The 72,089-nt window shown below is 33.4% G+C and overlaps 5 protein-coding genes and 1 long non-coding RNA gene across 12 annotated transcripts in view; 3 read left to right on the forward strand and 3 right to left on the reverse strand.

Annotated features, from left to right (window-relative positions):
• Positions 1-7,257: 7,257 nt before the first annotated feature.
• LOC118446442 (uncharacterized) lies at positions 7,258-18,971 on the reverse strand. Its single transcript, XM_035877099.2, has 10 exons — positions 18,686-18,971; positions 18,502-18,589; positions 17,981-18,387; positions 17,713-17,864; positions 17,200-17,627; positions 16,937-17,109; positions 9,453-9,601; positions 9,243-9,294; positions 8,997-9,135; positions 7,258-8,872 (listed from the first exon to the last, which is right to left on the reverse strand). Exons 2-10 carry the CDS (start codon positions 18,566-18,568, stop codon positions 8,118-8,120), a joined length of 2,322 nt encoding a protein of 773 aa, XP_035732992.1. The 5' UTR covers positions 18,569-18,589; positions 18,686-18,971; the 3' UTR covers positions 7,258-8,117.
• LOC118446443 (uncharacterized) lies at positions 9,843-17,171 on the forward strand. Of its 4 annotated transcripts, none has more exons than XM_035877107.2 (5): positions 9,843-10,060; positions 15,150-15,408; positions 15,844-16,071; positions 16,168-16,319; positions 16,407-17,171. In XM_035877107.2, the coding sequence occupies exons 2-5, from the start codon at positions 15,150-15,152 to the stop codon at positions 16,701-16,703; spliced, it is 936 nt and encodes a 311-aa protein (XP_035733000.1). In that variant the 5' UTR covers positions 9,843-10,060; the 3' UTR covers positions 16,704-17,171. The 4 variants fall into 4 exon arrangements, with proteins under 4 accessions (XP_035733000.1, XP_035732994.1, XP_035732999.1 ...); XM_035877101.2 differs by lacking the exon at positions 9,843-10,060 and adding an exon at positions 10,069-10,654; XM_035877106.2 differs by lacking the exon at positions 9,843-10,060 and adding an exon at positions 14,029-14,334.
• A 1,605-nt stretch (positions 18,972-20,576) lies between the features above and the next one.
• On the forward strand, positions 20,577-21,893 carry LOC118446463 (uncharacterized). Its single transcript, XR_004839593.2, has 3 exons — positions 20,577-20,851; positions 20,948-21,043; positions 21,159-21,893. It is a non-coding gene; the product is annotated as an uncharacterized LOC118446463 (long non-coding RNA).
• Positions 21,894-22,014: 121 nt separating this feature from the next.
• Positions 22,015-27,977, reverse strand: Crzr (corazonin receptor). 2 transcript variants are annotated; one of them, XM_035877126.2, is made up of 6 exons: positions 26,492-27,977; positions 26,298-26,413; positions 22,813-22,996; positions 22,518-22,720; positions 22,322-22,443; positions 22,016-22,217 (listed from the first exon to the last, which is right to left on the reverse strand). In XM_035877126.2, exons 1-6 carry the CDS (start codon positions 26,898-26,900, stop codon positions 22,064-22,066), a joined length of 1,188 nt encoding a protein of 395 aa, XP_035733019.2. In that variant the 5' UTR covers positions 26,901-27,977; the 3' UTR covers positions 22,016-22,063. The 2 variants fall into 2 exon arrangements, with proteins under 2 accessions (XP_035733018.2, XP_035733019.2); XM_035877125.2 differs by having other exon boundaries at positions 22,015-22,217; positions 26,298-27,977.
• LOC118446462 (uncharacterized) lies at positions 23,306-24,672 on the forward strand. The gene is made up of 3 exons (XM_035877127.2): positions 23,306-23,388; positions 23,804-23,998; positions 24,169-24,672. The coding sequence occupies exons 2-3, from the start codon at positions 23,855-23,857 to the stop codon at positions 24,625-24,627; spliced, it is 603 nt and encodes a 200-aa protein (XP_035733020.1). The 5' UTR covers positions 23,306-23,388; positions 23,804-23,854; the 3' UTR covers positions 24,628-24,672.
• Positions 27,978-43,702: 15,725 nt separating the features above from the next.
• LOC118446477 (zwei Ig domain protein zig-8) overlaps positions 43,703-72,089 on the reverse strand; it is a 169,066-nt gene continuing 140,679 nt past the window's right edge. For 2 of the 3 annotated variants that reach the window (XM_035877151.2, XM_035877150.2), the window contains 5 exons: positions 64,481-64,728; positions 59,701-59,920; positions 54,704-54,887; positions 47,443-47,585; positions 43,703-45,084 (listed from right to left, as the gene is read on the reverse strand). In XM_035877151.2, the coding sequence (XP_035733044.1) occupies positions 44,969-45,084; positions 47,443-47,585; positions 54,704-54,887; positions 59,701-59,920; positions 64,481-64,728 (911 nt within the window). In that variant the 3' untranslated portion in view covers positions 43,703-44,968. The remainder of the gene's footprint in view (positions 45,085-47,442; positions 47,586-54,703; positions 54,888-59,700; positions 59,921-64,480; positions 64,729-72,089) is intronic. The other variant, XM_035877153.2, reaches the window with a different exon arrangement.

Below are 72,089 nucleotides of genomic sequence, written 5' to 3' on the forward strand. Positions count from 1 at the left end.
GAACGACGACACTCCGACTCGACGAGGACGCGGGACGAGTGGCATGGCGCGCTGAGAGAATATACATACCTACGAAAACCACTGTCCCTGCCCCTTAACTTTCTAGAAAATGGTAGATATCTTTTACCACCTACAAACTGTCTCCAGATTTTCTTATAAAAATAGTCTAAATTTGGATCTGTTCAAAATTAGAGATATTAGGAATATGTCTATAATAACTTTGATTTTATAACAATTTGCTTTGATCGAAAATAATTTCTTAATTAGAAACTATAGTACTCCTATGCCGATTATTTATTTCGTCTTGAAAGAATCTTGAAATCATTATACCAGAAAATTCTTTAAAATCTCCTATTTCGTCAGAAATAGCTTAAGCCATTCAATTCCAATCGATTTCTCGTCAACTAAATACCAATAATATCAGTAACTTTTCCCTATAAAATTTGAAAAGAATATTTTTCCTTCCTGTTACCTCTAACCCTAACAGAGAGATCAATAAAAATCTTTTTGTAAGAGCAAACTTAATTCAAAGATAAATCAACATAAATTAAAAAAAAAAATTTTGATTTATAGAAACATTTTCATAGGAGAACTCATAGGAGCCCCACCTACGAAGGGCAACAACCGATTATGAAATCTGTCGCAAAGATCTTCGTCCTCGATTGACAGAGAGGAAAAGTAAGAAAAACCAGGAGGAACAGGGAAATGGATAGGTAGATGAAGAAAAAGAGAGAAAGAGAAAGAGAGAGAGAGAGTGGGATAAAAATAGGTGATGTGGGAGCCAGGAAGGGAGCGAGAAGGAGTAGTCGAGAACGAGGGAGGGTCGTAGAGTGACAAACTCGAGAAGACTGTCACCGTGCTCCGCGAATCACAAACGAATCGGAGGGAGGCTGTTGTCGTTGGTGGAGGACAGCTCAGTAAAGGACGATGTCAGAGCGCAAGCGCCTACGACTACTGGACACGCGGCGACACATCGATCCACGCTTCTACAACCTCTCCTCCACCTACCTTTCCTCTTCCTCATTCTCTTCATCCTCTTCTTCCTCCTCCTTCAGTGCTTCCACCCGTCCTCTTCAGCTTCAGCTTCTCCCACCGCTTCGTACACCCTCACCCTCTCGGTCTATCTCTGTCTCTATCTATCTGTCTGTCTGTCTCTCTCTCTCTCTCTTTTCCCTTTTCTCTCTTATGCGAGTACTCGGTCTCTCTTCTCCATCTCCTTCGCCTCCTTTCCTTGATTAAACCGCGTTTGCCATGGCGTTGTTGCTTACGAAAGTATCCGCCGCGCCGTCGGTACTCTCTCTCTTTCTCTTTCTCTCTCTCTCTCTCTCTCTCTCTCTCTTTCTCTCTCCATCTATCTATCTATCTATCTATCTTTCTATCTCTCCCTCTTTCGTTTTCTCTTTCTCTGACGAGGATCGCTGCCCCTGTTAGATGAGGGTGGAACTCGAGGGACGAGAAAGAGGTGCCACGGCGCATCCAACTGCTGGTGCTGCTAGTGCTGCTGCTGCTGCTGCTGCCGCTGCTGCTGCTGCTGCTGCTGCTGCTGCTGTTGCTGCTGTTGCTGCTCCTGCTCTTGCTGCTCCTGCACTTTCGAGCGGGAGATTAATATCCTCTTTTTGCCTTCTTCTATGCATCCTACTACATAGTATAGATATAACATTTTCTGCAATCCTCTGTCGACGTTGAACGAGAATAGAGTACCCACTCCTAATTCTCTAAAAATCATCTTCGTTTATACCATATTCTACGTTTTCGAAGGAATCGAATAATCATATTTTTTGTTTTACAATAAATTCAAAGAAGAATGAAACTTATTTAGGTATGATCCATCGTTGGAGATGATATTCCGTCGATGTACCAGGATTATCGATTCTTTCTTGCACCTCAAACGAAAAAGGCGAAGTAGCAACATCTATAGTGGAAGAGAAAGAGAAGGAGGAGGAAGAGGAGGTACTAGCCGACAGGCTTACTCGCGTCTCACAAACGACAAGAGGGTGATATATTACCAGGAACTACCCAGCGGGACCGACACTACCACCTACGCTACCATCGCTTCTATCTTTCTTCTTTCCTTCTACGTGTGTACACTCATACTCCCTGAAGCCAGTGCTTCAAACTACCCCTATCCACGCAGAAAGAAAGAAAGAGAGAGAGAGAGAGAGAGTCTTATTCGAAGGAAGATCCATCTCCATAATGGCTCCCACGCCCCCGTTCTCTTCTAGCACGTTCTCTCCTCTCTCATATTGTACGAACCATCTTGAGACACGCAGACACTCGCAACCACCCACACCCGAGTCCAAGTTGCCACCCCACCGCGAGTTCGTCTCTCGAAGGGTCGAAATTGCCAGAACGGTAGAGATTTTTTGGCACAAGCTGTGGTTCCTTGCGATCGAGACGACGAAATTGTTAAAGGTCTCAAATGTTTCTTTAAAAATAAATTCTTTTAATAAATAAAAATATCGTTGTATTTCTTACTTAATTTAATCAATTCGTAAATATAAATATAATATTGTAGTTGACGAGACTTGGAGATTAATTCGATTATTTAATAATGAATGTAATTATCCAAATCCTCAACTTAATTTATCGTATCATATTTAATTTGTACTTCTTTGTTGTCTTTTTGTTTTCTTTAATTTCCTCTTTGTACTCTTAATAACAAATTTTCATAACCACAACCCTCGGATTCCTTCCAATAGGGACGAGAATAATCGTCCTTTGCTTCGGAGAGGATCATTGCAGCAAATATCTACATTTGGGATTTCACGCGAACGTCCTCCCGACTCTGAGCAAAAGTTCTCACGCTACAACGGGTCCAGCTCTGCTCCTTTTTTTCCCTCCTACTCTTGTATCGGCTCTCGGACCGCACGAACCTTCGAGGGCGAAGCTCTCATTATGCATATCCGATCCGGCGCTCAAGAAGAAGCGCACGAAACTTTCGTCCAAGTCCGCCGCCGCCATCACTATTGGAACTTCTCCTTTTTTAGAATGTACGTATATATATATATGTATACATACATATGTATGTATGTACATTCGCGAACAAACGGTAATCGCGAATTGTGACTGGCATGAACGAGAGGATCCGACGAGTTCTGCTCGGTTCGATCAGTTTTGAAAATATATTGAACGTTTAAGTAATATTTACTTTAAACGAAATTTTTTCATTTTCTTTTTCTTTTTTAGAAATCATTTATATAAATTTATAAAAAATTGTCTAATGAATTTGACATATTTTAGAAAATTTCTTAGTAAAAAATAATTCTTTCAGAAATATCTGACAATTTACTTAAGACAATTGCCAAAAATATTGAGGGAAAATTATAAAATTATAAAAGAAAAATTGGTTGATATAAGTAATAAAAAAATAGTGATCGAATTACGATGCTATTACCTACGTATTTTCGTGACCGAGGATGATGCTGAAGAAGCCGTTTAGACGTTACGTCAAAGAAGTAGGGAGGATTTAAATTTTGCCAAAGGATAAAAAATTATAAAAATCCGTGGGACGAGAGAAGAGAGGGAGTGAGAGAAAGAGAGAGAGAGAGAGAGAGAGAGAGAGAGAGAGAGAGAGAGAGAGCACACCTGCCGCCCCTTCTAGAGTTTTCCGCGGTGAGAACAGAAGCGCGCCAGCGAACAGATTAAGCTTAGGAAAGAGATTTATGAGCGAGCGTGTAACGAGCAACTTTTTCATGCGATGTGCTTGCCGGGGGTAGCCTGCGGGGGTGGGATTAGCATAAGATCCAGCAGCTGCAGACCGCGCGGAGACTTCACGGACCTCTCTCTCCTTTTCCATTTTATTTCAAAGAAAAAATCGCTTTTTTCCCTCACGACCTAAAGAGAGGGAGAAGAAAACGAGGTATCCTTCCGAAGAGTCCTATCATCTAATATCTCGAAATCATTCTAACTATAATAATATTTCTCGATAAGACAGATCGTCACCAATGAAAAAGATTTATCAACGCTTCGTAACACGTATTGTCTGATCTAAAAATTAAATGTTCGATAAGATATTGGTATATAAATTAACAGGTGAATTTAATGAATATTTTATTACTCACGGAATGAATAACTTTATTAAGACGTTGCATAAGTTTTTATCATATCTATCTAAATATATAAGCGCGTTATACTGGTCTGATATTATGAGGATAGATTATTTTAAAATTATTACTTTCTACTTATGAAACGTCCAATTATTTTTAGATCGATCAGCCGTTGCGATAAAGATCATTAAAGCGACAGCAACGATATTGATCTCCATTTTCTTCGATGAGAAACGGCCGAGCACAAAGTTCGTGTCCACCTTTCGTGCGCTTTTGTACGAGATAGGGAGAAAACATAGGTATATATTTATCGAAAGCAAAAGGGTGGAAGAGAGAGACGAAGAGCGAAGAAGGGACAGGCAGTGTGGATTTCGAACTCACAGCGTAATAATCGACGGTAAAAGCTTCGTAATGCGGCGATCGGCAGCGGAACGATCGTACTGTGCCATTGCCTTCTGACATCGTGCATCGATCGTGGCTCGAGTATTCAATTAAGTATCTTCCTTCGTGGCCCTCTCGATCTTTCGATCCTCCACCATTTTTCAGCCCTCCCTGAATGTACGACGTACGACCTTCCAAAGGCGGTTGTTTCGTTTCTACCACGAAATTAAGCACGAATCGAGTAGGAAAAGACACGAAAGTATTGGTGATCTTTCTTTTTAATAAATATACGATCTTACTGTTTGTATCCGTACATTTATTACAAGTGCTATAATAGGTCATGATAAGAAACGATTAATTCGTACTTGTTTTTTTTTTTCTTTCTTTTTTTTTTTAATGAGATTAGATGTTTAATATTAATTATGTCCATATCTGATATTATTAGTCTGAACGTAATTAACTGATGTATCGTTATACTATTAATTTATTATATTTATCCTATTTAATATTAATTACATATATCATTATTGATGTTATTCAATTTAGTCAGTACTGTCGACAATAAATAGTACAACTATTGTTCATTATTATCTAACATTATTCATATTGATAATAATTCATCATTCGACACGGAGATCGATTCGATCGGTCATAATTTTCTACGATCGGCGTCGTTGAATCTTCGGCTACCGTATCGCATAAGTCGAAGTTTCCGTCGATCAGAACGGCGAACGTGCAACCTATAGAGCGCGAAGCGAGTTGTACGGAGCGACTGCACGGACCTCCTAAGGTCGTGTCTCTGGATATTAATGAGAGGATAGAGGCGGCCACCTCACACCACTCTGGATCTCGGCAGCAAACTCACGGATCGTCTCTGATGGAGAGAGGTTACCGACGGCCTGCCTCCCACCTCCACCCTATAAGCTCATGAGAGAGGAGGAAGAGAGAGCTGAAGGAGCAGTACCGGCAGGAGGAAGAGGAGGAGGTGGAGGTGGTGGAAAAGGAGGTGAAGAGGGCGGGTGGACCAGGGAGGGTCTCCACCCTACGACGATGGTGGAGGGAGGACATCGTCGGGTCACGAGAGGTAGGGAAAGAGGAGAAGCTCGAGGAGAGGACCAGAGAAAGAGAAAGAGAGAGAGAGAGAGAGAGAGAGAGTGAGAGTGAGAGAGAAAGATATTGAGAGAGGGAAAGAGGTGGAGGACGAGGACGACCAGGAGGAAAGGACGGTTCTCTCGAGAGGGCGAGAGAGGGGTGAAAAAGGAGAGCTAGCGAGTGAGAAAGAGAAAGAGAAAGAGAAGGAGAAAGAGAAAGAGAGAGAAAGAGAGAGAGATATCTGGACCCCACGTAGGAGACGTTCAATACTGTAGCAACAACGCAGAGCCAACGCCATTGGCTACCATTTTCTCTCTATACCTTCTAGGCATACACCTTATACTCTACTCCACTTCTCTTTCTCTTTCGCTCTTTCCTTTTGCTTGTTCTCTTTTCTCTTTCCCTTTCCTCGTCTTGCCACGCGTTCTCTTGGTCCACCCCCTTTCTCTCTCTCTTTTTCTCTCACGATCGCGATCGCATACCGAAATGAGTGGAGAAGAAGAGGTAGAGAAATGAAGAGAGAGAGAGAGAGAGAGAGAGAGAGAGGAAAAAAGAATAAAAAACGCGATCACCGCCTTTCTTCCGAATCCGCGATGCGTATTCTCGAGAGAGGCTTCGATAACTTACGGCCATAGAAAATTGGATACGCGAACGAAACCGCGAGACTTCGTTGAAATCCGAATGAATCGATAGATCGCGAAGAAGACACTGTCGTTGATTTTTCCTGATTGATGTTTTGGCTCCGACGTCGATATAACACTTTTAAAAAATTTTTATTCAATTATTCATAAATTTGTTTGGTAGATAATTAAAGTAACGTTAATGTAGCATATATATATATATTATATATATATATATATATATATATATATATATATATAAAATATATATATATATATTTTACATATAATATTTAATGAAGAGCTCTACGAAAAGTGTATAATTAAATTAAAATACACGTGAGTATCTACGTAAAGCTGATTTAATTTGATCGAAAATTTTCGGGAATAAAAACTTTTCAACTCACACGAAGTATGTTTAACAGCGAGAAAGAGGAATAGAGGAAAGGAAGAAAAAAAAATCGAGTGGCTCTCTTGTCGTAGTACTTGAAAAAAGAAAAAGAATTAAAAAGAAATAAAAAAGAGGAGAGTTATCATGGTTCTCTACACATTTCGTCGGATCTCAAGCGTGATTCAATAATTACCACGATCTCGAGGGTCGCCCTTTCGTTCATTCCTACCATATGCTACGGATCGGTAAACCCTACAACCACAAATCCAAACTGCCGAATGTAAAACTTACCTTTGGATCATTCTTCACTTTTCTCTTTCTCCCTCTCTCTCTTTTTCTCCCACAAAATTTTCGATATCACAGAATTGCGAGTTACTCTTCAAATTGCTCGCGCGTGTTTGATATTTTTTTATGAGTTTTGCTACAGCACATTCGATGGTATTTAAACGTTCGTGAAACGAGATACCTATACTGGTACCATGCCGAGAGAGATATACAATTTTATCATTTTATTACTAGAAAATTCGATATCGCGCGCGTGAAAGTATCTTTTTCCACGTGTAAGTATTTCATATGTATTTATAACCGCAACAATTGCAACTATCCAATGCAAATTAATAATCGTAACGCACTCTCATCCAGAAGAGAAACGGAGAAAAGTTTGGAAGTAAAATCGACATCGTTAATACAAAATTAAAATAAACTTTATTAAGTTTACAATGTCCTTATTAAAATACGGCTCATATGAATTTTCCAGTATCGGTTGATCACTTTTTAAACGACGTTTCGATATTAATGATCGAACATATTAATTGAAATTAACGAGGAAACAAATATGTATATGCATAGAAACTAAAGGAATGTACGACTACCAAATATGGTAAGTATTCCGCATGTGATCGGATTATAAAAATTTAATAAACCGTAACTATTATTATTATATTATTATTATTATTATTATTATTATTATTTTTAAGTTAATAATGTACTTAAGATATATGAGAGTAAAATATCATTATTGGAACATGTACTAACATGACAAAATAGTAATCTTTCTTTAATGTTTCTTTCTTTATTGACATCATAATTATTTTCAAGTCGATAATAAGATATCACAAAATTTTTACCGTTTTACACAATAAAATTTTTACCGTTTGAAAAAGATTTCTATCGAATAAATATATTTGTATCGAAAAATATAATCTCTTATATATCAATGATAGTCTCTCATAGATAGAAACACCAATCTAAATACGAATTTAGTTTTTGCAAACGCGATCATAGACATTTATTAAAAAAGTAGATATTATATGTTAACGATAGATAAAATCGTGATATTAATAGATAATTCGTATATATATATATATAATGGATAACGCAAATGTCTCTATGAAATATGAACTTTTGAACGGTATCACTATGAATTAGTAAAAAAAAAAATTGCATCTTCAGTCTACTATATTACATGACGATCTTCTCTCTTTTTTTTTTTTTTACAATGTATATATACTTGACCTAATACATTTTTGTGCACATGTATGCATATACGTAGCAATAGCTCACCCGGTGGTTTATATACATATTTTATCATTTCTTTTTACTATCATCCGATTTCTTACTTTCAGATTCTTTAATATTTACCAGGGATATCTCCTTTTTTTCATTCTTAGGGATAGAAATTAAAACCGCTCGTTTCGGTGGTCTTTGCAATATTGGTGTAGGTTTTATAATTTGTTTTGGTTCGGCTGAAAGTTGACGTTTCATTTCCTCCTGAGTAATTTTCTTTGTAAATTGAGTTATAAGCGGTACCTTTTTCTTATTTTTCTCATTATCTTTTTCCTGTTTCTCTAGCTTATCATTGCTATCCGAAATCTCACTTCTACGTTTAGGTGTTAAATTATATGTCCAACGATTCGGTAGGGTTAATTTTTCATCAACATCCAAATATTTCTTTCTAATATCCTCAGAAACGTACCAACATGCCTTCAAATGCATCTGCCCTTCTTCAGGACAGGACATCCACCTTCCTATTTCGCCGATTTTTTTCCCTAAGCTAGCTTTCGAGATCTGATTGTCTTTACTTACATTTTTCTTGTTCCAAAAAGTGAGGAACTCTTTTACTAGGAACTTTTTCCCATGGATATTTCCATGAATTAAACGAATCAAGTCGGCCAACGCTTCTGCCGGTACTTTCGTTTTCCTTGTATTTCCTGTGGTTTGGATTTTCAATGGTGTACCGCTATTGGTGTCTGTATTCTCTCTCATAGTGGACGGAAGTACGACAGGTATTTGCGATACCCAAGCTTGTCGTGCTGTCAAAAACTCTACGATTCTCTTAGGAGCTAATAAAATAAAAAAATAAAAAAGAAATAAAAAAAAATTTTTTTTAAATAAAAAAATAAAAAAACAAATTTTCATAATTCCTATGTAAATATTTCACGCAATAAAAGATCAATTTCTACTCACTATTTTCAGGATAAATATTATCTGGACCAAGCCAAACGCAACCAATTATTTTCGGTTTCAATTTGGACATTTTCGCGCTTCTTTCGGCCTCGAATTGTTCACCCAACAATTTCAACTTGAACTTCTGAGTTTCCGGTGTCTGAAAGATATATTTTATGAGTACAGGAGATATTCGTTCAGAATAGATAAATAATCATTCTGAAAATAGATAGGTAATCATGTTAAGTAAAATGTTTAAAAACTTACCATACTTTCGTCTTCCTCCTCATCAGGTCGGGCTTCCTCGTCGGACAAATATCTGAAAGAGACACACGTAATTATGAAAGAATATGATACCGTATCGTGAATGGCAGGGATGCATAGAAGAGAATAATTTACGAGCTCGTTCATTGTCACTTGCTCCTAATAAGATCGACGAATTTTTTTTTTCTTTTTTTTCTTTTTCAAATGACTTACCCGTGTGGTACCATGAACTCATTGTCAACATCATACTCATTGTCATCCGGATTTTCCTCATCTTTCTCATCTTCCGAACCATGTAGAGATTCTCCAGGCTCTTCTTCCTCCCATTCCTCATCGGAATCGACCTCGTAATCGAACCATTTCTACAAATAGTCGATATCGAAATCACTTGATTAGATATACATTTAAAAGTCAACTCTAATGACATTTTTTTTCGTGTATATATATGTATATATATATAATATGTATATAATATATATATATATATATCATATATATATAAAGTGTATTCCCATATTTAGCTAACTTATTTTCATACATGATTGAGGAATCCCACCATTATTATAGTCTATATACAATGAATAAGCAGGACGTTCGTATCAAAAGCGACTTCCTTGACGACCGATATCAAGTCTTCAAGCGACCAATTACAGTTGGCACGTGTTGTTCACTACGCTTTCGTTTTCTCTTCTTTACAGACAACAGAAGAGCACGCCGCGAACAATCAAGTCTGTCAAAATGTAAAGACGTTGTGAATATTTTCGGTTTAATATCTCTCGGATGATCGAACTTGAAATCTTCGCGATTGGTGAAAACGAAAAGTGATTTGAACAATCTTCTTTATTATTATTACTATTATCAACATCAACATCAACATCAACATCAACATCATCATCATTATCATTGCAATTCTCTTATTCTTAAAGTAACTTGGTAGCTTAGAACGTAGCTATTTTGAACTTGTTCTACACGAGAATAGAAAACGTCGAACGGAGGAATCGATTCGATTAATAAGAAACAATAAGAGTCGAATATATCGAGATCGTTGGCGAGAAACGTTCCTTCGCCTAAAAGTCAATAAATTCTCGGCTCTCTCTCTCTCTTTCTCTCTCTCTCTCTCTCTCTCTCTTTACAACCGCGGCAAGGGAACCTTTGTCCGATAAATCAACGTCGATTTCATCCCTACGCGAGCATCAATTACAAGACCTTCTCGAGACATTAATTTATTGTTGGAGAGGAACGTAATCTACCGGCTCGTTGATATTATTCGTCGCCGGTTAGGAAGAAAGAAAAGAAGCGGGCATTTCGAAAAGTGTACTTTCGACAGGAAGACGGCAGAAAAACGAAGACGGAAACGAAGAAATTATAAGTGAAAGAAAAAGAGGCACTGTAGCAGCTTTCGGCAGCGATACGAGGTAACCGGTCCATCATATACATAAAAGAGTATTTATTATCACGTAGACAGGAATAGTCGCGCGCCATCACGTCGCTGATGCTCGACGTGTGGGCAAATATCGTAGATCGCTCATGTTCGTTAGTTCCGGATACGATAACTATTCATACGCAATGCGATAATACAACGGCGCATCTTTCTCAACTCAAATGGACTTTTTCGTAAAATTGAAGAAAAAAAGAAAAAAAAAAAAGAAAGAAAATTATAAAAGTAAACAGAAAAATTCGATTTCACGATGAAAATCAATAGATCTTTAAAATTTTATTTACTACTTACTACGTACGTCCGATTACAGATACCTTACAAATACACATATAACGATACGAAAAATTGCAAAAAGAAATCATGTATTTCATGTTATTTGTATCGTTATCTATGCGTATTTCGATTACTAAACATGAATTAATTCGTCCATGAAGATACGTACGAATTGACACCAAGAATTGATTGAAATTAATTATAAGGACTCCGAATTTTTTCTTATTTATCTTGACTTATATATTTTTCTTATTATATTTTTCTTGACTTATATATTTTTCAATATATTCTTTCATTAATATAGTACGAATAAATGACAAAAAATTATTTTTTTTCTCTCCTCTCTTTCTACACTCTTTACAAGATATCTTGTTATTTAATATATTTACCGTGATCTACTATGGTGCAATTTTTAAAACGTCGAACAAAACTTGTAACTATGATTAATTATCTTGAAAAAAGAAAAAACAAATAAAAAAAATAGGAAAAAGTGTAAAAAGAAAGAAGAGATCTTCGTGCCTTTTTCGTGAACTTGACGCCTCTGGCCAGATCGGCAGAACATGCCGTGAAAAATCCAAAACAGACGCTAACGCACGCACATATATACATATATATAGATACGTAATATCGAATACGGGGGCCCAGTCTTTCGGAGTGGGACTAATCGTAAAAGGAAAAAAAAAAGAGAGAGAGAGAGAAAGAGAGAAGAAAATGCACTTATCGAAGTAACGCGTAAACGTTTCGACTGTGCCTGCCGGAGGAGCGAGCCTCGTTATTTACAGCGTGTTGTCACCCAGCGGGCCATCTGTAATGGCTGTTATATGCCCCATTAAGATTATGGTCGTTGCTTCTCTTCGCGCGCACACACCGGCGATTAACTCTCTCTTCCTCTCTTTCTGTTTCTTTCTCTCTTTCTCTCTCTCCCTCTCCCTCTCTCTCTTTCTACAATCGTAACTGATTTATTTCCAAATATACCCAAGTCCTTCCTGAACTTTATTACGTGTTACGAAGCTAATAAAGTTCATGCTGACTTGCATTCGATCCGTCATCGTGGCGGGTCTCTTTTGAAAATTTTCCGATTTTTCTAATCATGGAGTTTTGACAAAAAAAAAAAAAAAAAAAAAAAAAAAAAAAAGAACCATAAAGAAAAAACTATTACGTATTATTATGCAAGATCATATAAAGCGATATTAGAAAATTTCTTTCAATAGAAACGATAAGAATAAATTACTTATTTGGGTTTATTTTTAGATATCGTTAATAAATCGCGTCTAACAATTGAACATTTACAACAAATGAAAAAATAATAAAAAAGAAAAAGAAAAAAAAAAAAAAAAGAAAAAAAAAGAAAAAAAGCGGTCGATTGTAAATCAATCCTTCGATATCTTCGTTCTCTGTTTCCTTCTCTATCATTCTCGATATATTATATTCTTTCAACGTGATCCTCTGTAATGCGCGATGAGGACGCGTTCTTTCTCTCTATAAAATGCGTCATTAGATAAATTAATATTATCTATACGAGCATAAATTTCGCAGAATGTCTGCTTATCAAAAAGTTGCGACGGTTGTCTATAAGGTTCCGGCGAATTCGATTAAATCAGATATTTCAGATATTATGTATAGGAAATAAAAAGGAAAAGAAGAGAGAGAGGGAGGGAGGGAGGGAGGGAGAAAAGAAAATCGAAAACGAACATTATAATCGTATCTGGTCAATAGAAATTCACGAAGCAAGGGCGGTCCATAGGGGGATGGAAAAATTTTGAGAGCGAAAATTATCTCGAGAGTTTCTACGAATAACTTCTAGAATTTCCAGTCGCACCGCGAAATAGGGAATAATTAATAATGCTCGCTTAAAAAAAAAAAAAAAAAAAAAAAAAAAATTAATCCATCCAAACGAACGAAACAGAAAAATGAAATGAACAAGTCATTCAATCAAATTGAAAAAAAATATTTATAACCAATATCGCAATCAACGATGACGAAACGATCCACGTAAATAATCATTTTCAAACGATTTCGGTGTTCTCTGATCCATGAGTGTATTTTCTGACGACAATGTTAACGCGTGCCAATGAATTGCTTGACGTTATTAGTTCCCCCCCTCTCTCCCACCTCCCTTTCTCTCTTCGTATCGTTGCTTGGTATCGTTCGATAGAGAATCGAAAAGGCGCCTAAATGCAATAGATCAGAGCAATCCAGTAAAGACATACCGCGGACGCGGTCAATCTCGCAGATAAACGACGGTGATAGACCGCCGTGCTGTGGTCTGTTTTTCATAACGTGGTAAGAGACCGCGATAACTATCGAGCAATGCACGCGTATAAATCATAAAATGATGAATAAGAAAGAAATGGAAAACAAAAAAAGGAAAAAGAAAGAAATAAGGAAAAAAACCATAGGAGAAGTTTATTTTATCCTAGCAGAGAATCGAGTATCCTCTCGAAAATAACGAAAACTGATTCTTTTCTGTCTTCCTATAAAACGAGAAGAAAAAAAAAAATCAATCGATCCTCTACTACTCTCATTCTTTTTCTTCTTCTTTATACGAAAGTGCGAGCAAATAATATAAATATATACGTTATATCTAAGGTCAGCCTTCTTCAAACCGATAAACATATATAGTACATGGAAGCAAATTCCTGGTGGCCACTGACTTCGCTGACACTTTATCATGACTCAAGCCCCTCGAAGTCGCTCTAGGTCAAAGCCATTGCCATTTCGAGACGAACAATCGTCGATGAAGATACAATATATAGAGAGTGTGAGCTCCTTGGAAAATCTTAGTAAAACTCGTGACAGTATCCTTGACAATGAAAGTTGTTATGCGATCAAGAAAGCTAATGATTACTGTATCTTCGTTTATACTAGTATGTTAAATTTGACGATAAAATCGAATTATTTAGTTTGTGTACGATCAGGTATGGCAAGGAATAAAAACAAACAAGTGAAACTATTTATAAAAGATACGACGAGATGAGTTGCCACATATGTAAGTTGTTTTTCTAACAAAAAAAAAAAAAAAAAAAAAAAAAAAAAAAAGAAAGAAAAAAGAAAAGAAAAAAAAAGGAAATATTATGACTTTTGCGTGTCGCAAAAGTTGATGGTCGCGAGAGGACGATTAGCAAGCAAGGGAAGGATAAATGATACTCGTAAATAAACGAACGATGACGGAATAAAATAGCGAGGAACGAGAGCTGTATCTGGACCGGTACGGTTCTGGAGATCGGTGTGCTTTCTCGATCCCTTGGGAAGAAACGACAGTGACACGGCACCGGCTGGCACAGCGGCGATTATCTCTCGAGTCGTGTGCGATGACAACGCAAGCACTACACGTCGTCTTCGATCTGCCGATCGACAGTCTGAAAACGATCCTCGACGACGAAGGTACACGTGCGAGCTCCAACAAGATCGATCATTTGTCTATCCTCGATTAGTATATGTGTGTATAAACATTCACATATGTGTGAGACCGAGGATCGGATACCAAAGATACCGGTTTTTCTATTTTGCACACAACTTAATCAAGAAAATCGTAGTCAATGCGAATCACGAAGTAATAACTTCGTCGTAATAATAACCAGTCGATACTACTCACGTTACGTTATTAAATTTTTTATCTTTCATACTTTCTCGATTGTGTTAATATTTTCTTGCTTTGTCTTTCAAGAATTTCAACTATTATCACGAAATGTACGATCACCACTGGCTATTATTGTTTAGTTGGTCTTGGTCGTTGACAAAAAAGATTGTATAGCTTGATACTAAATAATAAATTATTTTCGATCGAGGATAGAATTTACGATCTCCTCCTTCTTCTCTTCTCTTTTTTTTTCTTCTTCTGAAAGTTTGTGGAGGATCGATCTATCGTTATGATCGAGGAAACTTTGATGTTCGACGTAAGTATCGAAACGAGATTTTGGAAACATTTTAACGCGTGTATCTTAATGAGGCGTCGTATATTAACTTTCTTGCTTTCTATTATCTTATGATAATTCGCGATAAAATTCAATTTTAATTCGATACGTAAGGTTCATTGAATAAATTAATGTTTTTATCGTAATGCGTGTAATACAGTACGCGATTGTCAGTGCTTATTTTGCTGATTCATACATTTTCACGTTCATGTATCTAAACTTTGTTCTTTGACTCGTCGATCTATTATTATTCGATCTAATTAATGTTTTTTTTTAATCATTTAGATGGCAGATGAGCTATTATTTTCTGCTTTGGGATTAACAACGGATATAAACTTCGATAGACCGCTATCGTCACCCTCTGTATCGAATCTACCCTCCGAATATGAATCCTCTTGCAGGACTCCTTTGAGCGATGATTCAGAAAATATAGACAATCATGCAATATCTTTGACGACACCCGTTGAATGTTATACAGAATTAACGTGTTCTCCGAAGGATTCCTGGAACGATTGGATGACAAACACATCTACATCTTCCTCGGGTAAAATTATTGTTAATTAATTATTTTTATTCATCGATACGTTTTTCTAATTATTCATGTATATGAATATAGCCCCTAGAAGAAAGGCAACACTCAATACTTCGTGAATAATTGTATTGGAAAGTGTACATCATCGGTGACTTAATGCTAAAAACTTGAACTAGTTTTTTATTATTAGATGCCGTTCGCCATTATTATCATCAACGAATTATAAAGTGATCGTCTTCAGGCGCGATATTTAAAAAATTAAATAAATAATTGTATATCAGTATAAATAATTTTTTTAACATTTCAATTATCTTTGAATCATATCAATTTATCTAGAAATGAGAGATTATACATTTCCTGTGAAACCATAAATAAATGCAATTTTTTTTTCGTCTGTAATTAAAAAAGACAAATCTACCAAAAATCTTATGAATTACATTCGTACAGGTTGTTTGAGCGAATTGAGCGAATTAGATTCTGAATTGGAATGGTGCTTGGACAGAACTTGGAACTCTGGTCTTCCTGAAAGAACACCACTTTGTACGGCAGGATGCGAAGGATTTTTACATTTACCTTTACCAAATCCACAACAAATATTCAATAATGATGAACCATTGCTTGTACTTGGTATCGATTTAAGGACATTAGAAAATACATTAGGACCGGAGGAAATAGGTAACGAAATATTATAATTTGAAAGAATCTCTTAAATTTGAAATCTTTAAGAATATGTATATACATATATATATATATAAAATTATTGGATTTTAGTTACAGATTATAATAATAATCAGTTAGAAGAGAGTCTACTTATTTCATCAGCAGCTACAGCCGCATTGGCCACTCATGATTACACTAATCGTAATTTGGCTAATGCAGCAGAGGATAGATGTTTTCCATGTACTTATCAAGGCTGTCTAAAGGTATTAGACATATAATTAAGAAGATCTTTAAGATAAGCGAAAAATATAGTTTGATTTCGATAACATGATTTTTTTTCTTTTTAATAGGTCTACGCTAAAGCGTCTCACTTAAAAGCTCATCTACGTCGTCATACAGGAGAAAAACCATTCGCTTGTACATGGTCAGGTTGCGGATGGCGTTTTAGTAGATCAGACGAATTGGCAAGGCATAGACGATCACATTCGGGAGTGAAACCCTATCCTTGCGAAATGTGTTCGAAAAGATTCGCACGTAGCGATCACCTAGCAAAACATCGTAAGGTGCATAGGAAAAATACTTATCCATTGTTTCAAAATGGACGTGGATTTCGTAGTGGAAAAACGAACGTACTACCAGAGATTTAGTGAATTCTCAATCCAAAGATAATTTCATTAGAAGTTGACTTGACACGAAAAGAAATAGAATCTTAAAGTGTAGAAAGAAATAGAATCAGTGTAAAAAGAAATAGAATCTTAAAGAAATGAAGATCTTAAAGTATAAGTAATGCCTCATCCGATTATTACATCGTATCTTTTATGAAGTAAGAGCATAAAAAATTCGCATTAGAAAATAAATTTAAAGAAGATTCTTTACTCACCGCATCTTTTGAAAATGGTCGACGAGGATTTATATTATTGCTTTGTTTTCTCCAAGTTCCCCAATATGGTGGTCGACGATTTTCATGAAATTGTAATAATTTTGGCCGATTTTTATCCATGACAACCTCAGGCTGGAAGACTACACTCGATTTACTATCATTCTCTTCTTCATCTGTGCCATAATCATTAAAAAATAAATAAATATTTTTTGCATAAATTAATTACCACATTGAATTATTATTATCAGTTTTTTTTTTCTTACCTAATACGATTATATCATCATCCTTCGCTTCAAGTGGCCAAGTTCTTTCAGATTTATGTGTAATAATTTTTTTAGCTTTCATTTCTGCAAGATACAAATCATTATTTTTTGCTCTTCCACTTTTAAACTTATCGTCTAGCAATAAAATTTCATTTTTTTTTAATCTTCTTCTAGAAATTGGTGCAATCCTCATATCTGCTTTAATCTCAAAAGGCATGAAAGTTTGTACGTTCGTATTACTCTCCTCCTCTGCATTTTTAATTTCCTGCTTTTTAGGAACAAAAAAGCTAGCAAAATTTGAAGCTGCTTTTTGCTTTTTACGTTCGGATTCTAATTTCTCTTCTTCTTTTTTTTTCCTCTCTTCTTCTTTAGCTTCTTCCCTTTTACGACGTTCTTGCTCTTTTGCTTCTTTTTCTTTCTGTTTTTGTCTAAAAAAAAATACCTTTCGTAATTATTCTATATACAAATATGTATGTGACTTCGTTTTACAAAATGAAGCAGTTTGATACGTACTCCATTTCCATTTGTTTTTTAAGTTCTTTTTGTTCTCTTTCCTTTTTCTTCTGTTCACGTTCTGCTTTTTCCTTTTCTTCTTTCTCTTTCTGCTTTTTTTCTTTTTCCTTTCGTCTATTCTTCCGTTCTTCCTCACGTCTTCTTTCTTTTTCCTGAATGACAACAATTATATATGTATATAGATAAAAAATACTACAAAATATACATAATGTCATAGAAACGATAAAGGTCTAAAAATAATTGGATTATCATCACGATTATACATTACCATTCTTAACTTTTCCTTTTCTTTACGTTTTTTAGCACCTTCATCTACTCGCAATTGCTTTGGCGTAACTTTTTTATTTCTCTTAACGTCTGTACTTTTTGATGTTTCTGTTGGCGTTTTTAAGATGTTTTTACTTTTAACTTTGTCATGCTGTACAAATTTCTCTTGAATCTCTTCTTCTTCATTCGATATTTCTATTAATTCCACATCAGTTTTACTGCTGCATGATGTGTTACTTTCATTAGGGATTATATTATCCACATCGGAATCTTCTAATGATTCTCCCTTAGTTGAAACTTTTACAATCTTGGGAATTTTACACTCCTCTGGAGATTCTAATTTTCTTTTTTTTGAAAAAACATTATTTGATACTGTTTTAGGAGATGACACTTCAAATGTTAAGCGGGCTGTAATAAACATAAATGAATATTCATTTGAATCATAATGTATTTTTAATAGAGCAAAAAAATATAGAATTTCATAAACAATAAAAATATTGAATAACTATATATTATTTATACCTTGTTTCAACTTTTTCACTTTCGAAGGGGTGACCTTTTCGATAATACAATCATCTTGCATATCCATTACTTAAACGTTTCTTTATCTCTGAACAAACAAAAAAGTTGAAAATGAAATACATTTCTGTAATTTATTAAAACATTATACCAGTTAAATAATATTTAATATATCTTAATTTTTTACCTTCACTTCAATTGCGCAATAGTAATTTGTTTATTAATACATAGTACGCTTGATAATATCAGCAAAACGAATCTACCAATGGAGCGGTATAACCTAATTAAAAATTTTGTAATTGCACTATTATAAACCATAAAATTATTATACTTGAATAATAAGGCACTAATTAATACATCTATGTAATATTAAAAAGAGACATAAAATATACAAATTCAATTATCTATTATGAAGAAGGTGCAAATACCGCATTGCTTTCCTTCACAACAAAATCCGCGGGAAAATGTAAAAGGAAAATCACTATACGTATTTCCTCCATAGAGTTTTGAAAAATATCACTATAATTAAGTATCTAGATTCTTATATATCTAAATATAGACCAATCATTAACTCCATGAGAGACATTCACCAATAGAAATTTGTCTAGAACGTTGATAAGTGCTACCAACATTATTTCTACAAAATTCTCATTGGAAGCGAAATATTTTCACTAAGATGAAGAATATTTTTTTATTGTATATAAAAGATACTTTTATTCTATATATATAGTATATCTAATATACCATTTTTTTATTATTTTATATATGAAAATAAATTAAATATAAAACGTTAAAATTAAGAAATATATATATATATATAAATGTATATGAGTTCGTGTATATACATATAAAATAAATGATGGAATATATGTCATATATTACATCATTTTACGTGTGAAATTATTTGAAAATATTTTAAGTTTATAAATACAACATAAATACCTTTTCTCTTTTTTGTTTTTTTTAATAATTTCTTATCCTATATTTATTATCAAAATATTATTTTAAGTAAAAACGTCGTATTTCAATGATTTTTTTATTAAGAGAGTAATTGCAAAAAACCAAGCATATACGTATTTTCGATTTTAAAAATATTCATAACAAGTATGTAAATCGATCATATAATCATAACATAATTAAAAGTGGTATAATTAGTAATTTTTGTTTTTATTATAAATCGTTATTACAGTGACATACATCATGTTTCGTATACAAGATAATTAGTTTTTCTTATGTGACTTAACAAAATCTCTATCATTAAGTATTCATAAAAAGCATATAAAATAACTACATGCTACTTAAGAAAATGCTAATGATGCTTTTTATATACGAAGTACATACGAATATTCATAATTAAAATACATACGTATAAACTATATTTAACTGTAAATATTTGAAAAGTCGTATAGTTTGACCTATGTTTTTGTAAAAATCCAATAGATATATTTGATAAACTTACTTTAGCAAAAACATTACTTATTTGTTCCACTCTATTCTCTATTATTTCTAGATAGAATAACTTTTGAATGTCAAAGATTATTATTATATATATATATATAGTATATTTATGTATTGATATATATATATATATAATTAATTATTATTACATTTATTACTAAAACCATCCATAAACGGATTTTACATTTGTAAAACATGAAAGAGCATAAGAATAATAAACGATACAATTAACTTATGGTATAACCTATTTTTATATGTAACGTAATATAATTTTTTATTTTAACGTTTTACATTTAATTTATTTTCAAATATAAAATAATAAAAAAATAGTTACCATAGAATAACATTATCTTTTATATACAATAGAAAAATATTCTTTACTTAGTGAAAATATTTCGCTTCCAATGAGAATCTTGTAGAAATAAGGTTAGTAGCACTTATCAATATTTCAGACAAGTTTCTATTGGTGAATGTCTCTCATGGAGTTAATGATTGGTCTATTGATATTTAGATATATAAGAATTTAGATATTTAATTTTAGTGAAATTTTTCAAATCCCTATGGAAGAAATAGTGATTTCCTAACGGATTTTCTGTATAGTGATTTTCTAAAGGATTTTGTTGGGAAGGAGAATAATGGTATTCTATATACGTTTGTTGTGTCTGCTTCTTCTTCATAATAGATAATCGAATTTGTATATTTTATATCTTTTTTTAATATTATGTAAATACATTAATTAGTGCCTTACTATTCAAGTATATTAATTTTATACATAACAATGCAATTTAAAGTTTTTAATTAGGTTATATCGTTCCATTGGTAAATTCGTTTTACTGATATTATCAAGCATACTATGTATTAATAAATAAATTACTATTGCGCAATTGAAATGAAGGTAAGAAATTAAAATATATTAAATATTATTTAACTGGTATGATGTTTTAATAAATTACAGAAATGTATTTCATTTTTAACTTTTCTGTTTGTTCAGAGATAAAGAAATGTTTAAGTAATGGATATGCAAGATAATTGTATTATGGAAAAGGTCATCTCTTCAAAAAAAAGAAAGTTGATACAAATAAATAAGGTATAAATATTATATAATTATTTAACACTTTTATTGTTTATGAAATTCTATATTTTTTTTATTCTATTAGAAATACATGATGATTCAAATGAATATTCATTTATATTTATTACAGCACGCTTAACATTTGAAGTGTCATCTCCTAAAACAGTATCAAATAATGTTTTTTCAAAAAAAAGAAAATTAGAATCTCCAGAGGAATGTAAAATTCCCAAGATTGTAAAAGTTTCAACTAAGGGAGAATCATTAGAAGATTCCGATGTGGATAATATAATCACTAATGAAAGTAACACATCATGCAGCAGTAAAACTGATGTGGAATTAATAGAAATATCGAATGAAGAAGAAGAGATTCAAGAGAAATTTGTGCAGCATGACAAAGTTATAGATAATAATGTCAAATTTAAAAGATTTTCGAAAATGAAAAAGAAAGAGTCTCATAAAACAGATTTTAACAAAATTCTTTACAATGACAAATAAAACATATGATAAAAATATAAGCGTAGATGATAATATAAAAGAAAAAGCAGAATAACGTGATATTGCTTCTGTTCAAAATTTACATGAGAACTTCGATGAATATTCAAATGTAACAGATAATGATATATTAGCAATTAAATGATTTTGAAATATCTTATAAATATTACTAAAAACGATAAATTATATGTCGATTCTGATTCTGAAATAGATATTTCTCCAGATAATGAAGATAATAATATGAAAGAATCAGAGAGTAAGGAAGCCATAAGTCATAATATCAAAGACTTAAGAAGACTAACACAAACAACAGAGAATACAAATGTTATAAAAAATAAAAAAATTACTCCAAAGCAATTGCAGAAAGTAGAAAATGCTATATATATAATATATAATATATATAATATATAATATATATAATATATAATATATATAATATATAATATAATATATATAATATATAATATAATATATATATATATAATATATATATATATATATAGACACACACACATACATTGACCTATCATTAACCTATATGATCTATACATGACCTGTGTGGCCCTCTTCTTCATCGGGGGTGGTTCTCGGTATTCGTGTTCCACGTGATAAAAATAATGCTCGTGCTTCTTGGAGTTCTTTCATAGAATGATTATTACTCGTATAAGTGCTTCGTCGTTGAAACGTTAAAAAATCTCTAGATATTAATGGAGATGACTTATAAATAAAGAAAATATAAACAGATTTCTTTCCTTTGCGTTATAAATGATTTTTTTTTTTTTTTATTATCACGAACGTTACCTGGGGTAATAATTTTTTCTCTGCCGTTGCGGCCAAAGATGAAAGGCACCGTATATCAATGGATTCACCAAACTGTTGCTCATACCAAAGAAAAAGATTCCACTTTGAAGATTTTCGCTCAGCTAAAAATAAAAAATAGATCATCAAATCCGCCAATAAAATGATCTTTCCAAATGAAATATACGTTATCACTTACGTGTTCGTCGGGATTAAGAAACATAAATATTATCATCATCGTGTAATATGGTGTCCACCAAAGGACAAATGCAACAACTATGACAACACTGATACGCAACGATTTCGTTTTCGCACGGTGTAATAATTTTCTTCTATTAATATCACTATTCGTACGTTGCAAATTATTGTTGATTAATTCTGACTTAAATGCTTTTTCACTTCCTAAAAAGATAATGATAAGAAATAATTAATCATTGATCGAATAGATGAATTATACGCTGGTATAAAAATCTATACTAAAATTCGTTACTTACTTGATATCGTAATTACCGTTGAAACGTACGTGGTAATTAAAATGGCGAGTGGTAAAAGAAACATGAAAAATATGCTTAATATAGCATACAATTGTTCTTGCCATGGTTCCGTATAAAATCCATGCGTCACACATTGTATGAATTCCTCAACAAAAGGTCCGCGTGCCACGTGAAAGATAACTATCTGTCGACATAGTGTTTGAAAATTATATATGTATATATACACATATATTCGTAAAGAAAGAAAAAAATATATATATATATTAAAATAAACACGTCCTTGAAGATAGATGTGAGTTTTGATCGAATAAGGATCGTTTTCCCTTTCTTTCTCTTTCTGCTTAGTTACAAACATCGGACGATCATAGATAAACAAACGAGTCGTCTGACTCGTCGTTCGTCTTTCCTCTCTTACTAAAATAAGTAATGTTTTGGTTTCATTCTCTAAATTTAAAATTCATCGTGTATAGCACGTAATATCCGGAGAGATATCGTTAAAACATGAAGTAAAGCTTACAAAGAAGTAAAAGAGTTCGAAAGAATTGCCAAACGTTCTCTGACGTTTTACTTGTCGAGGTAATCTTTACCTTTGATACACATTTCATTGTCTCCCGTTCTTTCTGTAGTTTTGCAAGCTTCAGACACAATTTATTTTCTTCTTAAGATATCCCGACTTGTTTGAGATATTTTGATCATTCATACGTTATGCACCTGACGCCGCGATTGATTCCTCGAGACTTTATCAATGATCTGTTTGTCTGTAGGCATTGAGAATTGGCGCCCTCTTGTCTGCACAATTATCCATTTATGGATAAAGTTGCTCGGCTCTTTCATACACATACACACAAACACTATTTCTCTTTCTTATCGATACATAATATTCCGAACGTCTCTGAAACTTTCTTTTAAATAAGATAAGAATTTAAATATTTAGCATATATTAAAATACATGGAATAAGCAAGATTATCAATAAAAATAATTCCTATACAGGGTAACATTCTCGAAAGTTTACATAGTCCTTCAATGTCTTGACCTTTCAACATGGTGATTTTAACGGCCAAGACCTTGGCTCTAGTGATCTCGGCTATCAAAGAGTTGCGAGAGATGAAAGGTTCGACGTCGCGAGAAATTTTAAATTACATCACGTCTACCTACAGCATACCATTAGAAACAGCTCGCCGTCAGGTTGGGTGATATTATTTTAACCCTTTATTATATTATCCTATTAACGTCTTATTAAATGTTAATTATAAATTATTCGATTGACATGAGAATGTTACATGAATTCTTTTAATAGAGGAACAAAATAATTTATTAACTTTCTATATTTTATCGTATTCCTTTTTATGAAATAGATGCAAGTAGCTTTGAAACGTGGTATTGCTTATGGAATTTTGAAAAAGAATGGCATACATTATAGCTTACCAACTGATACACAAGCGGAATGCGAAGAAATCGCGACACAAGAGTTAGGTCTTTTAGATAGGTATTGTCGACGGAGACAACGAAGAAAGAGACGTGGTTGCAAACCAAGAAGACGAGTTAAACGTAAGTCGTGTAAATGTAAGAAGAAACGTCGAAGTTCGAGAAGGAGATCTCGTTGTAAGCCGAGAAGATCAAGGAGGAGGAAGTGCTCTTGTAAGAAACGTAGAAATTATCATAGAAGAAGATCGATAAGTCCTTTATCGAAAATAGAGAATCTTTCTCTAAAACCAACGATCGAGAATAATGATTGCAATGAATGTGAAAATAGTAGTCATTCTTCGATACCCTCTGTGGGAAGACGTGATCATGATATTTCATTATCCTACTAAATATTATTCTCACGATCAATATAATATTAACACAATAACACTGTGAATAGGGACATATAATTAAATTGATTTTTTTTTTTTTTTTTTTAGTAATATATCTATCACATTTTCATTCATCAGATTACGTCGACTCAAAGAATATTTGATAATTTATTTCATAAAATCTTTCGAATTCGTACTTTTTTATTTATTATTTTATATAAAATATTTCTTTGTGATATATAAATATTTGTATAATATATACACATATAAATCTGAGTACTTATGTTTCCTAATTTTTCTTTTGTTATAAAGAATAATCATATTTATTATTAAAAATATTAATTTTTTATTTAATTATTACTGATATTTAATTACGACTGATATTACAGATGATGAATTTTGTATATATATTAAATCTCGGAGAGATAGAGATAGAGATAGAGAGAGAAAGGGAGAGGGGGGAGAGAGAGAGAGAAAGAAAGAGAAAGAGAGAAAAAGAGAGGTAGATAAAAGAAGGTAGTAAGAAATCAAATATCAAATAGATAATTACTTATAATTGAAGAAAGTAGAAGGGAGAACTGGTTATTGCTGTTGCAATCTGTTTTAGTATGGCATATCTTAGCTGTCTGTCTCCACATACTTTTCTTTTTTCTCATAATGACTAGATATAATGCGATATCTGTTCCATTTTATAATGAAAAATGATACGAGATCATGTACGGTTAATTCGTATGATTTATCTTAATCAACCGAAGATGATGATTATCTTAATGATTTTGCTAACAATCTGATTCTAAAGGAATTAATTATACTTAATTAATTGACAGTTTGTAAATTTCTATTAATTATATGTAATAACAAAATAATTTGAAAAGCTGCTCCAATATGACGGACATTTTTAAGAAACAAATTTTATTATTTATATCGTGTATAGTATAACATCTAGTACAATACGGTCGATAACTTTTTGTTTATATTTATATACGTTTAGAATATGTTATGAATATAATAAGGAAAATAGTTATAATGTATTTTAGATTTTCATTCATACGTAGCCAATTAAAAGTATCAGATAAAATTTTAACGAAGTCCGGAAAAAAAATCCATAGGATAAAGTATGTATGTATTATATATCTCGAACATCACGACAAGAAATTTATTTCACGAGAAACTTTCACATCGTTATTTAGATCGTCATCGGGTTCTGTGATCGATGCGTTTTCGAGAGACAATTTAACGGTAGCCGTGAGAAGAGAGAATGGGAAAAAGTGATAACGAAGACGGAACGAGAAACGATAATAATGTGGAAGATGCATCGCTCCTTCTCTGATAAAAATCGATGCAGTAGTTCGTGAGAAGTTACTAAACTCTTTCGATTTTTACGACGAAACCTCGACTATTTTCTACAATTCGTTTCTGTCTCTCTCTCTCTCTCTTTTTCTTTCACGATTTAAGAAAAAGAATTCAAAAATGCGAAAAATAAAAAAATCGTATAGTTAAAGTACGATACATTTTCAAACAGAAAGTTGATATGGATATGCCTCAGTGATCTTGCGGAAGAAAGAAAAACAGATATTACTTCCTTTTAAATATCGAAACATGTAAAGTACTTTAACTATGAACAAGATATCAAAGGACGATAATCTATTGATATTCGATTTTTAATTGGAGCATTTAATTAATATTACCTGTGGTGTTGCCAAAAGTATAGAAAGTACCCAGGCAAACGCGACGAATCTGAGAAATCGATGAGTTGTACTCAAGCTCTTCATTGGATATCGAACAGCAACGAAACGATCGACACCTATCAGCACGAGGATAAACGTGCTGAGATAAAGACTGAACACTTGGAGAAACTTGAAGAGTTTGCAAGCGACATTACCCCAAATCCATTGAACGGTATAACTCCAGACTGCTTCACCACCGATACAAAATATCGTTACGAGAAGATCTGCCACGGATAGATGTAATATCAAAGTATAAATGGCTGACCAGTTTTGCTGTTTTCGTCGATTTTTTGTCACTGAATATATCGTAGCAAGATTGGCTATTAGACTGACGATCGACATGACAGCTAATACAATGGCCTTGAGGTACATCATTTTGGTCAATTTCGGTGCATGTCCGAGACACGTAGAGTTGATTGACGTTAAAATGTCGTTCATGTTTTTGGGCAATATCTCTTCTGGATCAACGTTTATCTCACTACTGTAATCCTCGTACCCTGATAGAAAAAGAACGCTAGTATTTATCGTTCGCATCGTCGTCATCGTCTTCTTCATCCTTCTCATTTCTTTTTCGGTGAAAAGCTAAACGAGTTCCTCCCGAACAACTACGTTTCCGATTCATCGATATGATGTCCTTCTATCTCGAATAGTCTTTCATTTTTCTTTAACCAGTTGATTTTGTCACTTTTTTTTTAATGGTTCTTTTATCGAGAAATTCCAAGACTTCTTGCGTTCGTATACAATAATAAGGACAAAAGGAAATGCGTTGGTTTTGCCTGTTTGCTTTCTATGGACATGCGTTTCCGGTATCGTCTTGGGGAAAACTTCCTCTTCTTTGTTTGCATTTGTTGAATATCGTTAATAGTAAATAATTTTCTTTTTCTTTTTTTTTCTTTGCAAATCGAGATATAAATTTGTTTTTCTTTTCCTTTTTCTTCTTTTTCTCAGTTTTTCATCCTAGCAAAATTCCTTCTCGATATTCATATCAACTTATCAGTAGCCATAGTTTCTAGCAATGAGTTGCGATATTGACGCATATGTTGCATTTTTAATCAGGTCTTTTCTTTGTATCATGGGAAATTATCTTTCTAGAAAATTTATTCTTCGATGATTTTGATGTAATATAATTATATATAAATGATATATTAAATTAGCAGATAATTCTGATAAGCACTTGCATTGAAACGAAAATATTAATGTTATTTTTGTCGTTCAATCTATGCATGCATAGATATGGGCCTAGCAGTGAAGAAAATAACTTCGAGAACTTTAATATTTTCCACGTTATAAGAATTTATTATAGTTCCTGCAAATATTTGTTTGTTATCACGTCGTTTCTTGTTCTTAATATTCTTCTATACCACTCGATTAGTGAAAATTTTCGATTAAAGTCTCACAAATATATTTTATTCCTTGTCACACTCAAATATTCGATTCTCACTCGAAATGCTCGGTCACGCTCGCGTCGCCTTTCCACGTTCATCTGACATATCGCGTTGCTTCGCTTGTGAGGAAAGACATCGATGTTTTTATGCGCCTATTCCTCCACCTCTCTGCGTTTGTGCATTTTTATTATCTCGTCTCAAAGATTTATGTCGATATCGCGTTACGTTTAGAACTAATACAGCGTTGTAAGCGGTGTAAAATGTGTTCCATGGAACAAACTACTTAAATAAAAAAAAAAAAAAAAAAAAAAAAAAAAAAAAAAAAAAAAAAAGAAATCATTAACGTTTGTATAGTTTAGAAACATTAGTTTCTGATAAGGGCCGTCCTTGGTTTAAATTTGTTATTTGCAAAAAAAAAACGTTTATAAAGAACAAAGTATTCGTATTTTATAATTTTTTGGTTATACACTTTGTAATATATAAGTTGTACAATGTCATTCGAAAACCAGCATGAATATTGTAATATTGTTTATCGGTAATATGAAAATAAATTAGTATCTATTATGTTCGGTTAAGCGTAAAAAAAAATGTTATCAACAGTCGACATTCGTATTGTAACTATCTTACCATGCTATGGTAATACAGTTTTCGAGAGTTACTAATTTACATTTTTTACCTTAAAATAATTACAGAAGGTAAAGCCAATTTTGATTTGCACATTTGAACTAGAAAATTATCCTGAATTATATAATGACGATCCTTTATTATTAACTTCACCACTTTATCACGACTCTGTATATAAAGAAGGAAATAATAAAATAGATCTAGATAATAAAAATAAAAAGTCATACGAACATATTCTCGGACTACACGATTCCCATTATAACTTGGAATAACGCTAGGAAAACATAAAAGGTGAGGATCTTTTCAATTTAAAATGAATATATTCACGTCCGTTGAATTCGATTCGTAGCTTGCGAATATACCATCGTGCAAATGACTTAAACTAATTTCCATTATGTGTTTTGTTCGTTTTGTTGTACTCATCGCTCGGGCTTTGTATATGGGGTACCTGGTTGGCCTTTTGTATCGCTCATTCCTGCAGGAATTTTCTTTCTTTTTTAACACCTTTCTTTCTCTCTCTCTCTCTCTCTCTCTCTCTCTCTCTCTCTCTCTCTCTCTCTTTCTTTCTTTCTCTCTTTCTCACTCTCTTTTTACGGTGGACAGCGAGGAAAGCCAATCAAGAAGCTAGCTCGTCAACAGCCAGCATTCTCTTCTGCACCCTTTTATAAAGCACGGTACTTTTTATTCCAGGGGACTCTTTCTTTCCCAACGATCCTAAGCACCTTCTATCTATCCCTTGGCGAGTACACCCTTTATGCTTTCGTTTATATTAAACGTACCTTATGTTTAAATCATGAGTTCGTTTCCTTGTCGTTCGATGTTCTATCACTCCAGCTGGGATTATATCCCAAGTTGATCGTATTTCTCCTTTCGTATTTTAACAACCACAAAACAAGGGACAAGTATATAAAGTTGCCTTTTAACTTAACTACAGTTTCTTTCAAACTGCCCTTAAGATTCAATTTAATTTAATTATCATCATCAAACGTATTCTGTTTTTCTACAAATTATTTTATACGATAAAAGTTAGATATATATGTATATATATATATGTATATATATGTATATATATGTATATATATGTATATGTGTGTGTGTGTGTGTGTGTGTGTGTGTGTGTGTGTGTTTGTGTATATATATATATATACATAACAGAGATAACTAACAGAATGTTAGAAGTGGTCTGCATGCACGGAATGCGTGATAAATCTTACCGTAACTAACTCTAATGTTTCGATACGGTATGGGCGAGCGCGAGAACTTTGTAATAAGATGTATCTGCGTTTCCTCCTTCGAACTAATATACGAGTTTACAACTATCCGTGTGTCTTTCTATGTGTGTGTTTGTGTACATGTGTGTTTGTGTACATGTGTGTCTGTTTTTGTATGTATACGTCGGAAACATTCTCACGTTCGAATAACTTCTGTTCGATCTATTTCAACGTAGAAATCGATTAAAGAAACTAAGAAGTAGAAGTTCGATCGTTGAAATGAATGATGTAACTACTCTTGAAAATGGAAGTAGTCACTTTACCAAGATGTCTTTGACTTTACATTAAGTTGGACTCTGATACGTGTTCGCTAACGTTTCTCGATTATCGTACTCCCTTTAGGGACTCAACTTCTGACAGCAAACATCCTTGAATTTAGGGCAAATGGATACTTCCAGTGAACTAGCCTAATTATAACTATAGCAACGTGTGCGTGTCTAATAGAATTCTAACTATTTCCTTCGCGTTGAATAAATTATAAGTATGACAACAAGTCTGTAACGCGTAATGTGACCTAAGCGAAAGAGACGTCAGAATTTTACAAAAGAAATTCGTTTTAATATGTTACATAGAGTGTGTTACATAACGTGTTACGATATAACGAATACATTTTCGTTATTTTCCATTTACATTGACTTTTAACGACTTTTACATCAATTCCCATCAAGTTGCAAATCAAATGTCGAATTTTAAAAATATTTTTCCTTAGAAAAAAAGAATGAAAATATTAAGAAAATTATAATTTGTAAAATATGAACGAGATTTCAAACGATGGCCGTTCATGTATTAAGCATTGATTAAATACGAAACAAAAAAGAAAAAGGATAAAGATAAAGGAAACAAGAAATATTTGTAAAAATTATTATATATTAAATTTGGAAGATAGTTAAATTTGCTCATATATAAGTATCATTATTTTTCAATTGATAAAAGATAATATCATAGTAGATCAAAATCGAAAACTGGTTGTTGATTCTACCGATATGCGAATTGCCAGCACGTCGTATTTCGAGCTTTGACTTTTAGCCCCGTCAGGCACATAGATGTATCGTAAAGCCTCAGGGTGCTTTTACAACGGCTAACGGATTTAGCGATAAAGTATCGCTTCGACATTCTTCTTTCGGCTTCGCGTAAAATGTTATCCAAGCTCGTAAACGCGTCTCGCGGGGCGCGTTCCATAGCTGCCTTATATGCATACGTTATACTTTTACGGTATCGGAAGTCGAACAAGAAGACGATCTGCCGTATGTTCTACTCTTTTGCCTCATAGTAATCCTTTATACTCTTTACCACCACCCACAACCTTCCTCGTTTTCTTCTTCTTTCTTTCTTCTTCGAAGACTTTACGAGGCAAAGAACGAGTCTACGCATTTTCGTTCTCGTATCTTTTACGAACTTACTTTTCTCTTATAGTACGGTACACGCGAATTTATTTTTATTTGTCGCAGACGGGATACTTACCATGAATAAAAGAGAGATAAAAAAGAAAAGAGATAGAGACAGATATATACATATATATATATATATATATATATATATAGAGAGAGAGGAGAGAGAGAGAGAGTAAGAGAGAAGAAGAAAGTCTTTTCATGACTCTCAGACTTCTACTTTTTTTCATAATAATATAATGTGATAGTTTTCCTTTCTAATATCTTTAAAAGAAGAACTTACATTTAGATTTGAGACCAAACGCGAGTATTATAATTTGAATATGAAAGGATTCTTCTTCTTCCTTTTTTTATTCTTTTTTCTTTTAATTAAAATGGATATTTAAAAGATAAGAAAGAAGTGTTTTTCGTTAGCTGATACAAGAATAAAGACAATTAGCATTTTGTCGATGGTGTGCTTGTTATCGGCAGATTTTCGCTCTCCTTAATGCTCTTTAGCGGCCAGTCAAATAAATGATAATCCTGCCACTAGAAAATTTGGATCCAAGCCAAAATCCGACGCGGTCATGGCGTTGAGTTTGCTTCTGACTCTCATGGTTGCGCTATGCGAGCTTTTAAGTCTGACTGTGACATCGGTCGAAGGAATTTTCTACTTTGGAATGTCCCTGACATATATATGTATATACATATATACTCAACATATATATATATATACACACAACGTTCGCGAATAATACGCTACCTGTTCGTAGCTGCAGAATGCAAAACGCGCGATCGATCTAGCAAATTTTTTTCATTAAATACGTGCCATTTTCTAAATTTTACGTATTTTCTTTGAAAATATCCATATCTCTAAAGACAACTCGAGTTCATAATCTAAATTTGTATATATAAATTTAAATGTAAATGATTTGTGAGAAATTGTGATATTGCACCTGAAAATATGCAACTTTCCATACTGCCATGATAATTGCACATTAAATAGGTTACAGGCGCTGAATATAGAAATACATTGCCAAAAGATAAGAATTTGTAAAAAATTGCCGATAGATTCCATGGAATGAAGTTTATGTGTCAAGGAGCGATATTTAAGATTCTAATAAATAATTAAAAAAAAAAAAAAAATTGTTAACATATATAATAGAAATTGTAATTATGATTTTCTAAATGCCCAATATAAAATAGTAACAAGTAAATGGCTTAAATAATATAATAGAAAAAGGGATAGGGAATATATTATGTTATTATACGTATTATACGTTATTATATTCGTAATCTTATTATCTATATACATACGATATCGAAAAAAGGATAATAGCAAATATGCTAGCACAAGAAAAAGAAAAAGAGGATGAAAAGATAAAAGGAGAAAAAGTTTTGGATAAAAGCAAATTCAAGATGTTCATTTTGATCCTTTTTCAAATCCAACGCCTGTTCGATTTCACGGTAGACTTGCGAGAACGGAGGCTGGCATGGATCGCGTGTCCACGCTGAACCGCGAGGGAGTCTAACGATGGCGTACTACCAATGAATTCAAGGAAGTTTCGCGTTTCATGATGTGGGAGTGGAAGAGCAGATATGGTTTCTGACCTCGATACGACCTCGTCCAATCTAACTTCTAGGAGAGGAGAACGTCACACGTGAACGGATACACACATATCATACGTTATCGTTCAATTGCGATATTGCCAATCGAATTCTCTTACTCTTCTTACAATTCTCTTGTGACGAACACAGGATCGTTTCGTGTCAAACCCTAATTTCTAATATAAAGTAAAATAACTAACATTTATCGATTAAAATATCTTTAACATTTATCGATTTGATACGGACGTTTTAAACGTGTACGTGCATAGCGTGACGACAAGCATTTCAATCTAATTTCATCGGTAAATATTTCCAAGGTAATAACGACCCATTGTTGTATCGCATTAACGCGTTAAATTCAGACGAATATTGCTGTTTGTTTTGTATATATAAATATTAGCCATGTCGTCGTTCTCATTTTTCTTTTTTTTCATTCCTTCTTCATTTTGTAGATATAGAGCGATAATTTGGGAATCTCGCATTATCGGTGGTTGCCGAAATCGAGCCAGGATCACTCGAAACGCTCTCACTATTCGAGAAGCCACCGTCCAATGTAATACTACGCGGTGAATAACGATCGCGTCGCGACAGCTCGTGTTGGAATATTTACGGTTTTGGAAGAGAGAGAAAGGCAGAGAGGGTAGGTGTATGCGTGTTTCGAAATATCGCGCGTAATTAATAATCGGACAATAAACGGACCGCAATTACGAACAGGAGAAAGGTACCGAAAGCTTCTCTCTGTCTCTCTCTCTCTTTCTCTCTCTCTCTCTTTCTCTTTCTCTCTCTATTTTTTTTGTACTCGTTTGGCCATCTATCTTCTCTCGTATCGTATTTCATATACGTATATATTTCTATCTTCGTCACAAGCATTGTGCCACAGTTTTCAGTGGCGTTCATTGTAGTTGTTCGCGACGCTGAGTCGAATATCGACGAATCGTATATCGTTTATCGACGAGATTTCACCTCTGTAAATCTTTCTGACAGGGTGGCACCTTAATTGGAATCGAAATTAATTAGTAGAACGTCGCATGCTGGCACGTCCACGGCTCAATGCTCGCGCTTTTCGCAACCTTTTCTATTCTAGTTTGGGGGTGAATTTTCGAAATGAGATTTTTTGAGGCTTCCTCTATAAACGTATTGCTAGAAACTCGTTCGTATTGTATCAGAGATACATACGTTCAAACGGCAAACTCGTAGCGGCATCTATCAAAGCGTGTTTTGCCCGTTTCGTTGCTACGCATTCGGATTTGGCGAATAGTCCGATTGGAAATTACGATATTGATTCGAATAATCCTCTATAAACTGAACGCGTATATGTATATATCCATGTATGTGCGACGTAAAAATACATTGAATTGTACTATACGATCTATGAAGAGTTTCGATTAAGCCTGTTTATCACCCATAACTTTATAATGATTTACGTCAAACAATGAATCTAGGCGTAATTCTTGAATTTTTATGAGTAAGGTTTCATTTTATGTATGAAAGTTTAAAAAAGGAGATAATAATTTCTAAATTTCGCAAAAGCTTTATTTTAAGAGCAGATTGGAACAAACAGTTCCTTTGATCATTTAAGATTCATTTAAGATATGTGTAACACTTTAGTGTACAATAATAATATTAATAATTAAACAAAAGTAACATACAAGAACTAATTCTTGGGATAGTTATCTACAAGTAATATAATTAAAAAAGAACGTTCAAACGATTTTTCAATAGTTTTCCTTTTTACTCCGACGGGTAAACATCGAAGTTCTCTCTATCTGAACTTAATAATTTTAAATACTTCTAATAGTTTAAAATTTATTTAAACAATATAAAAGTATGCGGAGTTAAATATATTAATATTTAAACAATAGTAAATTCGCTTAAAATTCAAAAGGGCAACTATTAGACTATAGAATTATTTTCGAAGGTTCTTCGGAATATTTCGAGAATGGCTTTTAGTCATATTTTAATTTTACCATGTTGTTACTTAAAATGCTTTTATGGTGATGCGTATAAATTTGAGAAAATAAGACGACTTAACATTCCATCTCCGGTCTTATATTGCCACGCGTATGCGAATAGAATTGTTTTATATTTTATGCATTTTTTTTTTTTTCATTAAAGTTAAGTAATAAATTTTTTTGCGTTTTCTTTTCCAATGTTCAATTAAAATCATAATTTTATTTTTATAAAATCAAGTTTTATGTTAAAATCACTTCACAAATTTTTCTATTCTTTAATGATAAATTAAATTAAATTCATACTTTTATCTTTCATAACCAGTATATTTTTCATTTTAATAAAATTAAGTTGTAATAAAATCTTTGTAACAAAACATATGATAGGCAATTCTAGGAACTACTGAAACTACATTGAATAAAAATGCACATTGAGCTGAAATGAGCACACTAAAATATGTGCCAAGTTCTCCTTTTGTCACGCGTCAAGGGAAAAGGATATTTGTTTAGATTAAGATCGAAAATTTCTATTTTTCTTTTTCTCTTTTAAATTTAAATCAAATTGAATTTAGAATTTTATTTTTCATAAGTAATTTACATATAAATTTTCTTTTCTTATTTCTTTTCTTTTCTATGAAATCAAGTTATATTAGAGCTATTAAATTAAGGCTTTTTAAAATCATGTAATGAATAGGAAATGGCAATTGCAAAGAACAATGAAACTGCATTGAGTAAAAGTGTACTTGAGGATGAAATATGCACATTTAAATATATATCATGTTCTTCGCTTGTACTGCATTACAGGAAGATTAAAGATTAAGAACTTTTTATATTCGATATAATTAATTCAATATATATTTCGAAATTAAATTTACTGGAACATAGATTTATAGGTGATAAATGCAGATTAAGCAAACGATGATTTTAAAATTTATAGATACAAGTAGATCTTGCATTATTGTCGAAATAAAATCGTCTGTGCGATATCGGATTGGAGTCATTAATAAATAAGATTATTTTACAAACATTTAAATAATAGAACATTCGTAGCAACATTACAAGGATAGTAAGTTTAATATAAAATAAAATCAATTTAATCTTCCGACAAACATAAATCGATGTTTTGGGAGGGAATAATTAATAAATAAGATTATTTTATTACTATTTAAACAATATATGAGATATATAAAGTGTAATTAATTAATATTTAAACAATGTTTTCAGCAATATTACGAAGATTGTAAGACATGATTGATATAAAATAAATCTAGTTTTAAATTTTGATAAAGATAAACTAATATTTTATTAACATTTAAACAATATTTAAGATACATAAATTACAATTAAATCCTATTTAAACATTAAAATATTCTTAGCAATATTGCAAAGATTGTATACATATACTATCATATACTATCAATTAATATATATACTTATATCGATTTAAAATTAATCATATTTCAGATGCAGCAACTTCCACGTAATGAGACTGTGTTGGGAGTACTTGTGATATATTGAAATTTTATAGTATGCAAGTACTATTGAGAGAATGGTTGCATATTTCAAAAATATCTTTTTAATCTAAACATTAAAGTACTTACATACAAATAAAGTACTTGCATTTTACATTGTTAATCATAGTTGAATAGATAAATAGATTAGAATTCTAAAATAATATCTTAAAGAAACATACAGATAATTTTTCTATCCTGCTTATACGTGCCATTTTCCCTATTTATTTTTATCTTCATTTTTATCTATCTTTTATTTTTATCTACACTTATTAATTATTATTTATAAGTCTCGGAGACCCATGGGTGGGGCCCATAGGTATGGGGCCTTGTACGGGCTGCTCTCTCAGCATCATATAAGAGCTCTCGAGTAGGATTCTTGTGAAAGGTCCTTTGGTTTTGACTCTTGGGTAGGTATCCTTCTTTCAGTACGCAAAAACCGATTTTGGTACTCCGGTTTTTGTCGGGAGGAACGATATTCAATATGTCCATCTTTCGTTCTGAGCTCCATCGTTGTCACATCCACACACGTTCTGTCTTCTTTCTCTTTTTTTTCTCTCCTTCTTTTAATGTTTTTCTGTTCCAAGCTAGACGAACTTTGATCATCAAGGGGTGAACCTTCATCATCTCCTTCTCTACGAATTTTCTTTCTCTTTTTCGACTTCTTTGGCCTTGCTATAAATAACCTTTTTTTCTACTAAATTTCTTTTCTCACTATTCTTTTCTATCTTCTCTTCCTCCTTTTCCTTTTAGGCTAGATCATCGAAGGAAGGATCAACGAGGGAAGAAACACAGAGAAAAGGATTATCGGATGGGATTCTTATGACGGGTCTTCGGGTGTGTGCCTTCAAGTGTGGGTCCTTGGGATGAGGTCTTTTTTTAGTAAGGAAAAATCGAGCTCGATTTTGATACTCTAGTTTTGGTTGGATGGAGCGGTATTTAATATGTTCATCTCTTGTTCTGAATTTCATCATTGTCACGTTCCGCGCACGTTTCGGCTCTCTTTTTTTTTCTATCTCCGACTCTCTTACGTATCTCATATTTCTTCTTTTCTCTTCTTCATGATCTCTTCTTCTTTTTCAGGTATCATCTAGGGATCATCGAGGGATAGATTCATCTATGATCGGATAACTTTGAAATATCATCGAATGGCTCGTTTCATTATCGATTTTTACACGAGAATACGGGAAGGATAGGAGGAGGATCATTCAAGTGCGTGTGTCAATGGACACAGGCGCGAGTGTTCGTGGGCATGATTAAAAATCCTACCGGGAACTTAGTTTTATTTGCTCGAAAATTTGATTAGATTACCTGGCGAACGCGAAGTGTACAATAGAGTTGCCGGTTTTCAAATAATCACGTGGCTATTCGGGCGCGATTGAAGATCCGACGACGATAAACTTTGTTTTTTATTGTTCGAAATTCGGAGTATACAAATAGTGTTACTTAGTAGTGAAGTATATGTACCTGTCGACGTTGCGACAGTTTTGTTATCCGTAAATGAGGACTAACCTTCTTCCAGATAGCGTTGAAAGGCAGAATTTACGGTTGGCTCATATCACTTCGGATTTCAATGTAGAGTCACCGTTATTCTAACACTAAGTGTTTGCGGACGCGATTAAAAGTTCTACTGGGGACTTAGTTTTATTTGCTCGAAAATTCGATTAGATTACCTCGCAAACGCAGATTTTAGAATATAGCCATTGTTAGCCCGTTGATCTCAATATGCAACAATTTCCACGTGGTCAGACCTGAGATAGTATAATTTGCGATATTATTTGCGATATATCGAAATCTGTATTTAGGATATATAACGCAAGTATTACTGTGCGAATGGTTGTATATTTTAATATATTTTCAAAATGTTTTCGATCAAATTCTCACTAAACAATAAAGACATAATCCAGATGCAACCTAGTACTATTTTTTTTTCATGATTTTTCCTGCGAAAGTTATTCTCTTTATATTGTATTGTTACTATTACTATAGTAATAATATATAATATAATAAAATATATATAATAATAGTAGGATAATAAAAATAATGAAAAGAAGTAAAAAAAAAGAAATACGAATACACTTATATTATTTAAAATAATATTTGATATATATATATATTCATATATATTCATTAATTTTCATATCAATTGAATTTATTAACCTTTATACATTTATGTCGTAAATTAAATGGATACTGCGTCGTATCTATCGCGAATTACTGCGACAGGCACATCACCATTATAGTAGGATATAAATGTGAGAAATTGAAAAGTGTGAATTCATAGCTTACTAACACTATCTACTCTAACCCACACTAACCCGATTATTATGTTACACGCGAAAGCGATATAACCTACACAAGCTTATACACTTTTACGATAGATGTATGAAAGGTGATGAACAGCCTTAAATTGGTAATTAACTATAGTCAACGAATTGGACAAATGATCGTTTGTTAATTACGAACATACAACGTTTTAAAAAGAGTTATGTCCCTTAATATGAATGATTCATAATTTTCTGAGAAAATTTTACCAAAAGCAAAGTGATTAGCTTAGTTTCTCAACTCCTTGTAATTTCGTTTCTGAAACACTGAGAGTGAGAATGAATGTTAATAATATACTTAAAGCTCTTAAGTTTAACTTCGAATTTTAGTAGATATCGCTTGAACATAGAAAAATTATTTATTTGATTTTAAAGATCAAGTGACAAGTATAATAGATTCTTCAATATCATAATCACATGTCAAAACTTTTATCTTACTTTTAATAAGGATCAATTTCTCCTATTTTTCAAATTTAAATTCTTATAAACTATCTGATCAATATCGATTCGATCTATTATGACTTTTGAAACTTCAAGTAACTCAAATTGAGTTTAATCAGATTGAGATTTTAGATCAGTTTTAGATCAAGTTTTCGGATATTTTTTTATCATACGCACAACCTAATAGAGTGTTATCTTCCATATACATAGAAATAGGTACAAAATCAAGGATTTATGTATAACGAGTAAGCAATAACCGTGCTATCTCGCTATGTCCAGCGACTGGCCATTCTCATGGGAATACGTTCACAAAATAATGCTTTCTCTGTCATTCGTATCGTGGGTCATACAATATATATATATATATATATATATATATATCGTATTGTATGTTTTATGATTTATATATTCGCACTCAGAAACATTTTCACTAATCTGGTCTCTCTTTAGATTTAAGCACGTAGAAAGAAAAGCAGGAATCTTCACCTTCTCTCTTTCGAGAAAAACTTGAATATCTACGTTCCAACGTTGGGCCATAACGAGAAGAAGCTGGATCTTCTTAGTACTCGTTACGTGTCCTCTCGTGATAAAAAAAGAAAGATGGATAGAGAGAGAAAGAGAAAGAGAGAGAGAAAAAGAGAGAGAGAGAGAGAGAGAGAGAGAGAAAGAGAGATAGAAAAGAATAACGCTTGTTCGTTGAACTTACGTTTTCTTTTCAACAAAATTTTACTATAACTATAAGAGTACTTTTCTTGAATAAAACATTGTTATTGTTTCTTACCGTATAATATCCTTTATAACGTTTATTATTTTTCTTGTCAATACGATTAGTGTTCATACTTCTCATTGTTCGAACAAGTTGAAATCGTTTTTGTTCCATACTGTTTTCCCACACTAGAAGCTATATATATTTGACGTAGAGTTTGCCAATTAGTTGAAACATTGGAGTAGTAGATATCGTTTATCGATAAAAGATGTTGAAACTATTGTAAATTAGTTGCGCTTTTTTACTGGGATCGAGTATTACAACTTGGAAGTAATTCCTTACTTCATTCGAAGAAGTTGTCGTTTGGTTCATAGAATTCAGGAAACGATGGAAATTTATATAATTAAAATAAAAAAAAAAAATTAACATCAATAGGAAACAAATTATCGCCAATATAAAATTTTGATCTTGTAGGAAATTGAATTATTAAATTTTCATAAATTTCATTAGTTGATTTATACATAAATGCGTTAATATAAATTGTTTATCATTATTCGTCATTACTGCAAAAGTTACTATCAGTTTGCAATCTTATATGTGTTTAATTCAAAGACATTCTCTCGTGCCCATTTGTACTATAGTTATCATCAAATCGTACATCCGGCGATGCTCGCCAAGTAACGAAAAGGATGGACAGGCACGCGATGAACGTGGAACTTGTTAGATATCTAGTTACTTACAACTACCCTACGATTTTGATCGCACAGATGTCAGATCGCATTTTTCATTCTTCTACGATGTGGATATAGGTCCCTCACGACCGAATGCTTCCTTCTTGCTTATATGGAAACATTTTCGTTCTGCTTTCACTCCAGCTACGTGCGCTTAATAATATTTCGTGACGTTTCATGAAGTCACGAATAATGCAGAGTTTATTGTAAAATTTCTAATTTTCCATCTGATATAAAAGATTTTATATCGTAAGAACGATCAATTTTATTCAAATTATCGATATACAATATCATAATCGTAATAATATGTAAAAAGAATGAAGAAATATATTTTCGTTCCGGAAAAATGATTAAAGGTGCTAGAGATAGAGTCTAAAGATGTTAATAAAAAAAAAAAAAAATAAAATAAAAAAGAAAATTTTATATTCATTTTTATATTCTTTCTTTTCCATTTAGAAAATATCCTTCGTTCAATTTTATCAAAATTTATCTGACGTAAAATAAAAACGACTGGTTCTCACGTAGAGGATTTAGATCCGCTGTTAAATCCAAAAGGCTTTTAGCCCTACCACCTGACAGTGTTTGAAGCCTAAAGGAGACTAAGAAAAGACCGTAAGAGAAGTACCACTAGGCTGAAATGTTTTTAAGAGGAAGGACTTCACCTATGCTTAAGGACGCGGTTTCCTAAAGGTTTACCACGGACCGGACCTCGAATGACAAATCGTTGCTTTAATGGTCGTATTAAGCAGATCACGGTAAGATATCGTCTAAGATAGAACGCTCGGACATAAATGTATTAATGTGGCTGACCATTACCCCCATGCTCGAGCTGGCTTATCGTAAAACTAGTACGTGCTTACCATGAACCTCATTCGTTCATCTATCTTTCATTGTAATAGGTAGAAGAAAGATAAAGCAGGTCAGATATCGAGTACCTAAAAAAGTTCATTATTAGTAATTGTGTTGTGAGAATAATCGAGTCCATTTTGTATTTATTTCTTCGTTATTTTACTTTTTTTTTTCCAATTTTTCCGTCAAAAGTTAAGCATTATAAAATAATTTACAGATAATTAAAGTTATAATCCTATATAAATATATTATACGTATGGATAGATTATCTTATATGATCAGGAACTTAAAAAGGTTAAAAGAGTTTCAAAAATATGATAGACGATCCTTATGCGATCACATTTATTAACAATATATAAAGTGTCGCTTATTTTTCGACATGATATTAAACAAATATAATTACCGATCGATTTCTGAATGTAAATTTTTATCTGACGTTTAAAATCATCAAAAATCGATTATTTTAGTATCATTTTTCATCTTCTTTGTCCTAGCAAACAGACTATTATCTCGGGTAATAAGATATCTTAATGAATATGTTATACAACCATGAGAGGAAGGAATATAGTGAGAATATATCAAAAGTTGCTAACGTTGCTGCAAGGGAAACATTTGAGCCAGCTGAATATCTATCGGTGATTCTCTACACCACTATTTCGAATAGTATTTCTTGTTTGTAGGTGCGACTGGTCTAGCTCTAGGAGGATAAATAGAGTTCCTGGAGGACCTCAACGAGGATCGATGAAGCAACGTCCAATCTGTCGCTAGCGTTGTACTATACTTACCGTAGACTTATTCTCCTTCTCTATCTTTGTCTGTCTGTCTGTCTGTTTGGCTCTCTCTCTCTCTTTGTCTGTCTGCCTGTTTGGCTCTCTCTCTTTCTCTCCCCCTCTTTCTCTCTCTCTCTCTCTCTTTCTCTTCCTCTCTCTCTCTCTTTCTCTCCCTCTCTCTCTCTCTTTCTTTCCCTCTCTCTCTCTCTCTCTTTCTTCTGTACTCTCGGTCACAGGAAGAGAGCACATTTCGCCAACTTCAATCTCCACATAGCCGGATTCTGAATGTGTGAATCGTAATACGAAGGTAGGTACGAACATTGCGATACACGTATTCAGTAACGAGAAATTTACCGAGACGTGGACAGTACCGAGAGGGAGAAGAGAGAGAGAGAGAGAGAGAAAGAGATGAAATCATTTTGATCGTACTATTTTTTATATTTTTGAGACTTTATTCATTTATGATTATATTTTGTCAATATTCTCTATTATTTAAAAATCTTATAATTCGATCGCAAGAAAAATATAGCGTTGATTTTATCGAAAGATTAACGTTATTCCAAAGCCGATAATACTTTTATCCAGATCTGTTATTTTTCGATTTTACGGACGGATAATATTAAACGTGTACAGATATGTAATTTTGGAGGAACAATATAATGTTAAAAATCTATACAACAAAGGAAAAACTTTGAAAGGTACGCAAGGCACGGTTCGTGCTACGGTCAATTCGATTGATCGATCGAGTGAGTGCTTATCGAGCGTTTAAATTCCATTTCGAGCATGAAACAAACGTTCTACATCAATGCTCTTTTATGCTCGCGCGAACGTCACGATTTTAACAAGGTCCACGGTCCATTCCCGTAGAACTCGTTACACGGGCATAATTGCGACGATTTCGTACGCCCCAGTGATTTACATTTCACTCCGAAAGAGAGAAACGCGTGAGCATGGAAGTACAATAGTATGTGTCTTGTCTATTTTATTCGTGTTCCCCGTATGTTAGACTTAATTGCTTCGCTTCACGTCGTTATACTTGAAACTGCATAATTCAAGAAGAAGAGACCCTTCTGAATATTAAAGTAACGATATGTTTTATTGCCTTTCCTTTTTTCTTATATTTCTTTCTGTTTTCTTTTTTTTCTTTTCTTTTATTTTTTACTAATTATTATACTTACATCTTTTTTCTTTTTTTTGAATTATCTCATCCTTTTGCAAATACTTTCTAAGAAATTTTACATACTAAGAAGTATGTAATATAAAGAAAAAGAAATTTTTATATTTGAAATGGCTACTCTTTTATATTTTAATTCCATCATTTTATTATTATATAATGTAATTTATACCAGTGATAATCTTTCCTTGTACCATTTAGAATCCAAGGATGGCTGCTTGAGAAGATTGAAGCGTCGTTTTTTCGTAGATTTTCTTGACTGAAATTAAAACGATAAGAGAAAGGAGTGTAATGAAATAAAGATTATTTCTTGTAAAACGCGTATAGTTTATTTCGTAATATTTTCTTTCGACGAAAGCGCATAATTCTCGCCTTCATACGTAGGTATTAGTTCGCCGTTTGGCCCGATTTTAAATTATCTCACATTCCCTTCAGTTTTGCAAATATACATATATACTTGTTTTTTCGTATCATCGATTCTCGAAGTCTTTGCGAGGAAAAACAGCATTTGACATTTTCGATACACCGAGGATTCGCCGTAGGATTTTCGAGAAACGAGGAGTCATATGCATGTATATACATACATACATACATATATACATATATATATATATATATATATATATATATATATATATATATATATATACGTTACCTATAAATATCACTTAAAGAAAAAGAGAACAGAGGTGGTTATTCTCGCTCTGTTTCTCACGCGTTATTCCTCGAAAGTTCGAACACTGAGTTTGAATCGTGTTCTTCGATCTTCGATTTTACACGCTACGTAAGCGAATCATGCTTACTCGATCGGACGAATAAGGATATTTCTTGGTCAATGATATAGCACGCGTAGTCGTTCTCATAGATTTCCTCTTTGTGAACGGATGATCGAATCTCTCTGTTCATTAAATTTCTTCGATAAATTACGAACCAAACGTGTAAACGTTTCTCAGCCATCGGTCGTATTTCATTTGAACGATAATTAATAATAACAAACTCCAGTTTTGCAACGTTGCATTTGATATTTTTTGCGCGACTGTACCTTAATAATCTATCTTACTTCGTAAGATAGCAAGTAATTGAACGGTTATTGGTTCTTATTCAAGTAATAACGACTATTTTAATTGTATCGAGTTATTTGATCTCAACGCTCGATCTTTTTCCTCACTGATGAACTAAATGAGCTCTTGGACAATAATGCGATTCTGATTTTCGCATCATGTCCTTTCGGATCTTTTCTCAAAATTCTCAACGTTGCTCCCAAACTAACCTCTCGAAACAATTTCAACCACTCGGTAAATTTTCCCATCGAAGCTCGGATAAATGTAATCCCCCGTTTTAACAACGAAGCACGATAATTTAATTTACGACAACTGTAAACGGTAAATAGTTTACTATCGGTATTTCAATTACGACGATAAAAATATCACTGTACTTGCCAAATTTACGACGGCGTTGCTGTAACTACTCTCAGGAATCACAATAAAAAGACAATAGTTCTATAAAAAATAACGATAGTTTTTCAAAGTGCAATTATGTAAATCAAATGAAATGATTGCCAATAATAATTAGGTCGTTGTATAAGACAATTTTTATAGAAGAAACTTTTTTTACTTTTCTCTCTTTGTTTCTATTTAATTTTCATACTTGAACGGTTGTTAAGAAAACAAAAAAAAAAAAGAAACGAAAAAATAGCAACGCCGTCGATCATACTTTTCTTTTCAATTTCAGCATTCTCTCTATCTTTTATTATTTCTCACTCATTCTTATACCTTTCGAAACAATAAAAAGGTTCGTGCCACGTATAAGACGATAACGTTTTTCGTCATGTTTGTTTCAGTCATCGGTCATTGCACTCTCATATCTCAGCAGCGAGTACTGAGAATGCCTTTATGAGGGTCGCAGCGAGCATTGTCGAGTCTTCATCTCAGCACCTGAAGCCATCCTAGAATGGCGAAGAGGAAGAGTAGTAGAGAACTCCAGACGTCCGCTTGAATGTCACGTGAACCACCATGATGCAACTCGGCTAGGCTTTCTCCTGAAACATCGGGGTATACACTCAAACACTATAACTTTTACGGAGGTGAGATTCTCGATGAGAGAAAAGTGCTATAGGAGAACCTGAGAGGAGATTCTAAAGGTAGCCCTTGTGTTGTGTCGTTGAATTGAACCTTCTTTCTTCCTCTCTCTCTCTCTCTCTCTCTCTCCTTTTTTTCTTTTTTTCCTTTTTCTTTTGCCATTGAATAGCGTGTCTTTCGTGTCTATACCTACGCTCTACAATACTTTCACGACTTAAAATTTTATAGTTCTTTCGCTTATAGTTATTCTTCTTTTGGCAAGGAATGGTTGAATTCTTTCAAAACTTTTACAGTGGAACAATTTTTGTTTGGACCCTTGAATTCGATTCCGTCTGAAATTTCGTTTTTTCTATTTTTTATTTTTTTTCTACTTTTTTTATTATTTCGATATTATCATCATCGCGTGGTCGCACGTATGAAACACGTGTACATAAATAAATTCCACTTTTGAAATATTTCGAAATTATTTCGAGGAACTACTTGTCTGTCCACTCGTGCAAAATGCAACGAGATTGTGTTCGAAGTGGATAGAATGGAAGAGGAGAAAAAGAAGAACGAAGCTTTATCGAGACAATGTTCCGATCAGCATCAAGGGAAGTATCGATAGCTGAATGCTTTCTCGGTTAACAATGGTGCTTCTAGTTATAGTGGGGTAACATATCGCTTTCTCTGCAACATAAAGGGTAGGTGGATGAGGCTTGATGGAATTATGGTTGGATTATCCATATATCTATCTCATGGTATGGTGTTCACTTTATTCCAACAGGATTTGTTCCGAAGGATAGATTCGAAATTTTCTCTCTTTCTCTTTCTCTCTCTTTCTCTCTCTCTCTCTCTCTCTCTCTCTTTCTCTCTCTCTTTCTCTCTCTCTCTCACTTTCTCGCACTCTCATCCTTTTTTTCTTTCTTTCTTGTGTTTTTTCTTTCTATTTTCTATGCGTGTCTCTGTGTGCTTTTAGAGAGGGAGAGAGAGAGAGAGAGAGAGAGAGAGAGATAGATAGAAAAAGAGAGGTATATACGAACATTGAGTAGTGGCTTTCAGTGACGAACGCGTCACTTTCGCAAAGCTAGTGCTTCGATTCGTGTAAAGAAATAAAACAAATTGCGTTTCAAAACATTGACGATCGAAAGCTCACGAGACTAAAGTAAATGCGTTTGAAAATTCAATACACGTCATTGTTAGAAACCCACCTATTTTATTTTCATGTACTCCGTTTTGATTATTATAATCGCTCGTTTATTTCACAAGAATAAATCATTGATTGGAAGATAGATGATGATTGGTATTGGATTACCGAGTAAATAGATTGATAAAAAACATGATTTCGTGTCGTCTCATCGTAACGATGCAATCAAAAAGATGGACAAATGCGATTAAATAGCGTAGAAATTTTAAAGAGACTCCTCGAAAATGGCGCGGCAGTAGTTACTCGAAGGACGTTCGTGAAATTGAAATTAATCGTATCAATGCGCTCAAAGTAATCGCGTTTTACTTTGAGTTCCAACGAGATTCGTCTCTATCGAAACGTTCGTTTTTGAGAGGATGCATTTGAAGATATTACGAGTTGAGTGGTTGGCCCAAGTTTTTTCTCGAATCAGCGAGAAACGTATTCAAATAGCATCATCGACAGCCGAAAAGGAGTTGAGTGAAGGATAATTATATTAACGATAATCTTCCTGATAATCTTTGAGATAAAAATTATCATATTTTCTTTTCTTTTTTTTTCTTTTTCCTTATTTTTTTTTTATTGTAACTATCTATTCTCCCGTGAGAGGGAGGTTCAGAGTTGTTTAAATTTTCATTGAAAAAGTAACCATAAAATGTAAGTAATTGAAAAAATCGTCTCAACGACGAAACGTACTTATCGTATCTTATCAGAAATGAAGAATTCACTCGTTGATCCAAAAGTTACGTTTTTCAATTTTATCTGAATGTCTCCCGAACGATAGAAAGGTATAGGATATAGAAATTTTCTCCCGTGAGAATAAAAATTCGGATCTCTGTAGACTAAAGTGTACCTACGTGTGATCAAATATGTGTATAGGTATACATACATACATACACACATACATATATATATATATATATATATATATATACCTATGTATATACGTATTGCGGTAGGCGGTAGGATCGAGGTCTTTCTCGTTGCTTTCCCTTCGTATGAATATTTGAGTGCTTATCGATCGGGATGAGAGAGGCAACATCGTATTTTGGTAGACGGGTATTCACCATGAGGAGGAAAGGAGTAATGGTTGAGTGAGGATGAGAGTTAGTTGAGGGATGAGGAATAAATTTTTGTTCTATTTTATTCTCACCGTTCAGGACATGTACATGAATCGTTGCAGGCTGATCAGGCATGGTGGTGAGCATGCATGTGTAGTTACCACTGTCCGCTGGTCCGACTCTCGCTATGCTGAGAGTAGAGTTGGCCCCTTCCTCCATTAGGTCCGTTTTCACGCTAAAACAAATGTGACTCGTTGAAATTTTCATTTCGATGTATGTATATACATATATAAATATACATACATATATTTATATACATATACGAAACTTCCTCTTCGTACGTACGAGCTCGTTTCCGAATGAAATCGGAATAATATATGTGCGATAAAGTGTCTCTTCATGTACGATCGTAGGACAAAATATTGCTTTGAAAATGCGTCCGCTCATCGTAATATATTATATTTTCTTTCTTTTTATCATCTTCCCTTTGTTTATTATTTTTATTTTTTATATCTTTCTTTTTACTTTTTTTTTCTATCCAACGGTTCTAATAATGTGTAAGCGTAATTTAAAATGGGATATGCTGTAATTAAATAACATTATAATATATGTAAACTTGTACTATATGTCTCAGTTAAAATTACGCACTGGTACTTGTACCTGTAACGTGTACTTGATTTTTATGCATTATTAATTAATTTACAAAGAATTTAAAAAGAACCAGGAGATTATGCACAGTCGACAAAACGTTATAAATTTACACAAAGGTCGACTGTTTAGCAATTAAAATATAGTTGAAATTTTTAAAGTTATAAGACATACATTTAATTGCTGACTTTTATGAGAATTAAAACATCATAAATTTCCTCTTTATTTAAACGGAAGTTTCATTGTCTTGCATATAAATTCTTTTTAAGATATGTCCATCAATCCGATCAGACATAAGATGCTATTAAAGTTCTTCGTTTTGTTATTGTCTTTCTTTGCTTTGTTTCTTTAGCGGAATGGGAAACATTTCAAACGAGAAGAGTTTCTCGAATTTCTCATTACTACCAACGAGCATGTAATCCAACGTTCTCCATTATACTATATACTTTTTCTCTTCAAACTATAATTACAAAACCTCGCATCCAATTTTATATTTTAATTTGATCTTAAAGACTCATTAAATTTCGAAGAAAAGTAGTTGCATAACTACTATTTTTTTATTCTATAACGTAAAAAAAAAAGCTCCATATGTTAGAGAGTAATAAAATTGACGATTATCGAATGTTTTCGTACACACACACACACACACACACACACACACACACACACACACACACACACACACACACACACACACACACACACACACACACACACACACACACACACACACACACACACATATATATATATATATATATGTACATTTATCTATGTAGAGACGATATAAAGCGAATAAAGTAAAATTGATTACTCGTCAAATTTATTGCTAAATTTTTAAATAATGTCTACCTTTTATAATTTTCCGACAAAATCTACAAGTTAATCATTTTTTCAAATATTCTTTCGAACTATTTATTTAAATTTGAATATAAATAAAGATATTCCTCACTTCTATCTCTCTCTTTCTCTCTCTCTCTCTTTCTCTCTTTCTCTCTCTTTTTATTTCATGTTATGCTATTCATCCAGCACGAAATATAAACGATAATTACGTCGAGATATATTATTGCAAAAGAATTTGCAGCCCAATTTTTCTTTTTTCCAATTCTTTCTCATTCCTTCGCTCGTCGGTGGATCGATGCAGCTCAGCGTAAAATTAAAAAAGAAAAAAAAAGAAAGGAGAACGAAAAGAAAAAAGAAAAAAGATGACGAACGTAGGTGGGTGTATCTCGGTTTCTCAAGCGGGCAAGCGACACTGGCATTAAGTAGGTCTCCTTCTCGTTAGAAAGCGTCTCTACTTCTACTTTTCGAGGAGAAGAATAGCACCGACGACCTCTTCCTCGAAGTACGTTAATTGCTGGTTTCAATTTAACAACCGCGGTTCTCGGAGGAATGGTGGAAGAGGGTTAGAAAGATGTGGGTGGGAGAGGTTGGGTGGAAGAAAAGGAGAAGTTGAAGGTTGGCCTCAAGGGACTGCCCGTCTTCTCCGTTCGTGCACGCTTTCTCGGAAACTCGGAAAAGCGAATGAAAAGATGGCGGAACTTCTATTCTATTTTGATCGTATTTCTTTGGTGAAAAATATTTTACCGGCCTTTACGATTTTTCTTTTGCAAAAGGAAGAAGAGAAAGAAGATGTGAACGACGATAGAAGTCGACTCACGACAAAGACGATTGTTCTATACGGTTAATCCCATTTTTTGTATTACTTATAACAAAAATTCCATTATATAGGATAGAAATTATTCGCAAGAATGAAATGGAGAAGGGAATAAAAGAAAAAAAAAAAAAAAAAAAGAAAAAGAGAAAGAAAGTAAAACTCTTATTTCTTACAGATTCGGGCACGACGTAAGCTCTTAATCGCAGTCACCGCGCGATTCTCGACATGATTCACGTTTATCCGTTTAACTGAACACACGAATACACGCAAATGCTGGAGAACGATTTTCCCTTGGTAAGAAAAAGTAGGATAAAGGGGTTACTTTGTACTAACTGTTGAAAGAGAGAGAAAGAGAGAGAAAGAGAGAGAGAGAGAGAGAGAGAGAGAGGGAGAGAGAGAGAGAGAGAAAGAGATACAGAATGCGCGTAAAACAAGAGAAAAAAAGAGAGAGAGAGAGAGAGTGAGGAAGAGAAGAGAAAAGAGTTTAATTGAAAAAATTCTTGCGCTGCAATTTGTTCGCTCGTTATCTCGCAACGATAAAAAGTCCCCAAGAAAATTGTTTGCTGATCCAGAAGGGCCACGACTATAGACATAGATACACCCAATGCTTCCCATTCGCTAATACAACGATGTACATACATATATATTTGATTTTGCAGTTGAGCGTAGCGCTAATTGCGTCGCGAACAGAGTGAGAACGTCTATTTTATGTATATAACGGGATTACTCTTCTCGAGGTGAAAATACTTCCTTTTTGCGTGCAGTTTAAGCACAATGAAAAATGGTGCTCATTTAAGGAACGTAGCCTTTAAATTGAAGACGTCTTCGTACGATCAATTTTACCTCTTTTGTTGAACTTTCCCGTTGGAACTCTGAAGAAATATTAAGGAATAAAGTTTATACTTATTATTATAATTGTAGAATCTTTTTGTTTTATATTATTTAAAAAATACTAATTTTACATAAGTAAAATGCAGATTGCTTCTAAATAATTTGATGTCTAATGCATCTTAAAATTAATGATTAAAAAGTTTTAATTATATTATATTTGATGAAAAAGCTTTTCTTTCAAACCTTTCGTGCTTGGTCAAGGTTCGATGATCATAAGGATTTCATCCGTTTTCTTTTTTCCGTACAAATCCATCCTTCTGCCGTCACGGTTAATAACCGCGAAGTGAGTCGCAAGCTTTTATCTTGATCGATCGTTGCTAATAATAGGGGCGTGTAATCGTTGATATCGGAAAAAAAATGTGAAACTTTTTTCCCCTCTTATATCCGTGTGTCGAACTATCGTATCGTACATGACACGTTGATGAATTAGGATCGATTTAAGACTTTTATACGATTTGATTAGGTACTGGTTACTATCGTTTTTGTGATTACGATAGTACAGTTAATAGAAAAGATTAAGACATATAAAAAGACTAAGAATCATTTTGATAGAAGAAGTTCATACATGGAAAATATACTTTTCAATCACGCCAATAAATGTTGTAAAATGTATTTTTTCTTAAACTTAATGTGTTTTAATATTCATTATCTGAATAATAATCTAAACGAAATTTCGATTATTTGATCATTAATTATATGAATTCTCGGACGTACGATTAAATACGGTTGAATTATCTCTATTACAAGCGCTTGCAAATCAATAGATTATGTTCATTTATTCGATTAGTTCTTTTGAATTTTTTATTTAATCATTCTTTTTTCTTCTTTTTTGTTTTTTTTTGTTTTTTTTTGTTTGTTTGTTTTTTTTTTTTTTTCATAACGATACGCTCTAAGGTTGATTGTAACTGTTCTTAGTAATTTGCTTCTTCGAGGAGAAAAAAACTAAATTGATCTCTTTTTTTTTTCTGGCTCAATTTCTCGAACAGTAATGATGAAGTAATTCAGTCCAAATTTTAGTCTTTGCGTTCGTATGCAAATTTCTTTTCGATGCCAAATTTCCGATGGATTTAATATCCGCGCGATTTGACGATCGTCGAATCTCTTTCCGTTCTCTTTCATTTTATCATCGTGCCCTATTTCCTATCTCCATAGACCACGAACCATATATCACGCATCGATTAATCTCTATCGCTTGGCATACATAGATATTTCCTTCTTTTTCTCTCTTTCCTTTTTTTATTATTTTTTTTTTTTTTTAATTTTTATAGACGAAACGAAGCTTTCCTGACTTTAACCACTAAACGAAATTACCAAATTTACTAGCTTTATCGTCGATCGTTAAACCTTTGATGACGATGCGTCTCTAACGTCACTTTTATCATCGCTTTTCTCATTACTCTACTCCATAATGTCATGGAAATGCCGGAGGTCGACGTACTAAACAGCCTCGAGTGCTCGTTAAATCAGCACTTGTCGGCTCTAATTTCTTACCCGACGAAGATAATAGTGTCTCCGTCTTTTTCTCCCCATATATATAATAGTGCCCTTCTCTCTCTCTCTCTCTCTCTCTCTCTCTCTCTCTCTCTCTCTCTCTTTCTCTCTCTTTCTTTTTCTTTCTTTTTTCTCACTCTGGTTATCTTTTTTATCGGAAGGAGCTTACGGAAAAAATATTAAGCGACGTTAGTCGCTTGTTTATGCGACCATGTGCACCACGTGGTAGCTTTATGATGACGAGAAAGGAAGACGAATAGATAGTATAGTAACAAGAGATCGAGTGAGAAAAAGAATGATGGAGTAAGGTTAGTAACTTATTTTTCTTCTTCTCTCTTCACGCTCTATCTCTTCAGGTAAAAGGAGACTCTCCGTGTACACATCTTGATATGTACAAAGAGTACAGGAAACTAATTCCATTTACCACGAGCAATATATACGGTGGTATCGAGTTTACTCTTCGTAGTGGTCTACGAACCGACCCTCAACATTTTCAACGACCTTACATTCTGTTTCATTACTTTTTTCTATTTCGTTTCTTAAGTCTTCGTCTCTTTAACTTCACTTACGATTTGTCGTTACAGACAATTTCAGGATCATTTTTTCATTCTCTCTCTCTTTCTCTCTCTCATTCTCTTTATTTCTCTCTCGTTGTGGCAGTTCTATCTATTTTCAAGTACGCCCAGGTTTACTTAGCATGGATCAACGTACCATGGGAAAACGTGAGGTGTCGCTTTGCGAAAGGCACATCACGAATAGTTGAAGTTGGATTATAACTTTCCTTGTAAAGACGATAACTCGATCTCCCTTTACATTCTAGTGGTATACCAAAGTTACCCTTTTGCAGTAACCGTTCGTAATTATATTCGCTATATTCGATTCTTTTCATATAAGGTAGGTGTGTTACATTAGCGATGTATAAATTAAATGTAACATATAAAACAAAAATACTGTTACAGATTTATTTAATAACACCGGAAAATATTGAATTAACTATATATATATATATATATATATATATATATATGTATATATATACAAAATAAAGTTGAATATAATATATTATTAAGGAAATAACAAATCTAAAGCGACTATCCGTGTTTCATTAAATAATTTTCCGAAACTACGAATACATTATAAATAATAGTTCATTCTTGGGATGGAAGGACATATTTTGGCTTTCATCATTTCCCTGTAAGCGTTCGTACGAGTATTTGTACAATTTTAACTCTGGTATAACGTAAGTATAATGCATGTCGGTAATTAAAGGACCAATTTTGTAACTCGAACAGAAACATTCGAACTCACTTCTAACTAATAGAAAGAAAAACATGGCGACATACATGCATACTAGAAGTTATATTGTATGTATCTCGTTCGTGTAGCAATTGTGGTGAGTATACAAGCGGTTACAAAATTAACGTTGCACCGTTTAAATGGAGTTTCGAAAGGTGACAACGATGGAAAGTTTAAATTGCTTTAGTTTTAGTGTTTCAAGCTTATTTTGTTCGCGAATAGTCATGTCCTAGCGAATTCAATTTCTTACACGTTTTCTTCGTCGCGTATTTCTTCCGATTTCGACGAAAATCATCGTCGTTGTTCATGGATTCTTAATCGGTGAAGGTATTGCCCGAGAATTTCTTATTTTACGAGCATGAATGTTCTCGGCCGTTGTTTCGAGTGAGTTTGAATTTTATTTACAGAACTAAGAGTACGAAGAATTACGGATCTCGAGAGCTCGACATTTATACCGAGACAGGCTGGAATAATGAATTCTTACGCCTTGCTATTACTTGGTTAAAACTTGACCGTATCGAATCGAGTTATGAAAGCGTAGGAACGTATTAAGAATGTCGTTATGAAATAGAAAGAGAGAGAAAAAGAAAGGGAGAGAGAAAGAGAGAGAGAGAAAGAGGGAGAGAGAGAGAGAGAAATGCCAGGACTCTTGATCATCTAATCCCATTTCCCTTTTATTTTCGAATTTTCGTATAGTAAAATCATCCTACCTGGAGCACTTTTAATTGAGAAAATTGCTATCCAGACGTTTCGCCAGTCATCCACCTTTCTTCATTCTTTCCGAAAGAAATCTCATTAAAATGTTGGTCGAATGATAATGTTCCCTTTAATTGTTAAAATGTTCTTTAATATTTACATCAACCGGGGCACCAAGTTGGAATTAAAGAGAAGGCTCGAAGAAGAAGAAATGACGAGCTTATTGTCGAGAATAAAGAATAATTATCTAAGAAGCTGAGTGCATCGTATATAGCTCTTGGATAACGAACAATGACGCTTCGATGGAAATGTAAGAATAACTCGTAATATTCGATAATTAATGAAATTACTTTAGCCGGTTAATGAATTGGATAAGTCATTTCTTAAAAAGCTCGTTGATTCTTATATTCTTTATATAAATTTTTGCTTGAAAACAAAAAAAAAAAATCTTACATCTTTATCTGCAAGATTTTTTAAAGCCTCTGATATTATGAAGTACATAATTTTTTTTTACAACTCCTACCTTCAGAAACAATTCTTCATTAAGTATAAACAAATAGAGATTATTTTAACGTAAGTTATTACTAATTAAAAATAATGTTAAAACAATCGAAAAAATCATTCGCAAAGTGTTCGAACTAAAACTGATATATTATTTTAAATGTTCTACGAACCTGATACCACCTCTCGTTGTGTCGTAGTTCAGAGTTCGATTACCATGGAGCCATTGGACGACACTGTACTGGACCTGCATCGCTATGTGACGCACGACGCATAGCAGTTCGATGGTGCTATCTGCCTCGTAGTATTTGTCCCTTAGCGGTTGACCCGCGCCGTCCACTATTTGGACGGATGGCGCTGAAATGGGATGAAACGAATTCAAGATGCGATTGTCTAAACGTTGTCAAGACCTTTTGAATGAAAACAAATAATATTGTTATTTATTTATATTATTTATTCGTATTTATTTTTAATAAATATTTATCTCTAATCAATATCTATAATATAAATACATTGGATATAATAAATAATAAATGAAGTTCCATCGAGGATCGATTTTTGCCTTGAAATCTCTTCTGCTATTGTACGTTTTCATAAGAATTTATTAATAAATAATTACATTATGGAAATCCATTTTTGCACTTTTGTGATTAAAACTCAAACTTGTATTATCTTCGTATCGTTAAGCTGTAGATTATAAATTATCGTTGAAAATAAATTTCGATATTTCATTTGGCGAAATAATTTTCAAATTTTCTCTTTCTTTCCGCGTCTCTCTCTCTCTCTCTCTCTCTCTCTTTTTGACCTAAATACTCCGAACACTATCGGATTACGGCTGACTTGAGCCATGAGTATTTTATTTTATTGAGCCAATAAATATTGACAAAACGCGCTTGTCCACGCGTTCGTATGCATATACTACTAACGGTGCTGTGGGCTGATTCAAAACGATTCCACCCTATCCTCGTTTTCTGGATCTCTTCCAGATACGAAATCGAAAGAGTTAGGGTTTACGAATGTATATATGAAAGAGAAGGAGAGAAAGGGAAAGAAATAGATATATATATATATATATATATATATATATTCAAGTTGGATTGTATGCATAGATCTATGCGTCTATATGTCTGTGGCCACAGGAAAAGAATCATGAAGAAGGAAAATGCTTTGAGTATAGATCTCGACTGCTTTCGAGTGATATTTTCAAGCTCATGAATAGGTGAAAAATGTTTTACTCCTGCCAAACTTCTGCTTTCGATCCTTCTCGTTGATGCCATAGCATTTAGGATGTTTGCCATTCTACGAATTGTACAAAACGCGTTGAAAACTTTTTTCTTTCTCACCTCTTATCCTTTTTTCTTTCTCTTTTATTGTTCGTTGAAAATATCAGTGATGTGACGGCTCTGTGTAGATCGATTTCTTGGTTATAAATTTAGGCGAGGAATGATCTTTTGTTAAAATCGACGTAATAAATCGATTGACTATTACGTCTGTCTAACGTTCTATTACATTCTGACGTCATTGTATAAAAGATGTCTTCGTATAATCTTCATGCGAAGTGTTTCACTGACACGAGTTAAGGATCAAATTTTCGAATATACATTTGTAAACATATTACAGAAAAGAAAAAAATCATTATAATCAAAATACGTTCGAGTAATATTTTTTTTTTTACTTCAAATTCACCCTTTACAGAGGGTGAATGTTCTCTTTTAATAGTACGAAAAGTTTTGTAGGCTGTAATGATGGAAAGGTAAAAGAGGCTCGTCGAAAGGTTGATATACAGATAGCTTTAGCCATTCGGATGCTACCTCTTTTTCGTTAGTTGGGTATCTTCCTGTTTGGGATTATACACTGATCCTTTACTCTCCGTTCGTTCACCAGCTCGTTCAACAAGGGAACACGACCCTTCTTCTTCTTGGTATGTATAAGTGACAACGGATGCTGTAGTTTCAAGAAGATTATCTGACCGGGATTCTTTCTCAAATCCTTCGGCTAAACATGTCTGAACGAATTCTTGGATAGGACGATAACATATATCGATTTCGAATTAAGCCTAAACGAAATATCTGATCGTAAATTATGTATCATTTTTCTTGACATTTAGGTATATCATAACGGTCAATTTTTTCTTTAATATTATTTTCTTCTTTTTTTTTTCTTCTCTTTTTCTCTGTAGGAAAGAAGATTTTAGTCAATGTACTAATATTGAATAATAATAGAAATAGACGTTACGAACAGTTTTCAAGTACATAATTTTTTCATTACGCAAATACTGCAGAAAGTTAATAATATAAATTTTCCCGTCGGAACGAACTCGTGGCATATTCCCGTGAGATAAGCAGGGAAATGGATTTTTCCAAGTATAGCGTCTAGTTGAATGAGAAAGAGAGAAAGAGAAAGAGAGAGAGAGAGAGAGAGAGAGAGAGAGAGAGAGAGAGAGAGTAAGTTACGAAAGAATCTTCTGAAACTTCATGAAGAAGGTGTCATAATCCCTTTTCTAAAAAAACAAAACGTTTAAGCTCTCGACCTGTTATGAAAGTTTCTTTTTCCTGGCACCGACTACGTAGTAGGAAATTAACTTTGTCGATCGGGCGAACAAGAAGGTAAAGATATACGACTATCATCAAAAACGTATTTACCGTTGTTTCATCAATTTCTCGAAGATTATATGAATATTTAGACGTGAATTAATAGACGAGATATTTCTTTCACAATTTAGTTCAATTCGTTGATTTGAAAAATTAACGTGTTGAAGAGGAATAAAAAGCGAATAGATAGAATTCCTTTCTATGAAAGACATGCGAAATAGTGATCAAGAAATTTCTTCGTAAAAGAACTCATAGAAGTTTCAGCGTGAACTTTTCCGCAAACTCCTTTCGAATTTATACATCATCGTGTGAAATACGTTCGTAAGTAAAAATTATGATCGCTCGATTTGCTCATTAGCGATACTCTGAAATACTATTTGTAAAGTTTTTCAATCAAAACTTTTATCTTAAAAATCGTAAAGACTCAGTCCATTAAATTTACTGGCGTTGACATTTGTTTATTTGCTTTCAAAAGAAGGAAACAAAAGAAACGTGACACTTTCGAAAATTATTTTAAACATTTCTCTTAATTTACTTAACATCGTGAAATAAGAAAAAGATGATCGTAAGCAAAAAGGAAAAAGGAAAAACAAAAAAAAAAATAGAATTCTCAAGCTAGTTCCACAGTTTGACGCTTACGGAATGTCTCGGTATTAATTTACGAGCGTGACGTTGTTACAGGAGTTTGTTCGATGGTTTGTCGGTAGCGCGACAAGTATTTGTTACTTCCCGATAGGTCCATTGGAAACTGGAGCAAACTGAAATTCCTGAGTGGATATCGACGGCCGGTGGTCGAAACATTAACGCGCACAACTAGTTTTGACGAATTGGAGAAATGAATAATCCTGTTAAATCGTTCCTAATCACTTCCAACTTCGACGGTAAGCGTTCACCGAGGTGCTATTCCAAAGTTAAGAGATCTTTTCGAAAAGACATTATGGCTGATTGTTACCATGAGAATTTAACGATCTTGTTAATTTCCTTCGAAATCGTACAAATCAGACGATATTTCACCTTTGAAATTGGTTCCCTCAAATAAAAAATATCTCTCACCATTTTCTAGACGATGCCATTTTGCTTTGCCTAACAAGCGTTCTTAACAAGTCACGTTTATACTTATGAAAATTTTGAAGTTCGCATTGAAATTTTCATTGGCACCGCGATGGCTGTCGACTTTTTTGGTTACGTTTAAGGACCATTCTTGACTATCTACTTTCTTATGGATCCTCGGAATTGTACAGTACGGCTTGACAGAAGACATTAATCCTATCCACTTCTCTTTCGTGGATCGACAAAACCAAGTTCTTCCGTTTTCGTTCGCGCAGTCTCATCGAATAGTCGACTCACCAGTACTTCCCGTCCATTCCAACTACGCCACTTCGCCTTCAATTATCCTTCTAACCGGTCTTCCTACCATGAGGGCTTTGCGAACGAAGCCAATTTGTTCGATCGCTCATGGAATACCGGAGCTCTCTTCCATTTTCCTTCATTCCACTATTCTTTTCTCTTCCTCCACGTTTTACTCTCCTACTAATCTAATGGATACGAATATCAACGAAAGATCTCTTTTATTTGGATTATCTATATCTTATGAATTTATGAATTCACTACTCCCTATGAAATTTTTCAACATTTATTTATAAAATTAGATTAGCCATTTTCATATATATATATTATTCCAAACTTTCTGTAAAACTTTAGACATTTTTATTGTTAATTACATAAGAACATCAATCGATTTTAATTACAAAGGAAGTATACAAAAATTATAAATAACTATAACATAACATAATTTAACTAATTTTAAAATATAAACGTAAGAAGAATTTAGCTTTTAAAGTATACATTAAGCTCACATTCGTATTATAATGTCGAGATCCTTTGTATCGAGTAATCTCATTATTTTCGATCCAAGAAGCTTTTTGTTCGAGATTCCTCTTAAAATGAACGATTCGAGCGAAAAATTGTTACGTATTAAGGACCATACCGTTTTCACACGAAAATTATCCTGAATGACTTGAATGGCTTTCTAAACCGTAATAGCACTGTACAGTAACGAGCATGGTAATCGACGTATAAAAGAAAAAAGATCCAATAAAATGTCCTATAGAGCTTATTCGCAAAAGAAACATTGTTATCACTGAAAAAAGATAAAAATACACGAAAAGAGAACTACTAGAGATCGTGGTAAGATCGTAGAAGGAAATAGAATGAATACAGCTTCTATCTCGTAGAAAATAAAAGAGGTTATGAAATTGTAAGTTTATCAAAGGGTTTCAAGTACTATAAAGTTTACGCTGGTTATATGTATATATGTACATAGATATGTGTATACGGATATCGTTGACACAAAGTAAAATATAAAAACAATAAAAATGTTCAAAGTTACCATTAATTACGTTCAATTCATACCTGATACACGATACACTCGACGCTTCGACCTATCATCAAAGAACTCATTTATGTTATATTCACTCGAGCAAATATAAATAAAATATTCTACATAGATATATATTATCTAGGCACATATTATTCTTTAAGAGCGTGGATATTATTTTAGCACGTTACGAAAGACTTACCATTGATGTGTAAATTTATGCGAATAAATTTGGGCGGATGAGTGCTGATCTGACATTCGTACTGACCCTCATCGCTGCTATTGACGCGTTTGATTTCTAGACGCCAATTGTCCGGATATTGAAACACGATGGTGTACCTTGGGTCACCGGTGTACGTGAGATGGCCGACAGTCAACAAATTCATTTTTTCACTGTTTTCCTGTCTCCTTACCCAGGATACCTATGAGCAAAATAAAAGCTTTATTTTATATACTGTTTTATTAGCAAATATCAATATCGTAAATATTCTAGGATTATTTTTTTTAATACTGATAAAGAAATACTGAAAAAAGATAAAATTTTATAATACGTAAAATATTAAGGCTCTAACTAAGCAAATAGATAGTAGGTGAAAATATCAACAGGTGCGTAAAGCGTCGTTGATATTCTTCAAACGATTGGAATCGATATTTTTGAGGACTTCTGGCGTATATGCATATATACATTCATATATATATATATATATATATATATATATATATATATATATATATATGTATATCGTTATACTATTTCTCTCTTTCTCTCTCTCTCTCTCTCTCAATAAAAGATATAATACATCGCTATAAAAATACATAGTCGTACTGCTCTTTTTAAGTACGATTTGTAACTTTCAATTGGAAAAAATATAATTTCAAGCGTGCTTGAAACTTTAGTTGGATGTTGGAGGTAGAATAGAGAACAAGCCGATTGGAAGGTGTCGCGTTAGAGAGAGATAGAGAATAAAAGAGATAGAGATAGAGAGAGAAAGAGAAATAGAGAGAGAGAGAGAGAGAGAGAACGTTGGGTGGAAGCATAGGATGGAGTATGCAGTTTATCCGCGTAATTGGAATTGGATAGTGTGTTTCCGAGTAACTCCATTAAATGCACGCGATATCGTACATCTTCTACATGGATATCTACGAGGTATACAGGTATTATCTGCCCAACCGAGATTCGTGCGTTGTGCATAGCCACACACGTTTCACGCAGGTTACACCTTGTAATCGCTGCTACCTCTCGTTTCACCTTTCTGTCATCCCATAAAATAACTATCGAAAAACTCGTTCCTATGATATATATGAAAGAACCTCAATATTTTCCTGGTATTTTTTGTTTAATTTGATTGATCTATGATAACGAACGATAAATAATGGATGTAAAATTTTCATTGTAGAATATATATAAAAGAGATTTTCACCCATATGAAATGCAAGACATTCTTTTTCTTTCTTTTTTTCTTTTTCTTCTTTTTTTTTTATATAATATTATGCACTTATATATATATATATATATACATAAATATATATATATATATATATACATAAATATATATATATATATATACATAAATATATATATATATATATATACATAAATATATATATATATATACATAAATATATATATATATATATATATACATAAATATATATATGTATATATATACATAAATATATATATATATATATATATATATACATAAATATATATATATATATATATATACATAAATATATATATATATATACATAAATATATATATATATATATATATAATTATACATATTTATTTATATAAAATAATAAATTGTCGGAAGATAAACGTCGCCCAATTAAAAATATATTCAACGTAATCGATTCTCGAATATAGAGAAAATTGAAGGGACCTTTTAAAATCGCATATACCTATCTACGGGCAAATCGTTTAACGATACTCCCGGCATATAAAAGCCGCAAAATGCACGACTTTTTACGCTCTATCCATCATTCCCATTCAACATCCGTTATTCATTATCCATCAATTATTTCACATGGAAGTTTGAAATCGTAAAAACGTTTTAATTTTACGATCATGACAGATCGTTTCACGGTACGTCTATACATACGTGACAGATTTTTCAAAAATCAAAATAAGTCTCGTATTTCGGGAATTTATTCGATTGAATAATAATTGTGATCTTCTATAGGTCTTTAATTAATTATACGCCGAAGATAATCACTCATGGATAATATTATTAGCATGCCGTCGTTAGCAGTAATAGCAATAGCAATGATATTAATAGTCCATATTCCTCTGAAATGTGAGAGACAAGGAGAGAGAGAGAGAGAAAGAGAGAAGTGAAAGAAGAGAGAGAGAGAGAGAGAAGTGGAAGAAGAGAGTGAGAGGTCAGAATATAGCGAAGTGCATCGTTTTCAGGATATATTCATAACCGAACGAGGTGATAGCGATGGTGGTTCAGGGTTTCTCAACGTTTTAGCATTTCGAACGGGCGAATGGGTACGTTCGAGAGGATCATAACCATTAGCAGTAAAAGCGGTAACTCTTTGATATACCGAACATATCACGTACCCATAATTACCAAATTATGTAAATTATCGTCGGAAGTTACTCTAGTGATGCGTGAACACGAGTCTTTCATATATTTCCCTCGTAAACACGAGCTTCGTGGTTGGCTACGCCTTTTCGTTTTAATAATCCTTAAAAAAATCCTTTTTTCCTTACTTGTAGATCTATAGATATTTTTCTTAGCTTAATGCTATATGAACGTATTAGAATATATTGAAAAATACGATGTTTAGTTTTTCATTGACAAATTGTATTTATAAATGTAAATTTTATCTATAAAATGTATCTATAAATTAATAACAATATAATTCTCTAGCACTATGTATTCTAAGTAACATACTTTTTTTTAATAGTACTTGCGTAAGAGATCGTATAAACTAATTTTTATTAACGATAAAAACTAATAGAATAAGTGTATCTGATTAGAAATTGACACAATCTCATTATGATAGAAACGTGATGAGAAAGCAATTTCTTCGATCAATCGGTTAGTGGTAACCATAATTAATATTATGCTAATGATAAACAAGGTTTCCCTTGATCTAAATTAAATCGTCAAACGCAATGTTTATCTGTGGAAGTTGGTAATAACATGAGTTCAATTATTAAAGGAGATATTTGATGGAAGAACGTCTATCAAGAGCTCCATCGAACGTGAACCATCAAAGAGCTTCTTTGATGATGTCAACTAAGTAACAGAGGAAGATGGTTTGATATTGATTTACTTAGTTACGTTCACTTATTGTTATTATGTCATCGATTTTTGGAAAGCAAATTACTTCGTTTGACATTTTGCGAAAGAATTTTTGTAGAATGAGGAAAAGAGAGAAAGAGAAAGGAAAAGAGAGAGAGAGAGAGAGAGAGAGAGAGAGAGAGATCTGTTCTCATATGATTTTTTTCGTTAAAAGCAAATCGTAAATTTGAAAATTTTGGACGAAGAGGTAGCTTGTTAACCGTAACACACGATGGCAAGAAAGATGACAAATTAGATGGAAATATTCTTCGTACTTGACGTCACTTTTCAGGGAATTTCCCTTGACCCTTTGAACTCGCTGACTGAGCCAACGGAATTTTCAAACGACTTTCGAAATTGAATGAAAGTCGAGAGCTTGTTAGGTACGGAACGTCAGTTAGCGGATAAGCTAACGTACCTACTGAAAACGATCGTTTCCCGACACTTTTTAATTATCGAGGATAGCCGGAAGAAAATTGAAGATTGCACAGAATAATACATTACTTTAAAATACATACATAAAGTTAAGAATGAATTATTCGTAATATATAAAACTGTATCGGATTTTTAAAACTTTTTTCCTAAATTATTCCATTTAATTATGAATTGATTTTTACTCTCTCTCTCTCTCTCTCTCTCTCTCTCTCTCTCTCTTTCTCTCTTTCTCTCTCTCGTCCAATATTTGAAAAGGATTAAAGGGTAAATGATCAAACGGTCAATTCGAGATCGTTTAATCATTCGGATAGTAGATACTTAGATAGTAGAACTCTCGTTAGTGGTTCAAAGCATTGAGCTTGATGATCGAAGGTATACATGCTAGTTGCGTTCAGGTATTAAGGTAATGCGAATTGCGATTGCTCAACTCGGTGTATCTACTGCTATTGCGCGGACGAGAGTGCGGCCCCATTGCGGCCGTATTGACGTGCGACGTGATGTACACACAGGCCGCGGGAAGAAGGATTGAATTCAAAATGACTCGCCGAAGGAAAGACAAATACGTTCGAGCTTGGCACGGAGTTGTTGGCTTGACAAGAACCAGATCGAGAGAGTTAGTTGGCAAAGCAAGAGAGAAAGAGAGAGAGACAGAGAGAGAGAGAGAGAGAGAGAGAGAGAGAGAGAGAGACATAAAGCTCTATTTAAAGAATCATTACGTGTACGTAAGATAGAATGCTAAAAGAGTTAACTTTTCATTTGTATGGAATATTTTATCGACACTTTAACGATCGTACTGGCTTTTCGTAAAATGTTCTCTATTCGATTTCTCTATGATTTTGAAATTAAACTAATTTCTAAATTTCTAAATTTTTCATTCCCCATCTCTCTCGTGCTTTTATTAAATTATTCGTTTGCTAACACTGCTATTACATATTCATAAGGCGTAGATTTTCTCGGAATTTCCTGAATATCTATGTACGTCCTACTACACATATTTACTTTACGCGATATCATAACGTGTCATATAGAAACGTTATAACGTTTAGACAGTTGAAATATGTCTCGTATCATCGCTATTAACCTTTCATAACCGATTAGATAATTTATGATTTTTAGAGATTTTCTACTATTCTAGAATGTTTACATAGTAATTATAATTGTATCTATTAACTCAATCAAAAAATTATACTTTAACATTTAACGTACAAGTATGATTTCGAATTGAAATTTAAATTGTAACATACCGTTTTGTCCTGCAACAATGATATCTTGCAGTCTAAAACGACGCTGGCACCAGCTTGAATAGTGATGTTTTTCGCTGAACTATCACTCTCAAAATGTGGACCCCAACGATGATCGTGGTGATGTTGATGTTTGTTTAGAGTACTATGTGCATCGAATATGTAATTCAGCATCGGTGCGTCTGTTGCTACCGATCGCTTTGCCGCCGTTGTCGCTCTCGTTGAGACTTGATCCGTTGACAAAGGTAGATCTATAAAAATTTCATCATTATATCAACAATGACTAGTCTATATCAATAAATTGTAAAAAATATCAGTTTTATCGTTGACAATATATTATATGTATTTATTATCGAGTACAATAAAACATCTTGTATATAGAGAAAATCAATTTTCCAAAATTCTTAAAAGATTTCGTCATATATATATATATATATATTTCTTTTATTTCCGTGATTTATTATAACATTTGATATGTCGAAAATAAGGTTCACATCGTTCTCCTATCGTAAACACTTCGGATATCGATACGAATTCTTCGAACCTGATCGGAGACTTTTGCTGCGTGCCTTATCGTGATGCCCGTATCCCTACGTCATCGCTTTGAACGACTCCATTTACGATTTCACGACTCCAAGTGACATTTTGTTCGTTCATGAGTATGAAGCCGCCTGAATGGAAATAATATTGGTCATGGCTTTTTCCTACGAGATATTCCAATGGAAATAGAACGTTACGCATTGTATTACATTTCTTATTTATGAAAGGAAAAAGAAAATAAAAGTGAAAAAGTTATATTGTTATTTCAAATAAGTAGACATAGCGCATTCAATGGTGAATAATATTTTGTGTCTAAGATATTGTAATTTAAAGAAAAAAAAAAAAAAAAATTAATTTCTTTTATTATAATGTTTAATTTTGTTTATTTAAAATTCAACAAAATATTTTCGTTTAAACGAAAAAGTCGATTCCTCTTTACTATTCGAAGAAGTTATCCTTCCAAGAAGTTTTTTCTTCATCCATCACGATCGAAAAAGTAGATCAGACGAATCCTCGTGATACGGCACGCGCGTGCACAGCCTCGTGATAAGTTTTCTACGAGGACGAATCGAATTTGAGATATTCCATACAGGTACTCGTATAGATACGTGTAAGATCACATAAGGCTGCTTTTCCTCTTATTACAAATTAAACGGAAGAAATTCGACGTTTCTCGTTGGATCATTTCAGGGAGAAAAGTTTTTCGTATTAGGGTAAATATATCACTGCGTTGAACGGGTAAGAGTATAAGGGATGGGAGAGGGGGAAGGGTAAAAAAAGAAAAGGTCGGAGTGTCACGAAGCGTGAAATTTTCTTTTCCATGTACGACAGAAATTCTTTTCTTCCTCTTTTTCACCTTCGTCCTTATCCTTTCTCTTAACTCCGCTTTTCTACCCTCGATGCCATCCTTTTTCACCCTTCACGAAAATTCTTCCTTCTTCCCTCGAGGAAAAGAAAAACTGATCGAGGATTCAACTGGAACTGTCGAAAGCGTGTCCGGAGTAGCAAGGAGAGGGTATACGCGACTATAAGGGCTCTTATCTCGAATATGAAAATCGTTGTGCGTCATATCGACGGAACTAGGATGGGTTTCACGATCAGCGAACGTTTTATCCGTGCCTCGCGAGTCTCCTTCAAGGAATTCGGATCGTTCTGTCTGTTTAGGAGACAGCAAGCGAGACGTCGGTCTTACATAAGTGGTTATCTCGTCTAGCTTTACGTGCTTTTTCGTCTTATAAGAAAAGATTCGAATTCCTAAAGAAAAATTCTTACGAAACGTAATTCGCATTTTTATGAATCTCACTGACTTAAAGAGATCTTCGAAGATGTCGTATATTCTTGTTAGAAAAAAAAAAGAAAAAAAAAAGAATGAAGAAATAAATAAAAGGAAGATTTATTTTTTTAAATTAAATTATGTGCTTGCGATATAATTGACTTAGACAATTACTTAAGTAAAAATTGAAGTACGATAAATATCTTATCTCCTTGATACATTTCCAAAAATGTTTACGTTGATTTTATGAATACCGCAACTTGCTTTAATTCTAACGAATAATCGTATCTCGGTTTTTCTTCGACGGTTTCTTTATTCAACAACCTAAGTTTTCTTTTTCAAGCAAGCTTCAGCAACATAAGTATTCTTTTTCAAGCAAGCTTTAGTCTTGTGAAGCTTTTTTTATAACACCTTTTTCTAACTTTCTGTCAATATCTTCTCTCCTTCTCTCTCTCTCTCTCTCTTTCTCTTTCTCTTTCTCTCTCTTTCTCTCTTTCTCTCTCTCTCTCTCTCTCTCTCTCTCTCGCTTTCTTTGGATAAAATGTAACGAATATTCTAAAAAGGCAGAGCGCGGATAAACGGAAACGAGGACGTGCCGTACGTACTGCAATTACGAAGTGATCACTTAACGTGAAAATCTCATTACTATTCGCCCAGTGAATTTATTTCATTTGTATAATTCGTTTCCATGAAATCAAAGTCAAAAACGTATTCGGTTCACCATTCGTTTGCCTTTCGGACGTAATGATCGACACATTGATAAACGAATCGATGATTTTGAAAGTACAAGAAAAAAAGGAGAGGAAAAAAGAGAAAACAGAAGAAGAAGAAGAAGAAGAAGAAGAAGAAGAAGAAGAAGAAGAAAGATAAGAAATTGAGAAAATCTTTCTTTTCATTCTCGTTTCACGAGAACGTGATTATTGCGATTTCTCGCAATCCATCTTTTCCACTTTTCTTCTCTCTCTCTTTCTCTCTCTCTCTCTTACTTTTTCTTCTTTTCCTTTTCTTTTTCGAAAATTCGAAAGAAGATTTTCCAGCATTGAGGGAGCGTCTCGCCGCGAAGTCCTCATATTTTCATCCAATGCGAGAACCTGCACAAGCTTTAATCGACCTGCTTCGAGTCTCGCAAACACTCGAGACTTCTGACTTGGCATTTTCCCTCGTATTACGTTCCGCGCTCCGTTCCTGCTCTAGATAGAAAATGGAATCGCGTTTTCAGTAAAAAGCAAGAAAAAACGGCACTTCTCTTTCTCTCTCTCTCTCTCTCTCTCTCTCTCTCTCTCTCTTTCTCTTTCTCTCCCTCTCACTCTCTTTCTCTCTCTGTCTCTCCCTCTCTATTTTTCTCATAAGTGCTATAGAAAACGGTTGGATCGGTCCTTAAAAATTATCGTCGATTTTCGGGAGGTATTTTCGAATAATAATTGGTGATTAAATAAATATTAATCATAGTCGTTGATTATCATGCACCAATTATGGATCTTAAAATTACAATTCTCATACGTTATGAAATATACGTATTAATTTGTCATAATGTATTAAAAATTGCTTTAAAAGCATAGTAATTTTAGGAAGGATAATGAAAATAAACCAAAAAAAGAAGAAGTAATTTTAATATATTGATCAAAACGTGAAATGTACTACTTGCTATATATATATATATATATATATGTATATAAAAAATATATATATATATATCGCTCTAAAACATTTATATATATACATATTTTTTTATTACTAAGAAATAAAATGGGATACAATAAGACTATGACACAGATGTAATGGCTTTAAAAGTTGACTATGACTTATCGAAGGACACATGTGGAGCTGGACCATGAGCACAGAGAGTGGTGCGCCATGTGACGTGACTATGTTGGGATGGTGGTTGTACGTGCCCCTCGAGAAAGCGTGCTCGTGGTTAAAAGTCGATGTGGTTAAACGTTGAGCTCGAGAATATACGTTTCTAACACGGCACGCTTCTCTCTCTTTCTCCTTCTCCCTCTCTCTCTCTCTCTCTCTCTCTCTCTCTCTCTCTTTCTCTCTTTCTGTCTGTCTCTCGAATAGGATACGGCATCGAGGCAATGTCGGTAGCGTAATTTTAGGGAGCTGCGGGCTAACCACAGTAAATAATTCCGATTCGAAGCACAGTCCAGTTGTATTCTCATGTATTATGCATGTAACGTAGTCGGTGCAACGTGCATAACGCACATAGTCTAGACTTAGTAGATACGCAACGTCGCTAGAGATAGATAAATACAGAAAAGGAAGAGAAGAAAAAGAGGAAAACAATATTTATTAAATGTGACATGTGCTTTTCAAATGTAAATTATATTACATGATCATTAAAGTTAATAAATTAATTAAACGTAATACATAATATTATTAAATAATATCCCATTGATAGTCAAGTCTAATAATAAAATGAAATAGTTAATAGCATGTCTAGACATATCTTAATCTTCTTATATTTTCTTATTCAGGTAAATAGATCTAACCTAAATGATAAAGTAAATACAAAAGCAACTTATTTCTAGGGATAAACATAGAGCTTCTAAAGCTACTTTATTCCCTTACGTCGACAATTCTCGTCTCTTTACTTGAACGCGTCATCACCAACGAGATCCAATTTAACGATCGCTCGAGGAGAATCGATGTGAGCGTTTGCGCGAAAATCCGTAGAAATATCTTCGCGACGAATCACCCCCCTGAGACTTGGTCGTTTCTATTTGAGAGCTGTTCAGTGAACTCTTGCGTACTCTCGCTCGATGGAATGGATTAAGGTAAAAGCAACGACGGAAGGAAGAGAGAAGAAAGAGCGAGAGAGAGAGAGAGAGAGAGTGACAGAGAGAAAGAGTGAGAGTGAATGAGCATGAGAAAGAGAGCGTAAAAGATGCTAGAGTCAGCAGATTTGTATTTTATCTTACAATTGTATAAGTGAATGTTATATACATATATATATATATATATATATATATATATATCTCCATTGCAACTTACTTTGGAATACATTTCCTTGCGGTTTGACCTTGATTGCTATTTGTTCGTCCATTTCTATAAGACGAATAACCGCAAACGAGAGTAAATTATATTTCGTCCCTTCATTATAAAAGTATATAATGATAAAGATCAAATTGATTGATATCAATCGGTACGTGACATTGGGCGATCTATTCTACATTGGAAATTTAAAAGGCGCTTTCCAACGATTTTTGAACATTTCCTTCATGAATATTCCGATCAGAAGTGATGTTTATGAGAAAGCGAGCTTAAAGCTTCAAGATCTCTTTTCCATAAAATATAGTAAAGAAACGCTATCTTACTGATCTTGATCGATTCCTCTATCATGCAAAGTATCTCCTCGATATCGCTCGAAGCATCTTTTTCGTCTCGTCTCGTCTCGTCACATCTTTTTTCTACTTTCACTTCGTCTTTAGATAGGAAGCCATTTTTGAAACGTCCTAACCTCAACGAAAATTTGCTATAACGAAAATACATTTACAAGGAATTGGAATGAAATTAAGGGCAATATTCAGATTTTGTCAATATTCTGTAATATATCTATGTTCCATTAAATATGAACAAAAAAAAGTGTATAGAGTTATACATGCATTTGTTTTCAATCTCTTTCTATTTTCTTTTTTTTCTTTTTTCTTCTCTATATTTTGTAATAGTCGTTAAACGATCTTTGATAACTCAAATCGAAAAAAAGGGATCGTTCTCGTCGAATTGTTCTTCATCTTTACGAGGCTATTATCGTGACGAAGCTTTTTACGGGGACGTAAAAAGTAGATTTGCATTACACGCTTCGAAAAACGAACGAGCTTCGTTCTCCATAGACGACGACTAAGACGATGATGAGAACGACGGGATGTACTACACGTAGAGTTTCTCTCAAGCAATTGCACTATTCGCTGTTCCACGCATTAAATTTTGCTGGCTCGTGTTACATGAGCCCTTTGCCCGATGTTACTCACAGCAAGCTTGAAAGTCAATGCGCTCACGCGTTAACGTATGCCTTTTCGAGCGTAAACATGATCCAAGAAATGTTACTAATTGTAATTCGCTTCGTTTCCGTGCTTTCGCGTAAAGAAAGTTAATATCAAACTTTGGTTCTTTGCTCGTACTAAAATGTTGTAATGTGTTTAATCGATGTAAATCTTAAAATTGATCTTCCCTTTTATTTATCTTTTCGTTATTTTTTCTTGACGATAGATAATCGAATCGATATTATACTTTGCTATTATGTTTGAAGTATTACGAGACATGTAATATAATAGAATAAATTTTCTCAATGAAGTTTTTCATGTTTCATTCTGCTTTTTTTTTTATACTTTCATGAAAATCGAATAATTTTTTAGCATCCTTTCTTTCTTTCAATAAGTTTTATCATAGCAATTCAATGTATCCCGATGCCTTTCGATAAAGATTCATGTCTCTTCGGTCAATTCTATCAATTTCTTCAAACTTTATTTCCGGAATAAAATGACGATAAAGTTTTATAGCGTATTAAGTATATTGCCGGTCAATGGAATTCGAATTTATTCGATCGTGCCTCATAAATCTACGAGGCTAACTCGCCGATCGTCAATCGTTCGCATCTTTTGAGATTAAAATCGTTAATTCGCTAGTTATAATATTTGTATATAGATATTTTCGATCGTAACTTTGACTCCAAGGTACACAATATTTCTCTCAATTTCCTCTCTGTATTTCACGAATAGATCTTACTTTACTGAGAAAATCACACCCGGTCTTTGCCCAAAGGCATACATATATCTTCTTAACGACGTACCATACCTTCAAACATACTCGCTTGACGTAACTAATTCCACTGAAGTGCAAGCATCATCATTGGTGAACGATACGAAGGGATTCCTCAGATTCGCTTCTACGTTTCACGCGTATTATGCATTGTCGCTGGCAAAGTTTAATCGTATTGCTTAAGAACATAATGTATCATGTATGAGTATATGTTTGATATATACGTATACATTTATATACGCCAATTCCTATAAATCCGCTTAATAAAATGAACTCTCTGCATGAAGGTATGCGAAGGGAAATACATATATGTTTAAAATGTTTATGACAAGATAACGACTTTTATGGACCACGTTTTAATTGGTTTCACTGAATTTATTTTCATTGAAATATTTATTAGAATTTTCTCGATATTTCAAACAATATTTGAGAAATTCCATTCGAATGAAAACGTTTAACAGTCCTTTTATAAAATTATAATATTAATCAATCGTGTTTGTTTTATATGCGAAATAACTTTCCTCGTCTTTTGACAAGTAAAACGTTTAAACTTTATCACGATATAATTCTCATTACGCACAATTTTTTTTTCTTTTCTTTTTTTTTTTTCTAATTTGAAGAACAAATACGAATGTACGTTCATCAGGTTTTACAACTTCATGAATTACTGACAGCACAAACGATATGCCTTCTAGTCACTTCAAACTGTGTGGATGTTCTCATTGATGCTGGGAACTCTCGTGAAATGAGCGACCTCGGGAGTTTCGTACCTTGTTGCGCGTCATTTTCACGAGATTCATTGGCTAATCAAACGGAATGCCCGAGGCTGCAGCTAAACGTTATGATTCTGGTTATTTGGAATTTAATGGTTGAGCCTGTTAGTAACGAGCTAACACAGAGGCAAAGGGTCGCCGAATCTCGGAATTTGGCACTTCCGATAGGATCTTCGTACATGCTGACGCTGATTAATCATTTCGATCGAGCATCCTTGTGATTCGATGTCGATGGGTAACTGGAATCAACGAAGAGAGCTTTAACCTC

This window comes from Vespa mandarinia, chromosome 9 (genome assembly GCF_050613455.1).
Source record: "Vespa mandarinia isolate Hongniang chromosome 9, ASM5061345v1, whole genome shotgun sequence".
Classification (NCBI taxonomy): Eukaryota; Metazoa; Arthropoda; class Insecta; order Hymenoptera; family Vespidae; genus Vespa; species Vespa mandarinia.

Coding starts and splice junctions, on each gene's coding strand:
- LOC118446443 (XM_035877100.2), top strand. CDS start 14,820: ATGATCGAGGAAACTTTGATGTTCGAC. Junction 14,847..15,149: donor AGGAAACTTTGATGTTCGAC/GTAAGTATCGAA, acceptor TTAATCATTTAG/ATGGCAGATGAGCTATTATT. Junction 16,320..16,406: donor CTTATCAAGGCTGTCTAAAG/GTATTAGACATA, acceptor TCTTTTTAATAG/GTCTACGCTAAAGCGTCTCA.
- LOC118446442 (XM_035877099.2), bottom strand. CDS start 18,568: ATGGATATGCAAGATGATTGTATTATCGAAAAGGTCACCCCTTCGAAA. Junction 9,295..9,452: donor GAGTTCATGGTACCACACGG/GTAAGTCATTTG, acceptor TGTCTCTTTCAG/ATATTTGTCCGACGAGGAAG. Junction 8,873..8,996: donor TAATATTTATCCTGAAAATA/GTGAGTAGAAAT, acceptor TTATTTTATTAG/CTCCTAAGAGAATCGTAGAG.
- LOC118446462 (XM_035877127.2), top strand. CDS start 23,855: ATGGTGATTTTAACGGCCAAGACCTTGGCTCTAGTGATCTCGGCTATC. Junction 23,999..24,168: donor TAGAAACAGCTCGCCGTCAG/GTTGGGTGATAT, acceptor TTTATGAAATAG/ATGCAAGTAGCTTTGAAACG.
- Crzr (XM_035877125.2), bottom strand. CDS start 26,900: ATGAGAAGGATGAAGAAGACGATGACGACGATGCGAACGATAAATACT. Junction 22,997..26,297: donor TACTTTTGGCAACACCACAG/GTAATATTAATT, acceptor CTATGTCGACAG/ATAGTTATCTTTCACGTGGC. Junction 22,218..22,321: donor AGAAAAAATTATTACCCCAG/GTAACGTTCGTG, acceptor ATTAATATCTAG/AGATTTTTTAACGTTTCAAC.